The sequence below is a fragment of the Lytechinus variegatus genome, chromosome 17 (assembly GCF_018143015.1).
Source record: "Lytechinus variegatus isolate NC3 chromosome 17, Lvar_3.0, whole genome shotgun sequence".
Taxonomy (NCBI): domain Eukaryota; kingdom Metazoa; phylum Echinodermata; class Echinoidea; order Temnopleuroida; family Toxopneustidae; genus Lytechinus; species Lytechinus variegatus.
Window position 1 is genome coordinate 22,129,762 of NC_054756.1, and position 72,089 is coordinate 22,201,850.

At 37.0% G+C, this 72,089-nt stretch overlaps 3 protein-coding genes across 4 annotated transcripts in view; all 3 read left to right on the forward strand.

The window, feature by feature from the left end:
- Positions 1–1,733: 1,733 nt before the first annotated feature.
- LOC121431089 lies at positions 1,734–10,788 on the forward strand. The gene is made up of 5 exons (XM_041628569.1): positions 1,734–1,809; positions 6,485–6,766; positions 7,562–7,777; positions 9,289–9,385; positions 10,012–10,788. The coding sequence occupies exons 2-5, from the start codon at positions 6,562–6,564 to the stop codon at positions 10,328–10,330; spliced, it is 837 nt and encodes a 278-aa protein (XP_041484503.1). The 5' UTR covers positions 1,734–1,809; positions 6,485–6,561; the 3' UTR covers positions 10,331–10,788.
- A 20,557-nt stretch (positions 10,789–31,345) lies between these two features.
- Positions 31,346–57,926, forward strand: LOC121431080 (R-spondin-2-like). Its single transcript, XM_041628559.1, has 5 exons — positions 31,346–33,192; positions 53,463–53,633; positions 55,344–55,493; positions 56,206–56,391; positions 57,485–57,926. The coding sequence occupies exons 1-5, from the start codon at positions 33,111–33,113 to the stop codon at positions 57,721–57,723; spliced, it is 828 nt and encodes a 275-aa protein (XP_041484493.1). The 5' UTR covers positions 31,346–33,110; the 3' UTR covers positions 57,724–57,926.
- Positions 57,927–63,468: 5,542 nt separating this feature from the next.
- The window catches only part of LOC121431451 (cytosolic beta-glucosidase-like), a 13,515-nt gene continuing 4,894 nt past the window's right edge, over positions 63,469–72,089 (forward strand). Inside the window, exons 1-4 of one of the 2 annotated variants that reach the window (XM_041629024.1) lie at positions 63,469–63,880; positions 65,263–65,737; positions 66,210–66,456; positions 68,829–69,140. In XM_041629024.1, coding sequence (XP_041484958.1) covers positions 63,573–63,880; positions 65,263–65,737; positions 66,210–66,456; positions 68,829–69,140 — 1,342 coding nt within the window. In that variant the 5' untranslated portion in view covers positions 63,469–63,572. The remainder of the gene's footprint in view (positions 63,881–65,262; positions 65,738–66,209; positions 66,457–68,828; positions 69,141–72,089) is intronic. The other variant, XM_041629025.1, reaches the window with a different exon arrangement.

Consider the following 72,089-nt stretch of genomic DNA (forward strand, 5'->3'; position numbering starts at 1 on the left):
ACTGCAACAGGTTCAAGTTGCCATTTATGCTGTAAGCATCGCACCGTTAATCTTCTGCGGCCTCCAGCGAATAAAAATAGATCCTAACCAGAGTCATCGGCTTACTATCCCCTTTTCATTTACTGTTTATGTTTATTTTTTGGTAAGGGGCAGATTTTTGTTTCTGTTTCGTCATCATTTAATTGATTATGAAAGCATAATGAGGAAGGGGTCGTCGTTTTGGATATGCTTGCAATTGGCATTCAGCGGAGCACCGTCCCAGTTTAGATTTTAAAGTCGAAACTCATTTATTTGATTACAGACAGATACAGAGTTGTACGAGTAAATTATTACAATCAATATTGTTAGATGCTAAGTAAGTCCTTTTTCGAAAGTTCGATATTGCAAATATTGAGAGGTATATGTTATGCAACATGTTGAAAGATTGGTTATTGAAACTGACCATGGATGTTTCTAGCAGGAAAATTAACATACTTGCTTAATGATTGGACTATGGAAAAATCATCAAAAGTTTCGCGGTTCGTGTATTTGCATGGTAAGTTAGATCTACTGAAAGTCGCACGAAATTCAGCATTAAAAAAGAACAATTTCTAGATCATCTTGTGAATGTCTTTTGTCGGTTTCACTCCTCGCCTTCTTAAATTTGAAAATAGGCATAATGATCAATCTCTCTTCTGGAAAAATTGCATTCCCAAATTCGATATTTCTAAGCTAAAATTTAGATCACGTCCCTCTATATGTTTTTGTTTTTTTATGGCTGTTTCATTGACGGTTAATTTCTATAACCATGATACAGAGGCTCTTTCTTTCAAAATCATTTCAGATGTCCGGCTTGTCAACGGGTCTGCTCCGAACGAAGGACGGGTCGAAATCCGGCACACGGGTTCTTCCGATTGGTCAACAGTTTGCGGGACATACTGGGATATAATTGACGTCATAGTCACGTGTCGACAGCTCGGCTTCCCAGGGGCCCATGCGTCTCTCAAGCGGTCGGAGTTCGGTCGAGGGAGAGGACGGATATCAAGGACACTGCTCTTTTGTCGGGGTGGTAGGTAAAACCTCCGGATATAATTTGTTCAGGTCGCTACTCATCGTAAATGATATAACTGGTTATTTGTTTTGTATTTCAGAGAAACAGACTGGAATGTACATGATATTAATTTCATTTCAAGTGATTTCAGTTTTGCAATACTTTGATATCAATATTTCTATACTAGTTGGATTTAGATAATCATATGCCGGAAAATGATAAATAAAAGTAAAGAAACAATAACAATAAATCAAAAAATGAATTCAAGAAAAATTCGTTGCCACTGCACCATTACCACAACAAGACTACCTGATCACCTTTACAAGTCAGAGACGACCTATATGTATTCTCAATTTTATCACAAGGAAAATAAGAGCCACATGACGGATAACGCTCTATTTTTTTTCTTTGTTTTTTTTCTCACTTTCCTATATTCCCCTTTCTTATTGTGTCACTTTTTACTTTACTTTAAATATACATATATACTACATGTATATAGGGCTCGGTCGCCTCTGTCCTTGTCAAGCTTGCAGCGCCGCTTAACTTCTTACTATTTATGACATTACAAAGAAGATAGAAAGTAAAATCGCTTTTTGAATGCGATGTATATGAGCCAGCACGTGTTTTTTGTTTTCTTTAATAAAATTTGATATATAGATTTGTTTTTTAAGTTGACTTATTTGTCATGTTTGTTATAGGAGAGCCTAGTTTGAACGCGTGCTCGAAGTCAACATCACTGGTATGCAGAGATGGCCTTACGGCTGGTGCTGTTTGCCAAGGTATGGTCCATGTTAACACAATCTTCGTAATCATCGTCCTCATCATTAATATCATAATCCTTACCATCACAATCATTATTAAAATCAGCATTGTTGTCCGCATCATCCCCATTGCCAATCCCATCCTCGTCATCAACGTCATAATCATATATTTTATTAACATCATCAACAAAAAGTAATCGTCATCATCATTATCATAATCATCAACAATATCATCAACAACATATCAGATAATGATGAAAGTTTCCAAGTTTTAATTGTTCGATTTTACTATGTCAGAATCGTTAATAGTAAAAGTAGTTACCCAAAGGGTCCAATTAATTTCTTTACCCTAACTTACCGAATTTAATGTTGTTTTAAAGTCTCAAAATATTTCGAGCGCCTTTAAAATATATAAAATTTACGCTTGAATAAACAAAATTACTAAGCAATACCAGCTCAAATACAATTACGGCAATTTCCCTGAAGCATGGGGGTATTATTTTACTTAATAACGATAATCTCTGTTCGAATATTTTACTTGATAGATAAATACGCTTTAATGCTGGTTTGGAAAATAGACGCAAAATTTGGCTCAATATGATACATCCGATATTGATATAACACATTCTGTCATCACAACAGTATCTCGGGTTATATCATAAATTGACTATTTCAGCAAGCTACCGGGATGATAGTTTCCTCTTCCGTGGACGAGTGATGCGTTATTAAGTTGTCTGTCACAATAGCAGGATATAATTTATATATCAATTGCAGATGTGTGGCAAAGAATGGTCTTGTACTGCCTTTTTGTTTAATCCGGCTCCACTTGTTCTATTTCGTTTGAACCATTTTTATGATTTAATTATCTGTCTATTTATTTATTTCAATACCATTATTTTGCAATCGAAATAACTTTGGTCAATTACATTCATTTATCTACTGGTATGTTGACTTATGTAATTATTAATAAATTAATTTATCGATTAATGTATTCGTCTATGTATATTCATTTATTTTTAGTAACTACCTGTTTCATGTCTTCTTCATTTTAATTGATGTTATTATTTTTTTATCTATTTATATATATATTACATTCCACTTCTTTGAATTTTTAAGAACTGACAAATTAAAAAAATAGTCCTCTGAAATGGAAATATTGAAATGTAGCGTATCTAAAAATGGAAACATGACGTCAATATGAGTTAACATCCCGTTACCCGCAGCATGACCTCATGCTGCAGCCTCGAAATAGTCATTCCCAGAACTATTTCTGTTCAACAACATGAGCAAGAATTTTGCAATTCGGAACTGTGCTCTGTGTATCAAATTTGAACGAAAATCAGCCATTGTAGAATATTATTTTGATTAATCTTCAGGATTAGCTTTTGATCAGCAGTATTTTCGGGACAGCGTAATTCCGTGAGGATTTTCTAAAGATTATCTGTGTGATAATGTTGGTTCGTTGATCACTACTCCTTGAATATGGAATAGAGTGGTGTGGTCCTTTAAAGGGGTAGTTCATCTTGACAAAAAGGTTGTTTAAAAAAATAGTACAGAAAAAAAATGATGTTGAAGTTTGAGGAAAATCCACCAAAGAGTAGAGTGGTCCTTTAAAGGGGTAGTTCACCCTGACAAAAGTGTTATTTTTAAAACAAAATAGCACAGAAAAAAAATGGTATTGAAGTCTGAGGAAAATCCACCAAAGAATAGAGTGGTCCTTTAAAGGGGTAGTTCACCCTGACAAAAAGGTTAGTTTTAAAACAAAATAGCACAGAAAAGAAAATGGTGTTGAAGTTTGAGGAAAATCCATCAAAGAATATACAAACCATAAGAATTCTAATTACTTGATGTGTTTCGTCCTATGAGAGCAATTTTCGTACATATCGTATGGAAAAAAATCAATAAACAAGTCATTTTCTCAGAAAATGCAAAATGCTATTATTGTACTTTCATTATATCTAAACGCAAATCATTCTGCCCCTAAAAAGAAAAGACAAAATCAATCATCACGAACCATCAAAAATGACATATATATGCCATAATATAAGGGTTAGCTGCTCCCTTATGACGACACAAATAAAAATAAAAACTTCAAATTCCATTAGCTTTCTCAATCTCTAATGGATTTTCTCACAATCTTTACCAATATGCTTAAAGAGAAATACCAGTAGTTGCAGTAAACACTGATTTCATGAGAAAGTCTGTAAAACCAGGCTTAATTGTCAGTATATCATCGAGGATCTAGATCTGGTACAGTTACATAAACTGAACTTTGTGAAATCTTAAAATCTACACTGGAAAATGTTCACACTGAAAATCACCAACATAGATGAGCGCACGTGGGACAGTGTATTATCATTGCTCTGAATGTCGGCCCGACGCTTGACCCGAATCCTGGGGCGGTATTCTGAACATTGTCTTATCTCCATATTTTATCTTATCTCAGAGATATGACAAAATCGGTATTCTGGTGGATGTCATAACTTTTGTCACAAAAATTGTCATAAATTTTGTCTTATCTCTTCGGGCGCGCAACAAAAATACGCGGCTTTGATGCGCGTAATCCTTTTATACAAGCAAAAGATATGACAAAAGTAATGACAGGGGGTAGCAGTCATAAATTTTGTCATATCTTTTAGTACCAAATATCCCGATACCCTGCCGACTGAATGTCAAGCATATAACGATATCATTTAGATTAGATTGTGGCATAAGTTTCACTCATCATCCACGACAATTTTTAGAATTATTTTGTCATGCTACAATTAGTTAGGCCCTACATATTAATTTCTCCTTTTTTTCTCTGTTTTCCTTATTTTTCTACTTCTCCTCTAAAATCCTTCACAGCTCCCTGTCTCTCTTTGTAATTCAGCGCATCAATATTCGCGTAGTTGCGCGATGCCAGAAACAGAATAGGGGATATCCCCTACCTGTCACGGGGCATTCCTATTGGCTAGAAGGGCTCCCACTGGGAACTAACGATGATTTTGATTGGATTGCTTCCGAAAAGATGGGCGGGAACTTTGAGAGATATGACAGGGAAAAGACAATGTTCAGAATACCGATTTGTGACAATCATAGCGGTGTCACATCTCGGAGAGAAATGACAAAATTTATGACAAAAGTTATGACAGAGTTACAGAATACCACCCCTGTGCTTATTTGCTAATTTCTCAGCAATTACACAATTTCTTCCAGAATCCTTTGGCACATATTTCTTATTTATACAAACCGACACTTTGGTGGTCATTTCATTGGATTCTGTACGAACTCATTTTGATATCGTTACCAAAACTGGAATTTACCTTTAATTGTGTATGTGCTATTTTGATAACTAATTCTTAGTCAGGGTGAACTTTCCCTTTAACAGGTCGCAGGGTGAATCACTACCCCTGTGAATCTGGATGTTTCCTCTAACCTAATAAATTGACACTGACATGGTTTTTACTGGTTTACTGTTTGTATTGTGTCTGGATCATTGGTGAGAGGGTTGTTAGGGGTGGGGTACAGATAAATCCCCGCCCCTCCTCAAAAAGAAAATAGAAATGGTATGACAATGATAAAAATGAGATATGAGGTGAATCAATCAGAAAAGAAAAAAACAAACATAATAAAATAGGCACTGATAACAAGAATAACAATACAAAGAATTAAATTAACAACAGCGACTACATCAATAATCATGATTATAAAGGGGTGATTCGTTTACACCCCCCCCCCCCCCCTCTTCCCCACCTTCATAAAAAGTATGTTAAAATGGCGTGCTAGAATGGGAATTAATGAGCTCTCAGTGGATACCAGAGACCGACCAAGGGGGGGGGGGGGGTAGGGGGTAACAATGTAAGATAATAGCCCCACTCCTGCAATTATGCATTTAATTTTTATATATATGCTATTAGGTATTTATCATTCAATAAGGTTTATTAGTACGCTGATTGGTGTTTGTCAGCTTGAATTAAGATGAAGATATAATATAACAATCATATTATGATTATAAGCATGGCCCATATCTGTGTTGAGAACTAGTGTTAAAATTTGCAGAGGCTGTGAATTGGTTATTGTAATTTTTTGTTTACTTCTTGTTTTTCTGAAAGGACAAGTCCACCCCGACAAACAATTGATTTGAATAAAAATAGAAAAATTCAACAAGCAAAACACTAAAAATGTCATCAAAATCGTATGTAAAATAAGAAAGATATGGCATTTTAAAGTTTTGCTGAATTTCACAAAACAGTTATACGCACACCATGGTGGGTATGCAAATAAAGAGACTGATAACGTTAGTCATTCACTATTCAATTTGTATTTTATCATATGAATTAGGGAATATGTCCGAATATAATAGATATGAAACAAATATGTACGATTTTGCAAGGTATTCTGAACATACACAACACAACATAAAGAAATTACACATTATGTCAATACTGAATTACATGTTATCATTTAATGGACAATTATGATTATTGGAAAGCTTTGCATTCACTCATTAATTGCGTAAATTAAAAAGAGTCCATTTGACATTCTCGTATAAAAAGGATACTGGGCAAAGAAAAATGAAGGATGGTATTTTTTTAATCGTTGTTATCATCGACAAAAAAAGCATCATTATCACAAGAAATCAATTTACATGTATATACCGGCTCGATTTAAGACATTAATACGATTTACATACTTTCATTCACCATCACAGAACCGGGGTATCTTGGTTGCTATGGAGACAAGACCCACTCCCGAGCACTTGCGGACGTGGTCCACATCAGCAAGAACATGACGGTAATGCTTTGCGTGCATTATTGTCATGCCCGCGGTTATCCGTATGCGGGATTGGAATACGGCGAGGAATGTTACTGTGGCGCCCTTGGGTCAAATTACGCCATCTACGGCCGGTATTGGGATTCGGCCTGCCAGCATCCGTGCAGTGGGTACGGCAACGAGAGATGTGGAGGTATAGGCCGGATTGCAGTTTATAATAGTGAGTAATTTACCGACTAACTTGGCATCGCCCTTTTTACGTCATAGCATATTAAGTACATGCATCTATTTCATGAAGGAATTGTACACTCTATAAATATAAAAGTGCTCTATTTACACTTTTGTCATGTTTGTGAGGATTTGTAGAGTACATGCACTTCACGACCCTATTGCATAAACAGTTGCTAAGATAGCAAATCTTGCTGGAATATCACCTTTCTTTGGATAAACCAATATGAAAAGCACTATTCTCACGGGTGTCATGGTAGTGAAATTCCAGCAAGACGTGCTATCATAGCAACGTTGTTTTTTTTTGTCGCTGAATATGATTTAGGGCCTAGTATTACACGTAATGCTAAAAACGGCACATGACGTGGTGTCACTATGAGTTCTTCTGAGTCCTGCATTAACAATTAATGTTATAGGATAAATGGCCAATGTCTTGTTACAACATAGGAGACTAAACAGTATTTGAAATTAAAACTGGATGATGAGCTGTGATTGCTTTATTACGGAGGAGTAAGTCTCCAGGAATACCTTTTCACTCAGAGAACACACGCATTCGGTGAACGGTTGACCATGTGCGAATTAAAGGAAACCATGTTGTTTCTGTCAATAATTCTCAATTCTTCTTCATTTTTAATACAATAATTATCAGTTTGAGTCAGATTGCACTCTTAATTCATATTTATAATCATTTTAATCATGTTAATAGCCGATAGGTATACGACAGATTTAAATATGTATGAAGTTGTTAACGGGTATTTATGCACCATTTATTCCCCCTATTTACCAGCAAATGAAACGATATCCACATCAGCCACTTTACCGCCCCCAGTGCCGCATACGCCGACATCAACGCAAGTCATGACGACGATGTCATTATTTCCAACGACGACAACGACAAAGAGAGTAAGCGCCGTCCACGTGACAACACCTGGCACCACGACGAAATCACCTCACGTACAAACCCAAATGATCAACGGAACAGCTTTCAACGCGCACACATCCAGTAAGTGATATATACCGGCGAATCTGATTGGACCAAAGTCGTAAATGCATGTGAATGACGTCACTTTTGGCCATTCCCGACGTGTTTCTGTCGTTATTGAGTTCTCTTCCGTGTTTTTTTTTCCATTATTGTTTTTTTTATTGACATCACATGGGGGAAGCATAAAATTCTGATCACTAATGGATAAAAGAAAAATCGTACTCGAATTAAAAATGTAAAAAGTTGCACATGACTTGTGTATGACATACTTTGTTTTCTTGCAGACATTAAAAATGCATGAGTATCGAAATCAGTGTAACAATAAAATGCTCAAATTTTGTTGAATTGATTTGCAACTGTTCAGTGTCGTAGGCTTTCTACCAGTGATTCTCACTCCCGTAAATACCTTATTAGATTCTGATTAACATTTATGAATAAAAAAGAAACAATTACAACACAGCTGAGAAAAGGTCTTCCAGGAACATTGAAATTAAAGCAAATCCAATTGTAAAACAGTAGTTCCCCATTCAGCGCGAATCTGATTATAAAATTTTAATTAATAGTTTACCCCCAAAAACACAAACACACAAAACTCAATGAGGTATCTTTTTAAAGAAACTGTTGGGGATTCCCCTTACTGATGCTGAACCAGAATAAAAGGCACTTTGTTCCAATATGCACTTCCCCCAATTATTTGGGAATTAGAATAATCCTGCCACACTTGCTAAATTTGTTAGATGAAAATATTTAGAATCTTGTTTTACTTTATATTTATGTCATTATCAAAAGGAGCATCAAAACACGTTTACCAAATAGTATCCGCAATTGATTTCTAAAAAGAGAACTTGATCATTTTCTGTTGTAGAAGGTTCACTAGTTATTTTGGGAAATCGGAAACCATGATAACCTTTCTACTAAAATGGGTTAATTACATAATCGAACATCATATAGCTCAATTAGTTCAGTTTCCATAAAAAAGGGTCAATAGGTGAAATAAATTTGCATTTCATCAGATGCCTCATTATCTGGTACATTGTCAATTTGTATTGATATATGTGCTTCCTTCCATTAGTGGCGCCAAATGCGGAAAATTGCCATGCTATACGATGAACATTTAAATATTTCTGTTTTATATTTTGGCCTAAATAAAGTCTTCTGATCATTAGTAGTCTAATTAAAATAATACACACTCTAAGATTCATGGAAAAGTGCAAAATGGTTATGATAGTCCTATTCATTAACCTCCTCGGAGTTAGACGAGAGACCAGTCCTTTTGGAGTGAGTGGAATCTACCGAGCTTTTGGAGTGAAATTGTCAAAACTGTATAATATATATATATATATATATATATATATATATATATATATATATATATATATATATATATATATAGAGAGAGAAGAGAGAGAGATACACACACGTGTATATATATTAGCAAAGCTGAATTTCTTCAATCAGTTTCACTAACTATCTAACAATGCTTAACGAATTGCATATATTTATGCCCCCCCCCCCCTTTTTTTTCTTTCAAGATGATGAGATGAGATACCTGGCTGTCATAATGGGAAGTCTTCTCACCGTCGGGGTTGTTGTTATTTCTTTCATTCTCGTCTGGAATTTCAAATTGAGGTAGGCAATTAATCTATTTGATATTTCACAGTAAAGAAGTCTTTAATAATTACGTACAACCATATCACTGTTTTGTTTAACATGTGTACTGTTGATAGCAATGATGAATAATAGGAAATTTTATCAGAATAAAGAAAACAAAAACCAATTTACATCGAAACTCATGTCTAAACCACTTGCTAAGCAATGTTGCATCGCAAATGGAACGAATGGCATCCAAATACATTATGGTCAAATTTACAGAAGACGGAAAAGGAACGACGACGTTTTATTCATTCGGACATATTTCATTATTCATAATATATTTGTAAATACATTGATTTTGTTTGTATAAAATGGGAACACATCATTAAAGAAAATGAAATGCATGTATTACATACAAATTCATTCAAAAAAGACAAAATATTGCACTATCAAATTATTCAGTGCTTTAGAATATGCCCCCATTGTGAAAAAAAGTTTCGCATGTCCAATCATTTATTCTTAAAATAACCACTGCATGATTGATTGACGTCACGATCAGCAATTACTATAAATAACAGTTTCTAGTTCCCATTGTGTACATGGTCATAAATTATATAATATACCTAATTTCCCGACCAAATCTTTATATTTTATCTATATAGAACCCGGATGCGAGCCATCGAGGACAGTCCATTAAACTCGACCGATAGAGGAAACAACTCGTCGTACGAACAAGGAGATAAAAAAGCACAGCTCGTGTATTCCGACCTTCTTACGAACGATGTAACCAATAACCATTACGAGTCATTAATTACTTCCGGGGCAGGGGAAGAGGACGTGCCCGTTGCGCCCAGACCCAGTGAACCCCCAGTGGCGGTGGATAAGCGGATGAGAAGACACACGAACTTACCTCCACGAATTCCAACATATTTTCCTCAGCCGGATTTATATGAAAATTACAGATATTCGTATATGCAGTAAAAGACATCGCGATTCATAGACTGAAATCCAAGGTTTTCGAATATGTATTAATGAGATACCGTGATAAAGTATTATTGTACGTGTATTAGCCATACGGTGTGTTGATTATTTGTTATTTTTTCTATATACAATGAACTTTAATCTGCTAGTTGATTGGATGCATTTGAAATATGTATAGTCTATGTTGAAAATACGGCTGAAGGGCTCGTGGGGCAGTGGCAGGCCCCACTATTTTGTGTTTTTGCGGAGAACTTATGTTTAGTTCCTTTCCTGTTTTTTTATCAAACTGAAATATACGTAGGTTTCATTCAAATAACACTCCCGGTGAATTTTGTTCCATCAAAACTCTGAATGCATTCATTCCTACAATTAACAAATGGCAATAAATTAATGCTGTAATTTTGCTCAGTGTATCCAAATTTTAGATTAAATTTCACCCTCGATTATCCCCCAAAGTATTTATCTGGTTTTTTTTTTTACTTTTTTCATTTCATTTCATTTATTTTTATTTTCAACAATTACAGTTTGTTTTGTGCAGTTCTTTTTCAGGCATCTCCTTTATTTTCCACTTATTATTGTTATTATTACTATTATTTTTAGTGTTTTCTAATTATTGTTGTTGTTATTGTTTTTGTTATTGTTATTATTATTCCTATTATATCATTATGCTATTATTCTCACAATTTTTAGAGTTATTGTTGCTAAAACAGTCATTGCCATCAACATCCTTATCGTCCTCACTTCCAATGGTGGTACAAGAGGGAGATTATGTAGGGGCACATGTTCCTTTTGCCATTTATTTCCCCTTCAGTGCCTGATCGCGACAGCAGTCAGTCATGTAATATGTTAGAGCCGTAAACAATTTCTTAAGACTGGTGGACAAAATTAGAAGGTTAGTCAAAGTCATCAGTTCATCTCTGAAGACTTCAAGATTTATCTATCTTAAGCAAGTGACTATCACATGCTCCGTTTATCCAAGATGGATTATGATATTTGCCACAGGGCAATATTTCTTGCTATCGCCCGCACCAAATGTCCTTCAGCGCTCTCAGGAATATATCCCGCTTCGAGATGGGTCTGCAACCCCAATCGTTCAGGAGAGGGGTGCTTTATCAAGTTTCAATCTAAAGAGTCGAAAGTTTGTATGACCTTTTTATATTTATATTTCTTAATCATTAATGGTTTAGGTTCCGCAAAATTAATTAGGGGAAGGGGGCAGACGTATACATATATTTGAGAAATTATTTGTAATAACATTTAACCTCCAATATTCAAACGTTCCAGATGTATTAAGTTATTTTATTTGAATAATTCGTGTATTTGTTTATTGCCGATATGTTTCTTTGATTATTAGAGTTTTATTCTATACTATATTACGTTTAGCTTAGTTTTAATGTACGTACGTCCTTCATCTAGCAAATTTATGAGAATCAACTCATTTTATTTTTCCCGAAATGCTGAGCCGATAGTATCCTTGATTTTAGTCGCTGCTTAATTCCAATTACAACGAACCTATATTCATAATCCAATGATTCACATAATGAATCTACGTTGACGATAATTCTTACTAGAAACAGGATGTGTTCAAGGTTAAATTCATCTTCATATCATATTATTTTGATTCCCAGAATCTTAAAGTTATGCATAGGACCTATAGTTACACGAAAATCAAAGTCGAGAAGAAAGATGTATATGGATGGTTTTCTACCTAGAAAATAAATACCAAACAAACAAAAAAAGAAAAGAGACAACTTAACGTTTGGGACGGCGAAATAAAGCTTCATTCGTGCACTACCTCATAAAGACTCCTCCCCCCGTCGTAACCCTGTAACACATGAGGGTGCTTTTTTAAGTAGTGTGGAATTTCCAGTGTATTGATCTTTTTATTATATATATATAATTATATATATATATTGGTGGCAGGCACATCAAATGGTTTCTCCTTTCAATGTCAAATATCATTAGAAGATTTAACATATTTATGTGTTTATTTTGTGTTAATTGAATCCATGAATAAAAAATGAATGAAAAAAATATATATATGTAATGGGTCTTACAAATGCTGGTGTATTTATCAACTTTGTAATTTAATAAATCAATATGTGAACTACAATTATGTTCATAGTTTTTTCTTTGTTTTTTTTTTTTTGTTTTGTGTATACGCAGTCGGAAGATGGTGTTGGAGAAACAGAACAAAAGGTGGGGAGGCGCTAAGACTTTCTTTTTAAAAGACAGGTCCACCCTAACAAAAAGTCGATTTGAATAAAAAGTGAAAAATCCTACGAGCATTGTACTGAAAATTTCATCAAAATCGGATGTAAAATAAGAAAATTATGATATTTTAAAGTTTCGCTTAATTTCGCAAAATAGTTATATGCACATCCTTGTCGGTATGCAAATGAGAAGACTGATGACATCATCCACTCACTATTTATTTTGTATTTTATTATATGAAATACTTAATATTCTAATTTTCACCTCATTGTCAAGTGAAACAAAGATTAATTCCTCCCTGAACGTGTGCAATTGACATTATTTTAATACTAAATGGGTCAGTCAAGTTGGCCCTTGTCAAATCTGTAAAAAAATGAAAAAAATATATAATTCAGATAATAAAAACAAAGGAAATAGTGAGTGAGTGAGTGACATCATTGACTTGCTCATTTTCATGTCACTAAGTTGTGCATATAACCGCTATGTGAAAAATAATAAACTTTAAAATGCCATAACTTTCTTATTTTACATCCGATTTTGATCAAATTGGCAGCATTATACTGGTTTGATTTTTCTCTATTTAATCAAATCAACATTTTTCTGGAACGGACTTGAACGTTAAGTATGCAATTTACCAAAAAGAAAATAAAAGAAAAAAATGAGCAAACTTTCATATTTTCATACTACTCCAAAATAAACATTTAAACTAGATGCTAATGTACAGCGTTACCTTTACTCGGGAGAAAGATTCACTTATTCTCATAGCGCCCTCTCTCAGATGATATAGAAATACTTGTAAACGGAGAGAGAGATGCGGCAGGGGTGCCACGAGCCTAATTACATCAGTATCGAGGGCTAAAGATATTCGTTCGACCCAACCCATTTGATTTTTTTTTCAATTTGATATTGCTGAGTGACAAAAATGTATGAATATGATTAAAAATCTAACAATAATTCTAGAAATGGTATCTACTGAACTTCCTTCGCCCAAATTGGGAAGATAAATAAGTGATTTGGAACTATTTTTGACTGGCGGACTAATTAGGGCTATTTTACTGTTTCAGTTGATGAATTTGATCCATTCATAGTTATCTTCATTAATGGCGATTTATTTTTTAAAATGAGCTGGCTACGGTACCCTTTCCTGGTCAGATATGGAATGTCAGATATATATCCTATCCAATGGTAGTAAACATTCCACCCTCTAATTTCACATTTATTTTTTATGAATTTTTCAAAAGTGCCATTTTAACATAAAGTCTATGGGGAATGTTTTACGCGCGTGACACCCAGGTGCAGATTATTAATACATGTAAGGCAATGACTTCAGCCTATAAGATGGTGGCATGATCATGGCGTGAATGCTTTTCAAATTTTACTGAAACGAAATCTATTTGAGGCGGCGATGATATCGCCAGTAAGGACCCTGTCACTTGTCTACCAGTTTGTAGAAAGAAATTGAGGACAATCTAATGAGTTTGGTGTGTAGCGCCATCTTGTGTTCTGAATCTACATCTAGATCCGTATTCTGTAATCAGATTTAATGGTCTAAAGTTATGGTTTAGTTATGGATTGCAACGTCATTTGACACTCAAACTACCCATAGCTTTCCTGGAGTAATTACTGCAATATCGATAAAGAATCGGCACAGCAAGTAGAAAACAAAATGTTTAAATAAATACAAAACTTACAAGTCCAAGAATTTGTCTGATCGAAAGCCAGGAAAACAGAGTTTGTCTTCACCGAAGGGGTGTGGGGGGGGGGGCTTCTGGTGAAAACTGGCTACAGACTGTTGAACATAATGCAGTCATTCCATGGCCATACCAACGAAACCGCCTGCATATCGACAAATGGTATTCATCAAAATAACGTTATTGATTTTATCGGTCAGTGTCTACTCCATAATTGGTGAGACAGTAGCACTAGCGTTTAGAGGGGGGGGGGGGGCTTGGTGGCCATGCCCCCTAAAGAATTGTTTTTAAAGACATTTCCCAAGACTAAGAAAAAAGGCAAATGAACACAGAGAGACAGAGAAAAAAGGGGGGGGGGTAAGACCAGGGGCCTCGTCTTACAAAGGGTTACGATTGATCCGATCAATCGTAACTCTATGGAAATCCATCTGTGTCATAATCATTTTTTATGAAAAATTTGCACAATGTACAGTATTCAAAGAGAAGCGCAGTGAATTTTTAAAGAAAACAATGAATGCATGAATATACACATCAAAGCTAGAAAATATTTTGAACAGACATTCATAATAGATGTTGACGTTGCTGGTCATCCATAGATGCGATTGATCGGATCAATCGCAACAATTTGTAAGACGGTCGGGCCCAGATCAGATTGTAATTATTATTATTATGAAAAATGCTCGCTCGCTCGGAACATTTGAATATAAAAAAAATGCCACACACAAATACGCTACTGGAACGTAGCACAGATCAGTTCATTTTTAAAAGATATTGGCTGCAGTTGATCACCCTTCGGAGGATCTTCTGTAATTGTTTTCACCCTAGGAGGGGTGGAAGTGACGAGCCAGCGATGGTTGACTGCCTTTAGTTTCGAACCGACCTCCATCTTGCCGAGTAAGTAGTTAAGATGAAGACACTTTTCACACTTGTCATGCATCTTGTTTTTTACCTAGAAACACATGCGAATTGTGTGTCAACCACATGTAATCGTTCAGACTTTTGGCAAGATGTTAAAAAAATGAGGCTCACAACAGTTCGTCGACGGCAGTGGGCCATGAATTCAATTAGTTAATTTCGAAGACTACTTTGGTACCACGATGACGTCATATCATGATATTTGGAATTTTCTTAACTTTCAAAACTGTGTCAGTATATTAAAAAAAAGATGTTCATGAAGTGCAAATTGAGAAAGCGCATTGTTTTCCGAAGGTAAAACCATGAGTGGTAAAACATATTATAGTGAATTTAGCTGTGCAAAGGTAAGCTGAGGATATTAACGAATTACTATTGATGTTCCAGCGTTGGAAATAATGGAAAAACAATGTTAAGATGATGAAACGTAGACGGACCTACCGAAAACGATGTAAAATGTAAGAAGGAAAGCAGAAATGAGTTTGCTTAACTTTCATGAAAATATTTCGCAACTCTATAGTCATGATAGTGGTAGCCACAACGTCAAATTTTCCCCCCGCATGGTTTCCGTTTTATTCTCTGCAACTTGGTTTTATTAGAGAAAGTTCACACTTCTTGTTCATTTAATCATGGCTCTCCCCGCCCCCACTTCCTGTATCCCCTGCCCTCCCCCCCCCCTCTCTCTCTCTCTCTCTCCCTCCTCCTCTCTCTCTTCATGACCTTCCCCTCCTTTCTATCTCTCTTCTCTCTTTATATGCCATGTTGCAGTTGCTGGTGCATGTTCTTTTTCATAAACCCCAGGCCTACATTCTAAACAAAATCTAAACTTTCAACTTATATCTGAACCTCGGTCTTTCTGTTTCGAATTTCCCAATAACGTGCTTTGTGTGCCGCAAGGAAGATGTCAACCGTAATTGAAGCTGACGGATATTATCCGAAAGTGTTAGATGTACCCTATGGTGTCGCAGATGACAAACAGTCAAAATGAAATTGAGCGTGAGTGTAAGGAAATCAGTAATCCGTGATAACTGAAAATGAATATAATGATATAATTCGCATGAGGTGTTTCGCAATGTCTTCATGATAATTCATTTATAGTCCACTGCGGTAGGCATTGTAGTGGAAGAAAGAGGGAATGCACAAAAGTATATAAAATTATATGAATGTATAAAAAAAAATACGTTATAAACTTGTTGAAATATTTTCTATATAAAATTGAGCTTTCCGTAATCAAATATCATTTTCACATTTACGAATGATATCATTGAAATGTTATTAACACATTGCAACGTAGCGCGTTGACGTCATGGCGATATATAGATTTATCAATATCCTGTTCTCTTTAGAATGGAGCTTTCATAGGTTACAACATGATTCGAAGACAAAAAAAAATCAGAACTTTTACAAACGTTTAAGTTTTAGACCTTTTATACAAGCTACAATACAGAAATCAATTTTATACTTTAATGATACACTATCAGACTCTGTTTTAACATGAATGCGAAGATGTAAACACAAATGAATTTGAGTTATTATCATTGGATAATGTAGAATTGTGATGAAGACGTTATTGAAAACGCTTCTTGGGAATATTATTCTTGAAACCGGTCGAAAATGTCACGGTAACACTATTGTAGTAGCTAGGAACTGAGTAACTTAAGGCGGAAGAGGTTCGGGACAAGGAGTAAAGGATATAGAAGAAAGGATGAGAGTGTTTATAATAATAAGAAGAATAATAAGCGCAGTAAACTATGTGCATATACTCAACTGCGCTTTGATACTTGGTATCATAATTACCCCGGCTGTAGCTAAGCCGCCATATTAATAGGCGCTAAAGCGTTCAAGGAATAAATCCTACCGGGTACCCATTCACCTCACCTGGGTCGAGTGCAGCACAATATGGATAAATTTCTTGCCGAAGGAAATTACGCCATGGCTGGGATTCGAACCCATGACCCTTTGGTTCAAAGTCCGGAGACTAATCCACTGGGCCATAACGTTTTGGTGGTAATTTAAGATATTGTGAGTATATGTGTATGTTTATTCATATGCTATTTATTTCATTTCTGACAAAGGCGCTACATAATTATTTACATAATTAAGTCGCATTTTTCTCAGGGAGGGGACGTTTGAAATAATGATAACAAAATTACTATCCCTATTAAAATGAATATTCAAAATTGAAGCTCTGTGCTGTCATTCATATTATTAGGTTTAATGATTTTTTTTTGTGTGTGTGTGTGAAGACAATCTAGAATGATTAACGATGTTAAAGGCACTCAGTCGATAAATGAACGAGAGACATTTGCGAGTTAATAATCATTAAAAAATGAAAAAGTCCTACGCAGGTGATGTTCAACCTTTCGGTACGAATCTCCGAATGAATATACGGAACCATCCGGAGAGCGGTTAAACGTCGAGACAGCGAGGAATAATTATACGCGGAACGAATCAACGATTACATACTGCCTTTAACGGAATAATTATCAAGTGGCTGCCCCCCCCCCCCCCTCCACATGATAGGCACGGTGATAATTATTTTCAATATCCCAGTGGTTGGGTGTGAATAATGGGAGTGATTAACGTGAAAGGTTTCGGTTGTACTTTTCAAGAGACAACAATGATGGCGATGTTAAAGCGGGTGTTGTGGAATGTTGAACTTATTACCGAATCGAAACTAATTTATCCAATGATGGCTTTGTCATCCATTGTATATTGGATCTTGCACACGTACATGTAACTTTATCATGTTCCTCCTCATTTTGTTATTCCTGTTAGTAACCTACCACACACCCGTTAGAGTTTGGGAGCCTTTCTGAGACAATTAAGGGGAATCCATTTGTATGTCCATATATTTATGTATGTTTGTATGTACATGTGGGTGTGTGTATATGTGCATGTATGTATGTATGTATGTATGTATGTATCTATGTATGTATGTGTGTATGTATGTATGTATGTATGTGTGTGTGTATGTATGTGTGGGTGTATGCGTGTATGTATGTATGTATGTGTGTAGTAAGTATGTAAGGGTGGGTGGGTGGGTGTGTGTGTGTATGTACGTATGTGTTTATGTATGTACTATACAATTAAGAACTGCTACGGACGCCATACGAATAAATTTTAGGCCAAATTATAAGATCTTCTGAAGAATTCCGTACGAAACCAGCATTTGCAAACGTAACCGTTCATAAGTTCGCGGGTTGTTGGATGGTCTTATCCATTTTTTTTTCTTACGTCTTACAAAACCCCCTTTTCGGAGATTTTACATTAACCCTTGGCATATTATGTGAGACGTTCGTAGGGGAATCGTAAGCCGTACGGTAACAATTTGTGCATCTGTTGTGTAAGATCTTCATACGATTGACTTGGGAGTGCCGTAAGTTACACAACGACCGGCTTACAACAGAGATCAAATGGCTGTAAGTCCGACGAAAAAATATCTATATCTCAAGACATTCTTACGAAAACCCTCATAAATTGCACAACCGATATAATCACTGCGTTTCTCAGGAAAGCCATTCACTGTTTTTCAGAACGTCACAAAAAAAATCTATGACAAGGCTATGAATATCATTAAAACTTTAGAATTTCTAAGAACATCGAGATTCGTACGAACACCCACGTTCGTTCGAACCTTAATGACCAAAGCTTCCCTTCGTCATTTTTTTTTTGCTAATCCATAAAACATCTGTGTAATGCTTGACATCTGTCACTTAAATTGTATATATATATCTATTTAGAAATATGCATCGTGATCAAGGAAATAGTAGAATAAACTTTATTCTAATCTGATATTTACCTATTCATCAGGCGTTAAAACTGATGAACGGCCATAAAAGTCAAAATCAGGAATCTTTGTAATCCAGGGGATAGGAAAAATAACACGCTATTCTAACATTCTTCCACGCAAAACTTGGAATTGCTCTCATACCCAAGCCATAACCGGAAAAGTTTATAGATCCGTATTCCAGCAGTATGTACTTGGTTCGTCCCTATGAATAGAAAGTCATGAACATTTCATTCCAATCAAATACAAAAAATCGCTGAGCTTTAATCTGCAGTTCTCCTGGGAGATTGACGCATTCTTAATAGCGCCATCTTGGGATACAAATATGTCGGTATAACGAACAAATGCCGTTCCGTTTGAAACAACCACAAATCCCGAAGCACTTAATTGACAATATGATTTGTTTCTCATCAAAAAGGAAGAAAAGCAAAGGAAATAAAAATCAGCAGCAATGATAAGAAATATGACATTCTCCTTAGATGTTGTAAAATTAATAAAAGCTACCCCTCCTCTCTCTCTCTCTCCCTTTCTACCCCCCCCCCCCCCCCCACCCCTCCACCTACTACTCTTCTTACAATTTCACTCCATGACTACATCATCCTTATCCACTAAAGTCACCCCGTCTTCCGTTCTCACTCTCTCCCTTTCACCCCCCCCCCCCAAAAAAAAAATATAATATATATATATTGCCTAATTAGTCGTCTTATATCTTGGGTACTTTTATATATATTTTTATTCGTTCGTATTTGTTTCTCTTGTTTCTCAAACAAACTTCAACCTCGGTGTTTTCTGCTCAATTTTGGATCTCGGTTGATGCACAGAGCGTGTCTTGAAATTGATACCAAGCCACTACCCCCCCCCCCCCCGCCCCCTTCCCCCTCAAAAGAAAGGAAACGTGCACGAAACGAATAACGCACCTGAATAACGAGGTGCGTAGATTGTGAGACTGGCGAAGCTGATGTTATTCCTTATAAAAGGCTAATCCCATCTTATCTCCAAAACGTCTTGACCTCATTTACTCCGATTATTCATCCCCTTTGTTGTAACAAAACTTTGTATTGAAGTATACTCTTCCCGAATGAGTCATCAAGGTAGCCCTAGTCAGATATTAGGAAGCATGTTCATACAAGCGGCAAAAAAGGGGATTTGCATATCGATTCTAGGTTCGTAAAAATGCAGCTATAAAATTAATATAATGCTTTCCAATTTAGATATCCTGTTGCTAGTGTTTGTAAGAAGCGAACACAATGTACTAACTGACGCTGCCGATATACATGATATAAGTGAAATCAATGATGCTTTAATATGAATAGGGCAATAAAATGTTGGTGTTCTTATTATGGTGTGTTCATAACTATTATCATTACTAGCAAATTTTTACACCAGCAGAAATTTTGAGTTAAACAAGCAATACGAGCGCGAAGCGCGAGCAGAAATTTCCGTATATATATTGACCCCAAATTTTAAGGACTATTTCTTAAAGGGGAATCCAACCCAAATAAAAACTTGCTTTTCTAAGAAAAAGAAAAATCAGACAAGTCGATAGGTGAAAGTTTGATCAATATTGGACAAACAACAAAAAAGTTATGAATTTTTAAATGTTGTAAATATTGGTAATCACTATACCCATGGAGACTTCAAATTGGCCGCATATGGGATATCATAGTGATGTAAGGCAAGGACTACTCTTCCATGTACTCTAATACATATTATGGATAAAATGTCATTTTTCCAAAAAGTTTTATTTTGAATTGTGTTTTTCGTTCATGAGGACATAAAACAATATACTGCCTGGATTATATTTAGATTACTGCCCCAGGGGAATGGGTACTTAGGATAAAACCACAAATCCCTGATAATAAAGTACATGGCCTATGGGAAAGATGTCCTTGCCCCTTGTCATAATTTACTTACCCAGTTGCCAATTTGAAATCTACATTCTATTAGTGATCTCAATTTTAAAGCAGCTATAACTTTCTTACTGCTTGTCCGATTTCTTTCAAACTTTCGCCATTCTATTTATTTTATTTTTCGCCTTCCCAACACAACATTTTATGGCCAAGGCTGGATTCCCCTTTAAGGAATCCATTAATTATTATGTCTAAACACACGAAGCGCTTCTTGTCGTCATTGTAATCATGATTATCATACACATCCCACTAATCAAATAGTGCGAGGGCGAAGCAAGAGCTGAAAATTTACGAAATTCAGACCTGAAGAGGGGAATTCTAAGGCTTGTTTGTAGGAATTCACTAAGACCATGCGTATTTCACCAACAAAATGATACGAGCGCGAAACGCGAGCTGAAAATGTTTGATTTTAGGAATTCATGAAGAGTAGACATATCTCACTAATCCACTAATGCGAACGTAAGCATGGAAGGAAGTATGTTATTTTTAAGTAGTCACGAAAAAGAAGCATACGTCACTACATGGAAACAATAACTCGAACTGCTAGGAAATTGTTGGTGTATATTGACTTGAAAATGGGAGGTTTTAGTACAACTACATTATATATCTCGTTAAACAGACAAATACGAACACCAGGAACAATGAAGACATACATGTAGGCCCTGAGCAAACAATGTTTCATAAAGTTTTGAAAAAAAAAATATTATGTAATATAACATAACATAATTATGATTATAATTATAATGAACAATTATTTCTTTTTTCCCGCTACGTTTCTTTTCCTTTTTTTTTAGGGGGGGGGCAGCCGATTGGGGGACACGTACCCCCATGCCTCCCCTGTAGTTACGCCACTGGTGGTAGTAGTAGTAGAACATGTAGTAGTAGTAGTAGTAGTAGTAGTAGTAGTAGTAGTAGTAGCAGCAGCAACAGCGGCGGCGGCGGCGGCAGCAGCAGTAGTAGATGATGCTGTTTCTGTGGAGGTTGTTGATAGAGTTGTGTTGGTTATTAGCACTGGCGGATCCAGGGGTGGGGGTACAGCCGACCCGAGCCCCCCCCCCCCCTTTGAGAGGCACAATTAAAACTTTTTAATGTAAAAATGCCGTTAAAACAGAAATGTGCCCCCCCCCCCTGGAAGTGAAGACCTTTTTTATGTTTTGCTTGGCAAATATTTTCGTGGACGCAATCCCCTTTATTTTGGGTTGAAGCCATCTTTTTTTTCTTTATCTTTTTTTTCTTGGTTGCCATTTTTTTCCTCGGGGCAATATTGTGCCCCCCCCCCCTTTCGAAATATCCTGGATCTGCCCCTGGTTGTTAGTGTAATATTTCATTTTCCAATTCATTTTTTTCTGACAAATTGTTTGTTTCCAATTCCCTTTTGTTTATATGGGGATGCTCTTATTTAATATAGTTATGCTTCATTTTATAATGTTTAGAGTGAGGTCGTTCCCCTACGACCCAGGTCACAATCCTACATCAATGTGTCATGATGATGTGACAGTTTTCCAAGAAGACGATCTTATTTTAGCATTGTCATCAGACTCTCTTCGTGTCATCTCCATTTCTCAACGAACAAGAAAAGAAAAGTATATTAAGTACTGAAAGATCGGTCGACGCAAACTCATAAACTTTCAACTAACCCTTAAATAATACAATATGTTGCTATGGAAACCGTCCTCGCAATTATAAAACGTGTCCCCTACATGAGTGGAATGCAAGGGGGATTCATTCCACTTGGCGCTCTTAACAAGAGCGTGCCGTCTGCATGTTAGGATGCGTTAAACATGTTAAAAGAAATTAATAGTCGGGAGAATGACCTGGCATTTAATACTTTAAACATGCATATCTATTGAGAAATGTCTTACTAGAATGTAACAAAAACAAGACCCTTTGATAACGAAAACGGTTTAACTAAGCATCACTTGGCTGCTATTTTTTATTATTTATTTATTCCTAAATCATCACTATTTCGTTTGCTTTGCGGATTTTAGGAGCAAAAGGAGCATAACATGAAAGCGGGTCCAATGGCAACATGAAATGTTCAAGGAGGAATCAAATTTTTTTTCCGCGCCATGATGAGAAGGAAATTGGTATATTCGATATTTCATGCAATATACAGAATAAACAGTGACTGGTTGACGTATCTGTTTGTTCATTGAATATTGAACAGGATGCACATACAACTGGTTCGTGACATTACGTTAAACTTTAAAGGTCAAGTCCACCCCAGAAAAATGTTCATTTGAATCAACAGAGAAAAATCAGACAAGCACAATGCTGAAAATTTTATCAAAAATCGGATGTAAAATAAGAAAGTTATGACATTTCAAAGTTTCGCTTATTTTTAACAAAATAGTTAAATGAACGAGCCAGTTACATCCAAATGAGAGAGTCGATGATGTCATTCAATCACTATTTCTTTTGTTTTATATCGTTTGAATTATACACTATTTCAAGTTTTACCAATTTACCGATTAGGACCTCCTTGCTTGAAGCACAAAATGTCAAAATAATGGAATTCCACGTGTTCAGGGAGGATTGAAACTTCATTTCACATGACAATGACGAAAAAATAAAAATATTTCATATTTCATATAATAAATACAAAAGAAATAGTGAGTGAGTGACGTCATCAGTTCCCTCATTTGCATACCGACCGAGATGTGCATATAACTGTTTTGTGAAATGAAGCGAAACTTTAAAATGCCATAACTTTTTTATTCTATATCCGATTTTGATGAAATTTTCAGTGTTATGCTTGTTGAATTTTTCTTTTTTTTTATTAAAATCAAGTTTTTGTTGGGGTGAACTTGTCTTTTAAATCATGTAAATTGTCATCATTGACATTCTTGACTTGTTGTCCTTTTTTTTAAATCATTTTTGGTGGGGTGGACTTGAACTTTTAACATGTTGAGGGTATTTTCTTAATGTCACTTGACGCTTATTTGCAAAAAGAAGAAGAAAAATTACATGAACATGAAAAAACGAATTGAAAGAAAGAAAAAAAGAAAGAAGAAAAGCGAAAGAAGGAATAAGAACAAAGGAAAATGAAGTGACTTTGCGGAGAAATAAGGAGAAAAATTCAAATTATTAAAATTGAAAGAAGGTAACAAATCCAAAGAAAACAAACGATAGGAAGAAGATAATTGAAAAGAAGCAATTATGAGAGAACTGGAGGGGCTTTGACTATAGACTAGCATGAGGGTTGGGTCGAAGGGAAATTTGGGCATGGTTACAGGTAATGTAGGCGGAACTGATAGTTAGTTTGAAAGAATTTCATCAGGTTATTAAATTTTAACTGAACAAGTTCACGAGGTCATTTTGAGTATGAAGCCATTCGCATAGAATGTTTATTACTAGAAGAAAACAACACGAAGAAATCCTGTTTGAGTTCGTGACGAGACCTCTAATTCGAAAGAAACATATAGTAGATCAGTATTTTTCAAAATATCTAAGACTATGATTTATTTTTTGAAAGATATGGTTTTTATTTTTACCAATTATTTCCCTTTACCGCAAACTCATCTTGTAGATTTTTACTCATTGGTCCGTATTCTGAAGTCAGGTTAAACTTAGACCATGAACTAACTCTGTGCTGAAATTATGGGAAGCCAAAAAGGGTCATTTTTTATTAAGTTGTATGTTTCTATATTTACTCTGCTTTTTCCTGATTATTCAATGGTCAGGATGGTGAAGACAATCATCTATTCATACTTCCCAGACAATTATGAATGATTTGAGAGCCAAATGAGCTTAAATATGATATCTCTACTTTTAGTGATTTATGTGTACAATTTGCTAACCATACTTAAACCACAACTTTAAACCTGAGTTTAAGTTAAATCCGACTTCAGAATACGGGCCATTATATAAACAAGTGTATCACCCAAGGGGGGATATTTCTCCGATCAGCTACTGGAAGGGCTGGATGCTGATTTTCCTTGGGGGTGGGGGCTGTCCTAATTAGCTTTATTTTATTTAAACCGAACATGAGATGGCGTTATAATGGCTAAATAAATGAAGCAAGCAGGAAATGCAAGCTATTTTGTGTCTTTCTATAGATCAGAACAAGGGTACTGTATGCCCGGATAGGTATTTACCGAACCCGAGAAGGAACGTCTTAAGCACTATTTTACCTCTTATTGGTTGGATGATTGATTGATTTAATTGTTTGATTGATTGATTGATTAATTAATTGGTTGATTGATTGATTGATTGATTGATTGATTGATTGATTGATTGATTGACTGATTGATTGATTGATTGAATTATATACATTATTGTAAACATTACACAACATTTTTTATTGGAATAATCTTTCAGGTAATGAATCATGCGAACGGAAAGCGTGAAATAAAATTTCGGAGATAATTTCTTGGAATTTTTATTCATTTCTTTTAATATCAGGAACGGAGGGTTTACTTAACTATGAGCCATTAATACGCGATCATTAGCATAAATTTGAATATGCTGACATATAGCCTAGTAGGGAGATTTCACCGTGCGGACTCTTTCAAATTGTAGGATACTTTCTCGCCAATCACATAATCCGAGCGCGAAGCGCGAGCAGACTTTTGTGTACATATACTTAGACGTAAAAGGGAACGTTTTAAGCATGTCTTTGACACGTAGGAAAATTATTATGGGAAAAATTAGTCAAGAAGCAAATCAACCGAAATACAAACTTTCAATGCGCAGATTTCATGGGGGGATAAAAAAAACCGTTACAGAACTGCTGGGTGATCTCGCACATATATTTACATTAAAACACATATTATCAGATCAATAGCAACCATATTATATTTTGAATTGAAATTTTCAGTATAAAAAAAACATACAAAACAAAAAAAGAAAACGTTGCTGAATACGTTGCTTATACGGGATTTGCTTCATTCGGAGGTATTAGGTTAAATATCCCTCCCCAGTTCTCTCCCTCTTTCTCTTCCCTTTCTCTAGTAAATAAAAAAATGTATGTTCCAGGCTTGTAAGGGCACTTTTTGATCACAAGCGGTGTCATTGATTACGAAAAAAGAAGGGTTTTATCCAGATAATTGTTGAAAATACCTTTTGCCTACCTTTCCCGTTTTCATTTTACCACCGATCTATTTTCTTTTATTTTCTAAAGAAGTAATTTTGCTTTTGTGAAGGGGGATAACGAGTAACAGGAGTGGTCCAAATCGGTGTGGCAATTTAGAAATAACACTTTTGAAAGGGGATTTATTTCACAACGTATAAGTTTGGGTTTTTTATTGAATGCGATTTAGTCTGGCAATCGTCTTGGACGGGCTGGAGTGGAGCCGCGTATTATTGTGGTCTTGTCAAAATGTAACCGGTGTATCAAACTCTTTTGACGCTTTTTGTGACAGAGGTAATCCTCCCGTTTATCCTGCTCCAAGAGTATATTTTCAACCCAAGCCCCCCATCCACCTCTCTCATTCTCTTTCTATCTATCTTAATATCCCACTCCCCTCGCTCTGTTCGACTCTCTCTCTCACCCCTCTCCATTCCTCTTCTCTTTCTCCTTATTTGCTCTTCTCCTTTACGCTTTCCGTCTACCGTTCATCGTTCCTTCCAGAGACTATATATAGCCCATATTATCTCGCATTCTTATAGCAAGTGTGAATCCAAATCATTTATTTACCCTCATACCCCTCTCAATTTAACATCCCCCCTCCCGATCGACCCCTTTCCTTTCACCATGTATCCCCCCCCCCCTGCAAAAAAATGCGAAAAAAAAGATAAAACACGTTTAAAGATACCGTATGCCAGTGTTTCCAATTTGAAGGAAATTACCCGAATTCCGGGAAATCCAGACGTTTTCCAGGTAATTTCCGGGAAATGCAAAAATTCCAGGAAATTCCAGGAAATCCGAAAATTACAATTAAACAACAATTAAACATAGAAATTATCAATATTCATAATATTCAGGTTATAATCTAATGATGTTTTACAACTATAGGTAGCTCAAAATTTTCCGCTCGCGCTCCGCGCTCGCATTTGTAATTTTGTTCCTTTTTTTAAAGAGGGCGTGAACAAAAAACTGCAAAAATCCTTGATTTTGGCCACCTAGGCCGAATTTAGGCTCGCTGTATTATTGCCCGATTTTCGTGTAAAATCAATCTTAAGAATTCCAGGAAATATCTATGAATTTCAGGAAATTTGGGTTTCAGTTTCAGGAAATTCATTTTTGAGCTGTGGAAACACTGCCGTATGCTGACGTTTCGCGCATTCAACTTGAACTATATATTCATTAAATTTGATGACGTAATTAAGTTACCCTTCAAATAAACTTGATCTACACACCCAACATCTTTCCTTGAAACTGGACTTATGCCTAGTGTTCATCCAGTTAAAATTTTACCGGCGTACCATGAGACAGAACTGTTGAAAACTGGACTCACAAGCAGCGGAAGAAAGTGATAATAACCTATTGTTGTTGACACCAACACTCCCTGGTAGTTATTAGCACGGACCCCGCAAGCAATTAGCATCCTGAATATTTAGAAGAAAAGAGAGAAGAACACCATCTGACGATGATTACTCTGATTTCAGAAAGATGACCACTCTTCTGGATATGGTAGCGACTAATTTGGAGGCCTTGGCCATGCTGGCATCGGACATCACGCCACGAGATTTCTTCGGGGAAATTGCCGGAAACACTGCGCTGTCTTGGCAATTTACAAAACATCGCGCCATGGGGTATGAAGGGCAATACAGTAATTGCTCAACGATGGCCAATAAACTCAAACCAGAGAGATAAACGCGTGAAATATGTATTTTGTATTCACGGAATTTAACAGATTACCTATATGGGGACTCTTACCTCTGTCATCTGTTTGTCGAGGTGTCCGTGTTTAAGCCAGTCAATGCAAAGAAGCTAAACATCGAGAGATAATATGAAAACTAAGGGGGTTTTTTTTCTTTACATATTTTACCTTCCGCATGAAATTTACCTATATTGTACTGCACTCAACCCCCGGGACTCAACACAGGTGAGGTACTCGGTAAATACTCGAATACCGGGGGCCGATTGCACGAAAGGGTCTTTGCAAGGTCCGTCTTTCGTGTCGCCCATCTTTTATGATGCGCCATGTGAAACGCGTTTTAAATAAATCATCTGCAAACATATTTCATTTTCCGTTCAAATAAACAAAATATTTGTTTATAAAATGATGTAATATATCATGAAATTGTATAAAATTTTATTTAAAAGCAAACTAACGAATCTCATTTTTTATCATAAATTTCAGAAACACCCTGCTTATAGCGTATCATAAAAGATGAGCGACACGAAAGACGGTCCAGAGCGCCTGTAGGCAGCACGCGACTATCATAAATATAGCCAGGGTATCCTCATGTAAAAAGCGCTTTAAAAATTCAGCTCTTACTGTTATTATCGTTATTATTATTATTTTTAATATCACTATTATTATTATTGTTATTGTTATTATTATTGTTATTATTATTGTTATTATTATTATTGATATTATTATTATTATTGTTATTACCATTATTATTGTTATTATTGTCAGTAGTATCTGTTGTTGTCGTCGTTCTCGTTGTTATTATCATTATTGTAATTATTATGACAATTTTAAGACCTATATTTTGTACCGCAAACATTCATTTCGAATGCTCTCGTTATATCTCTGAAAATTATATGCCTGTATACTTCTTTACGTAGACCTTTCTACAACTTTACATAGAGTTAGTGCATGATTATGAATCAGAAGGATTTAGCCGTGGATTATATCCTGCACTTTTCAGCTTATTTCATGGTAAAGTTCCTAAACAGAATTTTATAATTGTTTTAATCGCAATGAAACACCTTTTTATTCATATAGGCCTAATCCACACTCTAAAAACAAATCAGTCAAAAATGACTAGTTGATAGGGTCAGCTGGGAGCAACTGTTATTCTAGTCATATTTGATTATTTTTTAGTCATATTTTACTAGAACGGAGTTATTTCTGACTAGAATATATGTCAGAAATTCGAATATCAGTGATTGCCATATCAGTTGCACCCAGCTGACTACTAGTCTAGTCAATTTGACTGATTTGTTTTAAGAGTGCACATCATTAAAAATGTGATTTGAGTCTATTTCGAGTGTAACGAGATGAACGTTTTGTATTGCTTTGTCTTGTCTTGTCTTAATTGCTTAATATAAATTATTTATTCAACTAGCTATAGGGGATCCACGCTCTACAAGCAATGCTTTTTAGTGGATCCCCTCATTTCCATATACGCTTTTTATACAAGCGTTTATTATATAATTATGCTAAGTTAAAATGATTTTGTATTCGTACTTTGATTTGTATTTGTATTCGATTTATATTTGTTTTGGAAATGAAATAAACTTCTTGAATCTTGAATCTTGAAGATTTCCGAAGCTCCCATGTTTAAAGAGTCGCAATGTCATAATGTGGTGCGACAATGGGCTTTCAAAACAGAGCTTTCAAAATCAGACTAGATTGGGCAAGGGATGGAAATCGTTGAGATGAGCCAAATTTGTTTTGAGTTTCCAAACCTCTTCGCCATGTTCGCTGGCTTGACTCACAGCGCAGAAACGTCGCCTTGAGTTATCCCTTCGAAACTGCATGCTCCCGCAAATCCCTAACTCTCTGCTGTCGCTTCTGCTTTCATCTCCCCTTCTCCCTCGCGTTCAAGTTCAACCTTACTTGCTCGTCCAGTCAACCCATGACTCTTCGTTCGAGGAGATAAGCCCAGACACACACTTTTCGGCAGCCTATACCCCCTTCTTTTCCCCATCAAAGCAGAAGATGGGGGAAGGCCCCGAGGCGATGTACTTCATCGCCGGTAAGTCATTCGTGGTTGCTGACAGTCAAAAATGGCGTAGCATTGCCTGTGAATATTGAAGGGGGTAATTGGTAAAAGCATGGACCTATGAGGATGGTAAAAGAAGGGTGTTCCAGATTTTAAAAGAGTTTATGTATCAAAATAGTGATAATTAGGCTTTATTGTTTTACTTAACATGCAGATTGTCCATCGGAATAATAATTGTCGCCGGGGCAAATGTCATAGAACCTTCTTCGCTAGCATTTCTATAGGTGGACATAATATCGCATATTACCCGAGCGGTGTTAGAGTAAGGCCTATAGAATATTTGGTAGGTATATAGTATGATAATAGAGGAGTAAATTCAGCCGTAAACAGTCTTGGTCCATGAGCTCGTGCCCTTTTCTGCGCCCTTTTGTTTCAATGAACAGATGTAATGGCGAGTGTTCAGAGTGATCGGGACTTTGATCCGCGGAGTATCACAGTTCAAACAAACTGCTTTAGATTTTTAAAAAGACATTTATTATGCATCATAAATGTGTCATTTCAATTTACATTATTTTTCTTCGCTCTTCGTGGTTTGAACGTGCAGAGTTGGGTGAATGGAACAAGCCCCCCCCCCCCCCCCTCCCATCCCCTGCCCTTCCCGATTTTGTAACTTCTCCTTCACAGGTTCACAGTCAAGAAAAACTCTTGAACTAGAATGATGATGGCGATCAACCGTCAGAGGAGAAACAGAGAAAGAGAGGGAGAGACAGAGGGAGAGGGGAGGGGGAGAGAAAGTTTTAAACAAGACTTCAGGTGTTATGGGTTAATGTTTTAATATGAAAATGAAGTACAAATGAGTAGAATAGTAGCAACAGAATTACAAGAACGAAACGTCACTCTTACTTTTACCATTTCTTTATTGCATGCTAATTGTCATACATATGATCGTTCGTTGAAAGATAATTAGTATAAGAACTTATTTCAAAATCTGCTAAATATTACTCACCTGAGAAGGACTTTGAAAAAAACTCGGTCATGTGATGTCCATTTTACCTCATGTTTTACTGGCTGAAAATATAAAAGGCGAAATGGGCGGGAAAGGGCCGATGAGGGACAACGTTTTCCGCCCTTACATTAAGATGTCTCTTGTCAGTCATTGTAAAGTGTAATTTACCCTTTCCCAATGCACCCATTCATGTTTCAGAGTATAGTCTTGTCTTGCCTTGTCTTTTGTGGTTCTGCTCGCTTGCTTATTTCAGCGACTGAAAATGTCGACAATTGAACCTGTTACTTCAGGAAATGGTTTTATATCCATGCGGTATCATCACAAGTATACAACGCTTACTTAATAGTATTTATTGAATACGAATATCATTCTCAAGCAAATTATGAAAATTAATTAAAAGACTAAAATAAATTGAAGCCTGAAGAAACTTTGGCTAAGGTTATATTTTGGTGCAAACTATCTCCCTCTCAACGTGTGCCGAGAGAAAGGTTTCTTACAAACAGAAAAGAAAGAAAAAAAAACGTGTAAACCTACTTTATTCAGACTCGTTTTGTCAACCTACAAGAAAGGGATTACACTGGCCGTCGATGTAACTTATTCTCTAAACAACTTTTCACAACGCTGATCAATGATCCAATTGGACGTTCCGACTGCGCGTGCGCACTGAAACTTGCTCACTCCACTTTGGGAGCACTTTGCCAAGTCTGTGCAGACGACGTTTATAAAGTTCTTGGTCGTGGTTTGCCGCTCAGCGGAAGGAAGGATGGCATTCTTGTACTTCTCATCAGGTGCCCAAAAGTATTTGCTAGGTTGATGTTTATTGGAGAGGGCTTCTTCGTTTCATTTTATACAGTGATCATCATCGCTGTCAGAGCTCCTTCTGTCATTGAAGAGATACTAGTTTGAGGGGCATCGAGGAAAGTGACGTTCAAGACCAACCGGAGCTGGGCAACTTCTCTGGCTTGCAACACTCTCGTCTCTACAAACTGGCATTTATCTTTCGGACATACTCAGAGAATTCATCAATGATTTGTCTAACAAGTATATTCCATTGTTACGTTATGACGGGATCATTTAGGACATCTTTTGTCAATTAATGAATGACATTGTATCTGCCGTCGCCTAACGTTTGCTTTAAGCTAAAATCAAAGATATAGGGCCTACAATTTTGCTTCGTATTGCTCGTGGATCGATACGATTTATTTATTTTCTGAACAGATTTGTTCTGAATAAGAACAATATCGCGTTTGCTTTCAATTTAAAGGGAAGTGGTATTGTCTGAGTCTGCACGTGACTTTTAATCAGTCTGATCTTCAGCCTGATCAAGAGACACCAACTTTTTATTTAAAAAAATTATCTCACTGTAAATAACTCTACTTAAGCTGAGAGGACATTTCGTTCAGTACCAACTCCCCTCCATCGACTAGTTAAAACAGAAGATGAGAATAAACAGACACCTAACATACGACATTTAAAGACATCGGAACCACTTAGTATTAAACCGCTATCACGATTCGATCTCGAATATTAACGTCACTGCATTCTCTGGAATCACTCGACGCGTAATCCATCGCCCCCTTTTCGGGTATCGATGAATTCGTCTGCCCACGGCTGTGTTAAAAAGTAAAGAAAGTCGAGATGCTATAAAATGAGGTAAAACGGCGATAAAAACAACAAGAATGGGAAGTATGTTTAATGTGTCGCCTCAATGACATTAACTGCAACAATGGATGGCCTGTCTGTTAGGAAGAACGATAAACCCGGAATCTGGTTAAAACGACCAGAAGTAAAGCATACCACTGGCATGCATGGTATTGGTCGGTAACACGAGTCCGCTGTCGATATTTAGATTTGGTTACATAGACTGAAACATTTAGTTTATGGTCAAGTTAATCGAGCGCAAATAAGAGTAATGATCCTTAAGTTTGTAACTTTGCGAGCAATCTCTTCTTGTTTCCTTCTCCCACCAAGACGATTCCATCTGGACATTATTTTGAAAGGCGAAGAACCCGACAAACTACACTAATTATTGAAAGGTATCACCAAAGACTTGTTGATATCGTCTTAAAAAGAAAGCTTGTTAAGTCTCATGCCTTAATTGTTCTCTTGGCGTTGTGCAAGAGTGCTTTTAATATGGAAGCAACGCGAAAATGTGAATTTCCCCATTCTATGTAAGTCGGCGAAGGCACGGGAAATAAGAAAGCTGGCAAGTGTTTCCATTAATTCTTGTTTACATCAACTGCGTTTAACTTAGTAAAAAAAGGGGGAACATCAACAAGCATTTTTCTTGACCATTCGTCAAGAAGTGCAACTCTTGTTTGGATCGCTTATTTACCACCAAAGGATTTTAAGGAAGGGGGCATCGTTTTTGTTGGATCAAGTGAAGTATCGAAAAGATTGATAGTCAATCAAATACAGTTGTTTGACAACAATCGAGAAGGATTAACTTTGATAGGAAAATAATACCGGGAAGATGGATCCAGAAGGATTTTTATTCACTGTCGCCTTCCTTTGCGGACTTTTCTCAACGTTGGAAGGAAGGCATCGAGGGAAAGGTGAGAATAAAACTTTTTTTTAACACTGTCTTTATCACCATCAGCAATTCATTTGTCTCATCCGAGATACCATTGTTGTATTATTTTTTGAGCGAGTCAGTTTCCTGTTAATTTGTAATGATTGATTAACTGGATGATATGGTCCAATATGCGAGACAATCAAATTTACCTTTTTTTCCTTTCGCCTTTTTTCTGCTTCCAGTATCTGCCTGTCTGATTTTCATGTTGGTTCTTTTACTTCCCACTTCATCGTAATAATAATAACAATATATGGGGTTTGTAATGCGCCAAATCTACTCTGCAGAATACTCAAGGCACAAAGCGTGGATTGCAAATGACTAGTTAAAGTATTTGAATTATGAATAAATTATTCCATCAAACGTCTATTATTAGTTATAAATTATACCATCAACGAAATTATTATACTTTGAAAAAAATAACCATATTTGGAAAAATCGTTTACTTATTCATCATGTCGACTTAGATGATTTTCTACGACGTAGTCTTTGGCAAAAATTAAGAACAACATTAAAATTGATAAATGAAGATATTTGACAACTTACGTTCATGACGTTCTAGTGGCAAAGCGTATTAAGACGTTTAGATCAACTATTATTGGACTAGTTCTGTGTTGTTAAATTCAGTGAGGTCTAAATAATGTATAGACCAATAAAATAATAATATTACAGAGAACATATCCTTTATTGTCAGATGTTGTATATTCGTAAATATAGGAATCAACATGAAGAGCACCTGTTGACGCAATCACTCCTCTCAATGTGGAAATGGGATCATTGACACCCCTATAACAGTATAAGGAAGGGGTGCAACGTGTGGTAGACGTTAGCCAATTATCTATACTAATTGAGTAGTGATTACCGGTATAATTGGGGAGGAATGTTCCAATGTCGATATTATTTCCCGTTCACCTGGGTGGGACCTAAACTTTCTCCAAAGAAATAAGGAAGATGTGACATGGTTTGGCTATTTCCCGCTCTTCTCCTTTTTCACCCCCCCCCCCTCCCTCTCTCTCCCCCTTCCTCTTCCTCTCTGGGTGCATCTCTCTAGTATAATTAGATTGGACATAAAACAATACTCATCATGAAAACAAGGAAGGGGTAACATATGCAAAAAAAAGTTGTAAAACAAGATTAGAAATACGCTGATATTCCCGTAGTCTAACGATAAACGTGTACGACCGGCCCAAACATCTGATTCAAGTTTTTGCTACATGAGTTGTACAGGAATCGGGCAATAACCTGAATAGATATGTACAAGAAAATACAGAATATCATTCCTTTCCATCGCATATCCCCGAAGGAATCCAGTAACCAAAACGTATGATAAACATCATAAATATGGCTGCGCTGTTACGATTTTCAATTTCTTAGTCATCAAAAAAATAATAGTTTGCCAGTTTTGCCACACCCATACAGCCATGGGTTGTTACCGGTGGGACCGGTGGGGAAGGGTACAAGAAATTCAATTTTCTTCCCCATCCGTGGAATGGTTTTACATCACCGCGGGCATGATGGTCCAGTGTTAGGACGCCTTCAAAAGGAACGAGGGTTGTGGGTTCGAATCACCACTTAGTTAATCTAGACGTGTAGTAAACATGGTAAAAGAACTTTCTGATTTCTTGCTTGGGGAACAAGAGGACACACCAATTTAAGTTCAAGTTCAAGATTTATTTTCCATTTCCATTATCAACATTTTAAGCAAATACAAATCAATCATACATTATAAATATAAACAAATACAAATGAAATATGATAACAGAATCTGATATGGAAATGAGAGGATCCACTAAAACGCATTGCTGGTAGAGCGTGGATCCCCTAGGAAAGTTCAAAAGTTCAATTTACCTGGGTAGGCCTGAATACTATGGGGTTTTTTCCCCTATGAAAACAAAGGGTAGTACATAATGATATGAATATACAAATTTGATAAAATGTACAACTTTTGACGACTGAACGATCAACAAACGATTTATCATTTCCTTCTTCTAAGGTTGTTCGTTTTCTATATGAATCAAACCACTTTCTTTTTTTAAGTAAGCCATAAAGGCATGACTCAGATAGGCTCAAATTTTCCCTTTCATTCCAGAAAAAAACCGCGTCTTATTTGTATTTTTACTTTTTGTTTTTTGAGATGAACCCTCACTCTTTGCAAAAAAAAATCAATAACAACAAAACTATGGTGTTCCTCGAAGACCACAACATGACATGATTATAGTGATGCGTAAATCGAATCTCTTTAAATTGGACATGTAACTCTCAAAGATGTTGTAATAATATCCTCCCCCCCCCAAAAAAAAGGGACCCTGCTATTATTATAATGACGATTACTTTTACATACGCTCCTAATGTTAAAGCATTACAACAGTTCGCTCTGTTCTTGATCATTGTCCTACATTTCAAAATTGAATTTAAATTGTTTAAAACAATTGCCAGAAGAAGAAAGAAGACGACGATGACGAAAAGAAAAAGGAGAAAGAGAAGAAGAAGGAGAAGAAGAAGGAAAAGGGGGAGGAGAAGGAGTAGAATACCCCAAAAAATAAGGAGAAGAACAACAACAAGAACAATAAGAAATCAAGAAATAGGAAAAAAGCAAGAATAACCATAGGAAGAAACTTAAAATTGTGACGAAGAATTGCCCCAGTGCTGGTACGGATGACAGTGTAGATGATGACAATTACTTTTATTTCTGTTGCTTATTAATGTCGAAACATGGCAATATAGTTCGCTCTGTTATTGATAATTGTCCTAAATTTCAAAATTGAATTCAAATTGTGTAAAACAATTGCCATATCCTCACTTTCATGGATTTGAAGAGAAAACACCCTGAATTACTCATAACCCGATAGTATCAAATGACATACCGTGATATGTCTAGCATTACTCTCAAAATGAGGGATCGTTTGAAAAGTGGAATAATAGTGAGTAATACATGTAAATAGGTCAAAATATTAGATGTTGCACGAACAAGTTGTCAATAAATAACCATCCATCATAAAGTTTCACCATTCCTTCTACAAACCTGGCAAATGTGCTCCAGTTTACAAAAAGATGTCGCGTTTATGATTTGTAGGGCGCAAACGAGGTGTGTGTGGGGGTGGGGTGGTTGATAGGGCTCATTGATACGAGGGGAATGGGACGTTTCTCCCTAACTATAATGAAAATGGAGGCATTTAATGCCGTGAATGGAAATCGCCCCCCCCCCCTCCCACCCCCTTCCATTGCAACCATATCGATGCTACGGTAGAAGGTCAACGGTTGTCAAACACAAGAATGCATTTTATTAGCCAATTAGATGGTATCATAAAACAATTTTCATGACTATAATCACCTGATTATACGCCCTCATTACTTCGATGGTACCTTGACCTAAAACGTTGCGTTAAACCGATTAACGCTAGCGGTCTTTGATAAAAGGCTAATTTGGATAATAAAGCATATATCTCAAACGACTAAATGATTATAATGTAATATCGTTATTATGTACACACCAACTTTAACTTGCCATTAACCCCTTTACAACGCGTTTCACTTTTGAAAGAGTACATGACTTATCTAAAATTTAAAATTAAAAAAAAGTTTTGAGCTTCTTTCCGTATTATTTTCATCAAACACTTTTTATATATATATATTCTATTTTCCAAAGGGAATCGCTATTTTACAGAAGATCTGGAAGAGTTAGCATGTTGCTTCACTTTCAATTCGATTGACCCTCCTTTTCCCCTCTGGGTATAGTGAAGGGTAATATGTCATGTTTGTGGAGGAAAAAGTTGAAGGGAAAATCGTGAAATGAAGATATTTGAAACGATGAATAATGAGATGATTCATCAAAATTCCCGTTTTTTCGGGCGATGCTTAAACAATTCCTCACTTTAATGAAGCTAATCAAAATCGACAACTTAACGTTTAAAAAAAATATATATATATATATTTTATAGAATGTATTAAATATGTGAATCGCGAAATCGCGACCCAATGGATGAATATAAATGATGCATACAACTAATTGGCTCATTACCTATTTCAACTTCCTGACGCATAATGGTTGAGCGGTTTTTTTTTTGTTCATGTTTGATATTTTAATAAAGAAGTAAAAAAAAAATACCACGACAAAAAAAGTCCTCACTTAATCATGGACGGCAAATCTCCATGAAATATGTATTTATTTTAATGTCTCTCAAAGGGGAGGGGGCACGGACTGGGTGTACCCCCCCCCCCCGATCCGCCAGTGGCCACACTTGTCCCCAACGTTGAGAAATATCTTTAGGTCAATGTAAAATAAAGCATATCGAAACATTAAAGCAATCTTTATTGCGATATAGATTTGTGGTGCTCTAGTCTAACTCGGAGGGTGACTCAGTAAAAAAGTTGTGTTTACACTTTGAGCTTACTGCGATGATGCGGGCCATTCGCCTTGTTTACTATGTTATATTACTTCAACAATGTCAAAATGAGGTCGCGTGTAACCACTTTAAAAAGTCGAAAGTAAAGTCTGTAAACCAATGAATCCAATTTAAAGGCATTAACTAGTTACATCCTATTAGAAAATGTCTTTCAAGTGTTGATTGAATCAATGGAAAGTAAGTAAAAAAAATGCCAAAAAGATCAGAAAGATAATAAGGATAGGATTTCAGTTTTTAGAAGCGTACACAAAGACGCTCAACACTTGAGTTAGTTTTGTTGTTTTTTATCATAACGCAATGGAAGTAATTAACCAAGTTTTATGATACCAATTTAATTATTTTATCATGAAAAAGTTCGACATTTTGTTTAACAGCTGCGTGACGTGACGGTATTTTATTCACAACTCTAAGAAGAATAATATGAAAATTATTGACTTTCAAAATGTGTTATTTTATTATCTGTAACCCTTAACTTGGATGATATATTCTGTTCGCGTTACAAAATGCACCTTTAACACTGATTGGATAGTAGTTACTACATGTAGGTCAGGGGTCTCTTTTGTGCAATTATTAGCCATTTTCAAAATTTAATAATTTTGGCAATTTTCTGATTTGACTATAATACAGCCATTTCTTACCAGAATGTACTTTTAATAATATCGGTCACCCCCATCTGACTCTAAATCTAGTCATCCTCGACCTGTTATGTGTATACATTGTACACAGCAAAAACTGTGGTGTTAAGCGGTGTACATAGAGGACCACACCAGTTATCTTACACCGGTGTTAAATTGGTGGTGTTAGTTTTACACCTATAGGTGTTATAACAACACCTATGGTTGTTACATTTACACTCTTTGGTGTTATATTCAATCTCTAGGGTGTTATTTTAACACCTCAGGGTGTGGTCCTCCATTAACACCAATTGCTGTCAGTTTTAACACCACAGTTTTTACAGTGTATACAAAACTTACTAAATGTAATCGACCCAAACTGAAGCCCTTTAACTCTTTCAATACTGGGCCACATGATGACATCACAAGTGCAGTATCAATTTTGCGGTGCACTCGATAAAATAAACGTTAATGTGACGTCACGTTTGTATTAGGTATTAGCATCTGGATGTCGACAAATTTACTTGGGTGGGACACTCCGTGCATTTCTGATGACGTTTACAAAAGTAGTTGTGACGTAACAGGAAGTGTTTTGATTTTCTAATTTGTCTAGAAGACTGTAGATATCTCAATGAAAGCTTAGAGATTAAAATCTAGACATACAAAACCATATTCGTATTTCCGTCTCCGTCATCTGGGATTTAAATGACATTTTAGTTGTATTTAACACTTTGTTTATGAATAAAATGTATTTTGGCATGTCTAAGTTTGCATCTAGTGGAGCATTGTGGCCCAGTGGATTAGTCTTCGGACTTTGAAACAGAGGGTCGTGGGTTCGAATCCCAGCCATGGCGTAATTTCCTTCAGCAAGAAACTGATCCACGATGTGCTGCACTCGACCCAGGTGAGGTAAATGGGTACCGGTAGGAAGTAATTCCTTACATTCCTTAAGAAGCTGTGTGCGCTATGAACGCCTAGCTTAGCCGGTAATATAGGAGCGCCTTGAGCACCTAACAAGGTGGAAATGTGCGCAATATAAATATCCTATATTATTATCATTATTATTGTTTCCCCACAAAATAAAGTCAACGTGAATGATAATTGATAAATGCATTTCAAGTGTACTTTGCATTCAACGTAAGCAATAAAAAAGGTTATACCTTATACCATGAAATAATGGATACAAAGCCATATGAAACATATTGTGATGTAACATTGTTTCAATTTTTTTGTTTCAAAATAATATTATTTTTTCAGAGTGCGACAACCTTCATGTTTTAGTCGACATGATTGAATGAACATTTACGATTATTTGATATGATCATTGATCTACTACTTTTATGTTGATAGATTTTAGAGCTGTCTTCTTAGGATTGTTTTTTTTCTCTCTTTCAAATAAAATAAAACGATTGGAAATAAAAGGAAGCTGTAAGTATGCTAAAAGTTAGGCCACAATGCATGCCTGGAAAATATTTGTTGATGCCTAATAAATTTTTCACATCATTTATTTGAAAAAAGGTTAATTATTTTGATTGTAATCCTTTATGTTTGGATTTGAAGTCAATAAAAATAAACTTGAAACTTCATTTCCCTTTGGAGGGGTGGTATATGTATTCTTTTTTTTTCTTTTCAAAATATAATTTTTACTCATTTTCTTTTTCATGTTTTTGGTGTGGACCGTCCGTTTATCATGCATCTTGATTCGTCACACATGTTTCTTTTATTGTGCGCTCTTCAACTGTTCAACGAATTAAAAATCTGAAAAAGAAGTCCTCAGATTTCATTGCAAAACTTGACCTTAGCTTAAACACCGCTATGAAATTTAACCCATGATGCATATTTGAAAAATATGCTTGAAAAATTTGATGGTACAGATATGTTCAATATAAATTTGCACTATTGCCCGCCCTGTCAAACTTTATTATAGCGTAGTCTGCATATTTCAGACATGACTTTGATTGGGACTGTAGGTTGAGCTGATTTCCGTAATTAATTTGCCTCCATCGTGTTCAATTGATGGCCATCCTTGAGTAATTAATCGCAAGTAGGACCTAAATCGGAACTAAGGATCGTATACGAAGAACTATTGAAGGCAAAATGTATATAGAACAAAATTGTTCAATCTCAATGATGCGGTATGACTGAGATGTAGACTAGTTCAAGTGTATACTATAATCGTGGTAATTATGAAGCCGACACCCTCATGACTATACACAAAGCACGGAACCCGAACAAGAATGACGTTGCACAAATAAAATATCATTTACTCAAGTTTAACACGTATAAGTTTGTTTTTTTAAGTTGAACTTTTTCTTCATTTTTAGAAGATAAGGATTAGGGATGCAAGGCCAAACAATTCTTAGTAGATTCCCTCTTTTCCACACACATTTGAATATACTTTGTGCAAACTTATGTTAGAATAGAATTACGCTTTTGTACAATGATTATCACTTGATCTGTACTTGATTTTATATATCGTGTTTGCTTTGTTTTTTATGTATATTTGTTATAGAAATGAATCTTGAAACTTGAATCCACTCATGTTCGGCTGATAAGAGTAGGTGAATAAATTGGAAAATCATTTTTTATCATTATTTTTATTATATTAATTTTTATTGTTATTGTCATCATTATTTTCATTATTGTTATTAGTGTTATTATTATTATCATCATCATTTTTAAAGTATTTTTATTCATTATGACTAATACATCTGAACATGAAAATATCCACCCCCTCTTCTTGGCGACAAAAGTCACAATTCAGAAGATAATTGTTTGTTTGAATGTAGGCCTATATATTTATATTGATGATTGGATTTTTGTTCTTTTCTTTTTTTAAGACGTCATTCCTTGATCTGACTATTGCTGGAGATTGTACATCGCTTCGCAAAGCACGAAAACACATTGCGTATTTCATTTTAGAAAGGCAAATGAATATCAACCTTTCTTTTAGTAAAACATTGAAAAGGATGGTCCGGACTGAGAGTGTCTATAACTAAATAAATAGAGTAGAATTCACTGAGCAAAATGCCGAAAATTTCATCAAAATCGGATAACAAACATGACAAATAACAAAGTTATTTTAATTTTAAAGTTTAGCAATAGTTTGTGAAAACAGTCGTCATAAATATTCATTAGGTGGGTTGATTATGTCATATCCCACTTGTTCTTTTGTATTTTCTTATATGAAACTAGGTTTATTCAAAATATGATTTTATGTAATAACTTAAGAAAACGGAAAGGTGGGATGTGACATCGTCAGCCCACCTAATGAATATTCATGACGACTGTTTTCACAACCTATTGCTAAACTTTAAACTTCAATAACTTTATTATTTGTGATCCGATTTTGATGATATTTTCGGCATTTTGCTTAGTGAATTCTTCTCTATGTATTACGATATAAATATTTTCAGCCCGGACCATCCCTTTAAGACAACCTGACTGCATGGCTTGCGTCGCCGTGCCGAAGAAAACAAAAAAAAAATCCTGAGGTAGACATCATAAATGCCTACAGAATGACGTTTATGATCTTCCATTATAAACATGATAAGGGTTCAACGGATGTATCAATATCCTTGCCCCCTCCGGATAGCTGGGCGGGGCAGCTCTTAAGGAACCCCCTGTATTGAAATGAGATGTTCCCCAGCGCAAAGAATACATTGTGATTGCTCATATTTTCATTTCATTATAAAGTTGCCTTGTATTGTTCGGGAGCTGGGGGATGGGGCGTCTTTCCTTAACAAAATGAATTTCATGTTTGGTTATCAGACCAAATGCAGACATGGAAAATGTGTTATGACGTGAGTATCGGGATGAAAGGGCAAGGAAATTGGTGACCTCTTGTTTTTTTTATTATCAGATTGATTCCCTAATTATTATTAATACTATTAATAATATTAATAATAATAATGATAATAATATAGGATTCGTATAGCGCACGTATCCACCCTTTGATTTCGACTGTACATGTGATAAATTGACAGACACGTTTTATCCAATCGTGACTTTGTTCGTACAGGAGTATGAACTAAGCTACAGTAGTCTACCGATTCCGGTGCTAACAGCTTTTTGAGGAATTACTTCCTGCCGGTACCCATTTATATTACCTTAATTGAGTGCAGCACAATGTGAGTTAATTTCTTGCTGAAGGAAAACACGCCATGGCTTGGAATCGAACCCACGTTCCTCAGTTTAAAAGACGGGAGTCTTAACCACTAGACCACGACGCCCCCACACTAGTTACTCCGTATCCTGTACAGGATCAATTGACGGTCATGTTTTATCCAATCATTGAATTTGCTAATACCGGAGGTTTGTGAAAAGGGATCACTAACGTGGGGGCGGGGAGGGGGGGGGCGGCTTTTCTTGTCGATTCGTTTGGCAGACGTATCGTTGAAGCCAAATTTAATTTTAGTCAAATTGCTTTGCTTTGAATCGATGTCAAATCATGAGCGATACAGATGAATAATATCCATAGAGAATCATGTTTTAAAGAAAGACGGCTAGGATTACAACAAAGGGGAATTGACAGAAAGATTGTGAGCCATTTGCTGGGAAATACTTTAATTTTGAAACAATCGTAGAATGGGTTTGTTCGTTTATTTGTCATTAATAATGAACATGATTTGAACCACAACCATGGTTACCCCTGAATGTGAGGACTGATTTAGCTTCAAGCACACCCCCCCCCTCCCCCTCCACCCCCGATGCTTCCTGATAATGTCCAAATTACCCTGATAAATATCCGCACGCAAGTTGCAAATTCAGCTCGAATTAATGTATATTTTCTTATCATGAAATTACGTTTTTCTGAGTATCAGCCTATTCGGTCTATCGTGCAAATACAAAACAATGGATAACTTTGAAACGACGTACTTTGCAGACAGAACGTAAGAGATTTGTTTTAAAAGATGCATTTTTCACGCTTTAAACATGTTAAACTTCCCAGCGAGAGCGTCTTGTGTGGCAAATGTGGGAGTAAAATATTTCAAGCTCACCATGCCATCACCATCCCCTGTACATGTGTATGTCATCCATGGTTAAAGGGGAAGTTCACCCTGACAAAAAGTTTATTGTAAAAATAGCAGAAAAAATAATAAAAAATATTGCCGAAGGTTTGAGAAAAATTCATCAAATAATTAAAAAGTTATTAGAATTTCAATTATATGATTTGTGACGTCATATGCGAGCAGCATTCCTACATAGCGAATGGTAAAAAATCAATGAAATGTCATTTTCTCAGAAAATTGAAAATGGTTTTCACTGTACCTTTTGAATTTCAATAGACCAATCATTTCACACCCGATCATGAATAAAAAACAAAATTAAGTCATCAGGAACCATACAAAATTTGAAATTCATGCATTTTATATTACATAACACATGGGGCAGCTGCTCGTTTATGACGTCACAAATCCAAAACTTTGAACTCTAATATCTTTCTTACTCTTTAACGGATTTTCCTCAAACCTTCACCAATATTTTTTACTATTTTTTCTACTATTTTTACAACAAAGTTTTCTTCAGGGTGAACTTCCCCTTTAAATAATCACACGGTACATTTTGGTTAGAGTTTGGACTTGCGCCACTGTCAGGCACGATATACAACGTTTACCAAGTAGAGATCAGAATGTTTGGGGACGGTAAAGTGTCGCCGAATTTGAAGTACAGTCCCGGGGGGCCACTTCCATCCACGAGTGGATACCATGCGCGACCATGGGGTCTCGAAAAGCACCCTTAACACGTAATTTCTATATTCAGAAAATGCACCCCTTAACAAGTATTGGCGTGTGAATTAAACCCTACCCTTAACAAGTATTGGAAACAAAACGAAACTCTTGGCAAATATTCCCTGAAATGAACCCCTAAACAAGTAAAGAAATGTTTTATTGTTACGGGTCCTTCGGTCATCGGCTTTACTTTATTTGGTTTAGTACGACCCCACCTTCTACACCCCGCGCAAATCGGACCCTAAACACGAAGTGTTTGGGGCAAAAAGGACATCCTTTATATTAACATTTTAATTTTGTTTTATCATCCCCGCAAATTCGACCCTAAACAAGTAATTTTCCTAGCGAAATAGATTTTTGTGCTTTTGACACCCTTATCACGTTACGTACGTAACGTGCCGTATCGTGAAAAAGACATCCTTTTTACGTGTTTTTTTGGTCGCGCATGGTATCCACTCGTCAATGTAAGTGCCCCCCGGGAGAACAGTTAAATACCACCTGCATGACCTGGGTCCCGTTTTACAATGGACTTGCAACTACCATGGAAACCTTGATTCTGATTGGCTACTGGGCCATATTACCATGGTAGGTGCCATCATGGCAAAGTTACAATAGTTACAAATCCTTTGTGAAACAGCGGGCCCAAGGTCCATTACGTCCATCACCCAACTAACTGGTGCAACCGACAAACACGTGTGTTCATTTGTTTGTTGTTTCCAAACTGTGATAGTTTTATTAAACTTTTCATATGGTCGAAAAAATGTAACTGTTGTCGACGCCAGCCCCCTATATTCCAGAATATATGGTTGTTTTATACAACTACTAAATTTTCCCATGTTAGAACTAAAAAAAAAACAATCACCAGTCATTAACATTCCTGATATGAGCATGGACATAATAGGTCCATGATATGAATATCCCGCCCTGTAGATACAGGCGACAGTCGTGGCATTGCAAATCGCAAAGGGGGAAGCGCGTAACATCATTTGTTTTATATTTCCTGCATGAATTATGCTGGGGCAATAAAACCCTTCCAACAAAATGAAGTCGGCGACTGCTTCAGGATTTCATGTGTACATAATGCAGCGAAGGGATATAGTAATGGCGAGGGTCATACTTTGAGGACATAAATTGAACCAATCCTAACTGAAACACAGGTACTAGGGGAAATCAAACCAACCATTCTTTTGCCACCGTGTGTTCCCAGAGGCGTAGCCAGATAGCCACCCCTCATACTTTGAGAGAACCATGATGTATTTTTTTCTCCTTTTTCTCTAACACGGTATTCACGGATCTACGTCATGGTATTTAAGTGCACATCTGTGGTATATATCTCAGAAAAGGGCCCCACTTGCTAGCGGGAGGGGGCTCTAAAAGGGCAAAAGTGAGGACCAACCCTATTCTCATTCAGGCTACTTACATTGTAACACATTTAAGAACCTTGGGTCGCCCTATGGATTCCTCATAGGGATGTAGTTACTTGTTTTTGTGAAGGGGACAAGGGGTGGCGAATCCCCGTAGAGAGCTCCTCTGCAGGACTCTTACGATTCAGACTACATGTACAAAAGGCTACTTGATCTCAGTGAGCGTCAGTTTCCCAATACGTGTCATCCTCCTCCTCTCTGCGGACAATCCTAAGCCAACTCCTAGATCAGGCAGGCTCCCGGAAGTGCGGTGGTGATGGGATGTCATTGAGAACGCGCTTAAGAGCAAGGGTGTACTTCCGGTGTGTTGAGTGATCCGTTCTGACGGCCGAGCAAAGACTTAACCCTCTCAGCTTCAATGGCCCGAGATTCAATCGATGCGTTTTGTGTCCTACATGTTCGTTGCAAACGCTTTGCCAATTGGTACTGGCAGCAGTGTATTTGATGTCGCCATGTTCAATAATAATATAATAATAATACAAGTAATAATAACAGTATGCAACATTTATATATCACTTAATACATATGTTTCTAAGGGCTGCATACTATTACCCCGGCCTTAGCATGGTTACTCGAGCATTCAAGGAATTCCTTCCTACCGGGTACCCATTTACTAACCTGGGTAGAGAGTGGCAAATGCATATGAACGCCTTGCCACCGGACGCGAGTGTTACGGTGGGAATGGAACCAGGACCTTGAGGTTCAAAGTCTGGAGACATGTTCAACATCCATTCATATATAATTCTATGACAAAATATTTTATTTGAGGCCACTGAGCCATCTCACTTGTCTTCCATGCTAAATATTCATGAAACATAATCCTGCGTTGCGTTTCATGAGTCTGACTTTTTTTGTATGATTATACTGGATTCTCATAAGGTGTAATCCCTACGCATGGTATGATCCGTTTGTTCCTCGGGAAGGCCTAAATTAAAAACCACCCTCCTGCCATCTGATCATGTACTAATTTGCCCAGGTTCTACGGTTATATAGTATTATCTAGCATATGCATTGGCTTCGTATTGAATCAGCATTAAATAAAACTTATTTTAAAAAGCTATCATTCATTTTCAGCATTAGATTCATTCGAAATAAATAATATTATTAAGCATCCACACGATCCGATTGTTGCCTTTGTATTCAATTTCCTCCTAACTTTTCAATTTGTTTGTTCCATATCAAAATTTGTAAGTATATAGCGGGCACCATACTGGTGACAAACATGTACATCGATACGTTGCCGTTTTACCACAGACCAGGGATGTGACAGGGGGACTGAATGATTCACAATTACGTCATCTGCATCAATGATCCAACAGACGAACCCTTGTCATCACCTGCTCGACTTGAGACCTATAATCATATTTGATATCTTCTCAAACGGTTCTTAAATCTGAATCGCCGCCCGATAATCCAATCAATTTTCGGGTTTCTCGTCATTTGTCGGTATTTTCTTTCTCGCAATCAAGTAATACCGGGGGACCTGCTGCTGTCCATTCATATACCAGTCATGGCGGCTAAGGTGCCTTCGTGCTATTATTTGTCTTAGGGAGTTTTTCATGAAACAAAGTGTGCGATTTGGTTTTAAGCTAACAAAATCTCTTCATCGTCTTTGTTCAGAGCAAATTTATTAGTGAAAATCGCTGACATTAAACTTCATAAAAATGATCCCCCAAACGTAACTTTCAAAATCGTGGCCGGATCATGTCCCACCATAAAAGCTAAAGATGAGGATTTTAATATCGGTCATGTTGATGTATGATTTTCAATCGAAATAAAATGAAATGATTTTCCTGCAATCATTTGAGGTTTTATAATGTCAATATTATAGGAAAGGTCTAAAAGGCCTATTCATTGTGTGTAAGCAAAAAGAAAATCAATGAACGCCCCGGTTCCTTCAAGCGAAGCATAAACTATCAGAGTAGATGTTAGCTTGAACAGGTGATATGATGGGCAACGATCTTGGACGTGGCATGTCCGTCCCCTTGCATTCTCCAAATGAACTCAAAAGATCGCAAAACAGGTGCATGCGACCAGCCCCCTCCTCTCCTTCTCTCTCGAGCAGACGAGACGGGTAAACAGCTGGTCCACGGCTGCCAAGTCATGCACACTATGTCAACGTGTAATCGGAACTTCCGTAACATTTTCTGTCACGTGATCGGATTCGACCAATGATTCTGCAATATTGGCAAAAGTCACAGTTTGGGCAGCAATGCTAATGAATTGGCCTCATGTTTGTAGATGTTACTTTAGAACAGTGGGTTATTTTTCCAAAACATTTATAAATTCTTTGACATTAAATCGATTTATAAATTCTTTGTAAAGAAAATAATATACCTTTCAAAATCATCGAGGTTTCATATCTCGAGAGTATGGCTGAGGAAATATAGAGTTTCTACAAAATAATAGGTCGCTACAACCCGGTAACCAATTCGTTTTCTGAAAATTTGACCGTCAATTGAGAGCCTTAGCAGCTGACCACGGCACCCCCACTATGCTAACGTTACCTAATATCGCTATGCGATGATAGCATTAATAATAATTATAATAATTAAAGTGGTTATGACCATGATGACGATATTTAAAGATAATGCACTCTGAAAACTGAGAATGTAAAAGACCAATGCCATGCGCATATAGTGGCATGTTGCATAAAATGCTCCAATCAAACGCAACTCCAACAAATAAAAACGCGTTTAGGGGTTTTGCACTCGCTATACTTAGTTTCGTTTGCTGGAGGGGCTGCAACGGATAGTTATTACCAGGGGCCGCGGAACGGTTTTCAAAGTGGGGGGGGGGGCTGAGCCAAAAGTGGGGGGGGGGCTGAACATGCTAAAACTCACAATTGTATGGTCATTTTTGCGTTTTTGTACACAGTTTTGGCAAAAAGTGGGGGGCTGAAGCCCCCCCCCCCGCCCCCCCCCCCGGTTTCGCGGCCCCTGATTACAATCCTAAATCTAACCCTTTTCCCTCTGAGATAATTAACACACCGGCAACCGTCACAGGACTGTGTCGTGTCACCCAACCGGTCCCCAGGCCATTTTGTCCAAATTATGCTGCATTATTCGCACTAAAGGCCGGGTAGGCAGTCGGAAACCTTTCAAAAGAAGTAACTTTTGACGAAGGCCCTTTGCTCGCAATAAAAACAAGAATAGCATCCTTTACGAGATACCCGGCAAAGAGGATCAAAGTAAATAGGGGTTCGTTAGCTTCCAGAAAATATCACCGTGAAACACGTTGGACTACAAAGGAATTAAGCAAACAAGCAGTATTTAGGTCCTCGAGAACCCTAATGAATGGGAACCCGCAAAAGGAGAATTACAGAAATGGCGACAAGTAAACAAGTAAATAAGCACACTTTCTTGAAGATTTGTCTGACTGATTTTCCAATAAGTGTCAAAGGAAATACCCGCTTATGAATGTCTAAAGAGTGCAGCGGGTAGGGTTAAAATACGGACATCGTATGAAAAGAACTTTGTCTGTGTACTCCAAAGCATTTTCCGCAAATAATAATACCATAGGAGTGCACAATTAAGGGCTTGATTCGATTTTTTTTTTATTTTTAAGAGGGTACATGTAACTGAATGAATGAGGACGTTTTACAGACGGAAACAAAAATATAGAGATTTTGGGACCATCTTCCCTGTCACGGAACATCATCTGCCTCTGTTGTAAACAACCCCAGTTAATTCTATCCTCCAGTCTGAGTGCATGGTTCTAATTATAATACTCATTCTATCGTTATTGTTATGATTATTATCATTATTGATATTACTATTATCATTATTATTATCATTATCATCATATAGTAGTAGTATTGATATTATTATCATTATTATTATCATTATCATCATATAGTAGTAGTATTGATATTATTATCATTATTATTATTATGCATCATCATCATCATCATTGCCATTAGTAGTAGTAATAGTGGTAGTATTAGTAGTAGTAGGATCTTTATCATTATATTGTTATCATTATTATTAATGAAAATACCGGAAGGACGTTGGATTACGATGGACCCTACTAAATAGGGTCTGTGTCCGAATCCATATCAAAAACACCGTTCGATTTCCATATGCGATACAGAATTACGTTAGCAGTTTGTTTATGTATCGACAATAACGAGTCCCATAGACATAATAGAAAGTTATTACAAAAATGTGTAGTACCACAGGAGTCTTTACTTGGACCTTTAATATCTTATTTGCATTACTGCATATTACATTTGCTCTTATTTCACTTCCCCTGTTGCAAGAGACTCCCAAGTCATTACTGCCATTTGTTTCATACTTGGTGGACAAACCTCTGAATAAATGTAATTTCATGTGATAAAATACAAAATGATACGTAACAATATGCATAAAATCATTTCACCGAAACGTTGCCAAACCGTTCAAATTGTCATAACCTTGTTAACTTTTGTCCGATTTCATTGATATTTTCAGGGTTTTGTTTGTCTGATTTTAATTTATCTGTACAAATTATACTATTTTCATCCTTGAGTATACTTGTAACATGTTTAATGTCGATTTTTCATTCTTGATAATAATTGTATAGGGAATTTTTCTGGAATATTTAAAAAAAGAAGTACGCATTACCGGGCAGTTCTACCCTTTTTAGTGATATTTCACAATGCTGTCTACCTAATTCTCTCGCTTTGAGTATAAAATGTTCAGAGGTCCTTTGTTTCTTTTACAGTTTAGCTTGTTAGTAATAATTATAATAGTAATAAAAATAACAGTTATAATAATAATAACACTAATAGTAACATTTATATAGCGCTTATTACACAACAAAAACTGCGGTGGTAACCGGTGTACAAAGAGTACCATACCACTTTTTTACACCTGTGTTAAATTGAAAGCGTTAGTTTAACACCTTTAGGTTTTATTACAACACCTTTGGTTGTTACAGTTGACACCAACTGGTCTAAGTTTTAACACCACATTTTTTACAGTGTACACGTTGACAAGTTTTGCATTGCAATTTATATTACCATGGTCATCGGATCATTGCATGCCCGCAAATAATGTAATGCCTTTCTCCATTCCCTTGGAGTATTCCAACACGAATTCCAAGACTCAGTTGCTAGGCATCTTGCATAGGCTTTCGCGTCCTACCGGAAAACCATTTATGATTAAACAACTGGAAAGAGAGTGGCAAATCGTGGATTCACGCCTTGCCAAAGGACGCAAGGCCGCGGTGAGATTCGAACACACAACCCTCAGATTGCAAGGCGAGAGTCAGAACCGCTTCACCACGACGCTTTCACAAACCCTGGAGTGATAATGAGCATTCATTTGAACAAATAAAAACGTTAAAAATGATATATGTATGTTATACAGAATTGAGATTATTGTCATTAATTCATTATTCAAATACATATATGGTAATAAGGTTCGTAACCCGTGTAAACCGATGGAAATATCGAAATGCAGGCTTTTCCCTATAATCCCTACAGACCAATCCTTCTCTGCTAAATAAAAAAATACAAGAGAACATTCATCATTAAATGTTCCTCTTAAAGTGGAAACTCTCGAACCTTTTGAAACTGGACAAGAAAACCTATTCAAGTGATATTTTGCAACCCTGTAATTTTCTTATTAAGCACATAATGAGACAGGAAGATGAGCTATTATCGTTCGCACAATGGTTGGGCCGGATTATTGGAGATGATACCCTGACGGATCAAAACCGCGTTTTGTCCCAATCCTGCTATCCAACAGTTACATACTTCTCAAGATGCACACAATGAATCATTATGTCTTTAGGAAAATATACGGATTGGGGAAAATAATGATCAATTTTCTCGACAAAGGCGCATTTATCGAATAGAGCGTCGTCAAATCAGAGATCCCCAAACGCGATAGTCTGCGGACGAGCTTGGGGAATACTACTCTTTCATGCCGTTTTATTCATCTTTCTTAGTTTGACGTTTGGAATCTCCCCGGGATCGTAAAGCGTTTAAGGTGTCGTTATAGAAAAAATGTATTGGGCGCCTTTTGTTGAGGTTTAATCTGCAATCTCATTAATGATGAAAGGGCGAAAGGAAATGGAAGAAGGCTTATAATGTAACAGATATGGGAAGAGTTTTCTTGTATTGGGATACGTTAAAACCATGCAAAACCGTGATAAATAAAACAGTTATTTTTCAAAGGTTGAGGACCGATTGTCCGATACGGTACCAAGGCATTTTGCTTGTGCGGCAATTGCTCCGGGATTAATTTCGTCTAAGATGCAGGTTACGGTTGCATTATGGTTTTATATCAACTTTATATGGTTAGGATGAGGGGATGGTATAGTGTTAAATCCAGGGTGGAAGTCGGTCATTCGATTAATGTGTGGAATTTAGAAAGGAACAATTTTGTCGCCGGAGTAAGTGTCATGGAACCTTCCGATGCAGTGTATGTAAATAAGAAAAACATGCACGCTGTCCCATAAAAGTCCATGACTATTTAAATCTTACGTAGTTTCTATGTGTTTTAAAGTTTTTATAATTATCAATATTCTTTTCCATCTATAATGTTCAACGAACAAACATGGACGTTCCCTTTTTGCTTTGACCAAAAGCCTTTAGAAATTACAGATTGACGTGATAACATTGATTTTTTTTATGTATGTGGTCGTTTTGCTTTCTATTTTTTCTCTTTTATTATTTAAATGACTACGGTAGATATAACACGGCCCTTAATCGTGTCAAAGTTCTTCTGGAACTTGTCTAAAGCGAAATTACCATGCATATTTTGATCCTCGCGCAGAATTGATGGTATCTTGTTTGGCTGAGCTTTTCTGAAGCAAATCATCAACGCATGTAGGGGTTATTACGTTCTTTCAAACTTTATCGTGATTTTATGTTCTTCTTAAGCCCATTTAACGCTTTCCCTGCTTTTGTGTTGTAAATCTGTTTATGGGTAGACTGTACCTAAACGCGATTGTCGCGGTATTTTCCCACTAATGTGCAACATTCCTTTACATTGATGAATTATTTTAACGATCCTCAGTCTTTTGAGTACATCAATTTTATTTCAGCCAAATGGACTGAATTAGGCCTGCTCCCCGATGAAAGACGACGCTCATTGTGACTCACAGCCCCTCGTTATTTCTTGCCAATGCCCCTCCCCCCGCTCTTTCACTTTCTCCCTCACCCCCTCACCCCCCCCCCCCCCCCTTCTCTCTCTCTCTGTCGGTCAGGTCTGTCAAACGGTTTTATGTCGGTAAGAGAAAACATACAGGCTGGTGAGGGTAGTTCCAGTCCGTCCAAGTAGACTTCTTACGCATCGTTTATATGACTTCTTTTTACTATATCTTATCCACGAACTCGCTTTCATCTATTGTTGTCCAACTAACAAACGAGCATATTCACATTGGGTTTTACTAAAATAATATATTTGAATTTCAGGTTGACATGATACCAAGAAGGATTAGCGTGGTTATCGGGCATGTAGGGTACATTCATGATACCTACATGAAATTAGGCCTAATTCCCAGTTGGCACCCACTTGGTCTTATTTGCACTTCGGTTAATATCCAGATGTACGGAGCCATTTAAATGCAATCGACTTGACGACTTTATCTTGCCATGTCGACATAATTACCTTGACATGTCGAGATACGTCACATCGCCAAGTCGACCAAGTCGATACGTTATCTAATCAAGTCGACTAGAAAAAGTTATACGTCGACATGGCAAGATATGAAGTGTCAAAGGCTCGGCGAGAGTCCAAATATCTCGCCAAGTTGACATATATATTTGAATAAGTCGACTTGGCAAGATAAAATATCTCGCCATGTTTACATATAACCCTTTGATAAGTCAACTTGGCAAGATAACGTATCTCGCCGTGTCGACATATAACCTTTTCAAGTCGACTTGATTAGATAACGTATCTCGCCATGTCGATATATAACTTCTTGTAAGTCGACTAGGCGAGATATCGTATCTCGCCATGTCGACATGATAAGCTTATTATGTCGACATGGCAAGATATAGTATCTCACCAAGTAGTCAAGTCGATGGCACTTTAAAGGTTCCGTACAGATGTAAATATAGTTATCTCATTCTCTTTTCTTACAGGGTGTCCGCTTGGTTGCAGTACCTGCTCCGTCTACAATGGGTGCATCACATGCAAGCCAAGGTATTTGTTTCTCTTGCACCGCAGTGGGATGAAGCAGGTGGGACTGTGTACCCATGCCTGCCCCGTCGGGTTCTACCCCAACAGTGCTGGAGAGTACCACCGCTGCTCGAGTAAGGGTCCGGATCTATTCATTGATTTCTTTTTATGTATAATTTGGGTGGGAAGTTTCCAAATTCTAGTAAAATAAATAGGGGGAAACAGGAAAGCCAATTTTTGTGTGAGGGTGCCTTTAGATTTATTTATTTATTTATTTATCTATGTATTTGTTTATTTATTTATTCATTCATTCATTTATTTGTTAATTTGTTTATTTATTCATTTATTTATTTGTTATTTATTCATTTATTCATTTATCTCCATCCTCTGACGTCTCTCCTTTAAACTTTTGAAAATTTATCCAAATGGAGACTGGAAAAGGGATAGTTAACGGATAGTATCAAATCATCTTTATTATTATTGAAGTAATTTGTTTTTCTTTCTTGTGCGGGAGCTTGCTTATTGAGGGACATGACAAAAAGGGAGAAACTGTATCTGGACTTGTTTCTTGTATCTCGTATGTTTCTTATTTGTGGGGGAGGGGAGTTTACATTGTTCACTTTTCTCTTAACACCGTTATATGCGTTTGAGGTATTGTTTAATGAGCGTATGCTACAAGTCAAACCGCTCACTCCTCTGCGTGTGTGTGTGTGTATGAGCTTTGTCATTTACGTCTGGGACCGACTTTTAACGTCACCATCCGAAAGACGTGACCAGGGCTCGAACCTCTGCATCAATTTGTAACTTCCCCACAGCTTGGATTACATGCAGGCGCACGCCACAGCGCCCAGTTGTCTGCAAAACACGAACAGTATAAATTCGTAGATGGCGCTGTTGCAGTATTCATTATTTTACAATCAAGTTCGGTAAAATAGGAAACATAGGTTTTATTCTTGTAATGGTTTTTTTCGTTTCATGCTACATATTTTGCCTGTTTATATTGATCTCATTTTATCATTATTTTTTTTTACATGTGATTGGTTGATCTAGACATTTATTTAGATATTTAAAGGGGAAGTTCACCCTGACAAAAAGTTTATTGTAAAAATAGCAGAAAAATTAATGGAAAATATTGCCGAAGGTTTGAGAAAAATTCATCAAATAATTAAAAAGTTATTAGAATTTCAATTATTTGATTTGTGACGTCATATGCGAGCAGCATTCCTACATAGCGAATGGTAAAAAATCAATGAAATGTCATTTTCTCAGAAAATTGAAAATGGTTTTCACTGTAACTTTTGTATATCAATAGACAAATCGTTTCACACCCGATCATGAAATGAAAACAAAATTAAGTCATCAGGAACCATACAAAATTTGAAATTTATGCATTTTATATTACATAACACATGGGACAGCTGCTCGTTTATGACGTCACAAATCCAAAACTTTGAACTCTAATAACTTTCTTACTCTTTAACGGATTTTCCTCAAACCTTCACCAATATTTTTTTACTATTTTTTCTGCTATTTTTACAAGAAAGTTTTCTTCAGGGTGAACTTCCCCTTTAATCCTTTACCTCTGCCTCTGTGTATAAGCGTGTGTTCATTATTTTTTTATCAATGAATCAATCAATCAATTCATTTATTTATTTTTCTATTAATTTATCATTAAATATACTCATTTGTTATATTTTCTATTTACATACTTATTTATTTCTTTTTAATTCATATATTGAGTTATTTTTTCATAAGAATCGTTTTATATGATTATTTCTTCACACGGTCAGTCGTACGTATTATTCATTATCAATATTTTCTGTTAATATTCCCTATATCTCCAGGATGTCGAATAGAAAACTGTGATACGTGCTTCAGTCGGACCTTTTGTTCCCGCTGCGAGCCCCCGTATGTAGGCCTATACGGAAAGTGTGTCCTCCAGTGCCCAGATAACATGTATGCTAATGAGATGACGTCACAGTGCGAGGTCAAAGGTAAGATCGATGATTTTCTTTTTATTTCAATACATGTATTGAAAATGTATGATGGGCTTAAGCTTGTGTTTGGGGGGTTAAACGGAAAGACTAGTATTGTTTTTTAGATATCAAAACTATAAATATCTCATTTCAAATAAACATTTTCCTCCATTTTACAAATTTCGTCATTTTTATTAACAAGAATTCACATGAAATCCATAAAATTTCCATAAAGAATATAAATATATACAACTTATGTGTACAGAGGAAAGCGTAGTAGAAGCACATGCTTGTGGCGGGATACGACTGTAAGCATATAAATATATACAATACACAAAATACAATACAAAGATACAAAGATCTTTGTCAGCTAAAATGATTTTGAGTTCATAATCCGATCTTGAAATATTTACTGTATTTTAATTGGGCCGGGCTCTCTAATAAATTAAGCAATCAAATAAATATATGAATGAATGAAAAAAAGAATGAATAAATGAATGAATGGATAGATAGATAGATAGATGGATAGATAGATAGATGAAAATGCATTAAAAATATCTAGATATATAGATAAAATTTATGAATATATGAATTAATGAATAACTAACTTAATAAATGAACAAACAATTAATCAAAAAATAAATAAAAAATGAATTAGTTCTACCATAATGGTCTGTATGCCTAAATCAGTTGATTATAATTCGAGTCAATCTTTTTTTTCTTTCCAAAGTCGACTGTGCTGTGTCACCCTGGTCGCCATGGAGTCCGTGTATCAAGAAAGGCCAAACCTGTGGCTTTAAATGGGGGGAGCATCGTCGGTATCGAGAGATCATCGCCCGACCCACCCCGGGGGCCACACCCTGTCCCGAGCTGGTGCAGACAGAGAAGTGTCGCACGCAACAACGTTACTGCCCAGGTAAATCATATCATAAAATAGACAAAGATGTTGGTCTTTGTTCTGGCAACGAAAAAGAAAGGAAGAAGAACACTGAAGAAGAAAAAATGTAGGGGGAAGGGGGTGAGGATAATGAGAAGAATGAGAAGAGGGAAAGAAGATTTAAGCACAATGTAAAGTTGTATTGGATCAAAGTGACTCTCGTTGAATTTATATGATTGTGTCTTCTTTCTACTCTCAACCCCCCCCCCCCCTCTGCTTTTGATTCTCTCCTACCCTTCACATGTATGTTTGTTCTTGGTTTGTCTTGGTGCAAGACGCAATTCATTTTTGTTTTTATTCACTGAGTTAATTTGTTCTCCGCTTTTGTTAATTGATCAAATCTTATATTTCTAAGGGAGCTATCTTGACAACTACTTTATGGATTTTACAGCCATTTCAATACTTTTGCTATAAAAATATGCATGTACATACTATTGAATTAATTCATTTCATCTTGAATTGCATGTTTTTATCCAATGTGTTGTAAAATGCTTTTGATATTGGAATTGAATAAAGCTGAACTTAACTGAAGGAGAATGAGGAGAAGAATTATAAAAAGGGAAGTGAGGAGAAAAAAAATGAAAAACGGGGAGAAGATCGAGAAGAAGAGTGATAAGAAACGGAGCAAGGTAAGTGAGGAGATGATAAGAAAAGGGAGAAGGAAGACAGAAGATTGAAACAAAAGGGGAGAAGAGCGAGATGAAGAATGATGAGGAACGGAGGAAGGAAAGTGAGAATAAATGGTAATAAAAGAGGACATGAAAGAGAGAAGAATGAGAAGAAGGGGGAGAAGGATAATGACGAGAAGAATGACAACAAAGAGATAAAAGAGAAAGTGAAGAATGGGGCGACGACTGGTGTACGAGTTGGGGGAGGGGCAAACAAGGAAATACGAAAGAAAATGCAGCATAAGTAGAAAGAGAGGATATTAAGTAGGAAATGAAGAAAACAAATATGGAAAAAAAGATGTCGATTATGATTTCGACGACGGTATTTGCGAATCTCTTACTCTCGGACTCATTGTCATATTATGCATATATTTTATTTTCTCATTCTTCTTCCTGTTCCTCAGGCCACTTGCCGAAGAAGCCGAAGGATAAGGACAAGCGCAAAAGACAAAAGGATAAAGAAATCATCGACAGCCAGGAGGTTACACCAAGGAAGAGGGACGGTAACAAGAAAGAAAGAACTAATCGGAAGAATAAAAAGAGGGAAAGGCAAAAGTCGCCCTCTAGGGACGAAAAGCGGGAAAGGCAGAGGAAAGATGATCAGCTGATAGAATTTCCCTTGTCGACGAGGAGGACGATATGAAATAAGCGAAAGGCTTGAAATGGATTGAAGCGGGATCTGTAGACATGATGGATAATGCAGAATTCAAGGCTGGATTCAAAATGAAGAACAACTATCGGCTCGTCCCGTGAGGATTCGATGCATATTCGGCATTAATCGCACCGTCTTATTATGTGAACAATCATTATTATAATTATCATCATTCCGTTCATATTCCATTTGTATATTGACTTTATGGATGCTTCCCACCCCCCCCCCCACATCAATAATTGTTATTTTGGGCGTAAAGGTGTTATTTATAAAATGTTGTCTTCTAATCCTCGTTTTGCCATCTTCAGTCACACCAACTATACTCACTTTAGTCCGATCAAAGCTATTGCATTATATCTAATTACAGGCTATCGGTCAGGTTTGGAGTTGGTCTCGTTGTTGTGACCTGACTTTGTATTTCGCGATCGTGAGTTCTGGATCGTCTGAAGTGATGGAGAAAGGTCTGCACTGGAGAGGCAGGCAACGGAAAAATCACGAAGATTTCCATTTGTAGGTTATATCTCAACGCAAAAATACGATACAATTAAAGGAGACCGAAAACCCAAGAATCGAATCAATCTTGAAGAGTACCGAAGTGATGACGTCACAGTTCTTTTATTTTATTTTTTTTTTTTTTGGGGGGGGCATTTCAGCGTGTTAGATACCATGTTCTTGTTAAGCATGACGAAAAACCCCACTTCCGAATTTTTTTGAAAATCAGTCCATGGGGGCCTGAGATATGACATCATGAATACATAATTAGCTTCACTTGAAGTCTATGTATTCATGAGGTCATATCTTGGGGCACAACGGATCGATTCCCACCGTATTTGGGTTGTCGGGGTTTTTTTTCATCATGCACTACCAAAATATGCTAGAAAAAAACCCCGCTGAAGTGAAAAAGTTAAGAATGATGACGTCACATTTCGGTATTCTGTTGGAAAGAGTAGAATAAGAGGAACAACTAAGTTTCATCAAAGTCGTTTATAAAAAAAGGTTAACGGAACTCTTATCATATGTAACTTTTAAAAGACCTTCAACACTGACACCTTTAATCATCTTTAATCGATGAATCAAAACAGCAATGTCGCCCATGACTCCGGACAAACAGAATATTTCCACTTATAGTACGTCAGCTGAGAAGTTTACGACGGTCGGCTGTCCCGGTTCAATAATGTTCGATAAAGACCTCTTAGCTGTTCACTGTGATTTGACGGGCATTTTCAATAGATTTCCTACGTTGTAGAATCTGTCCCCGTTGCAGTTGCATAACATCTTTACTAACCGTTCCGGGTTTCCAACGATTTCTTCTTCCCGGCATCAGAATAGGATTTATTATGTCAAAGACAGCACTTAATCATTATCAATGTGAATACACATAAATCGTACAACTAGTAAGTAATAGGTAACAACTTGAGCAATTTGTCAGCGTGGCGCAATGGGATAATCATAATCGTTTTCCCTTGCATTGGCAAGGTCGCGGGTTCGTATTCCAATTTAGGCAACAACTAAATATGATTTTTAAGAATACAAATTGTGCGAAATTTTGAACCAAATATGGCCGAGTTCAAAGATTCCAAAGTGGCATATCTGTGGTACAGAAAATTTTTTTTAAATGGCCGAAAAGTCGCATGAGAAACAATTAGCTTCTGGGTCAGAATGACGTTGCATGAAGTCAGATGTAAGAGGGAAATTTTGATGATTTATTCCAATACGCGCTTATGTTCACAATTCATATTTTTATGATAAAAATATTATAGCAGTATGAATTTATCGATTATTAACGGAGAAGACAGCGTTTGGAGTTCTATGGTTCTCACTGAAGTTCAAGGCATTTTTGTGTGTATTTTATTCAATTAAAAACATGAAAATTATTATAATTATAATAATATAGGGTATTTATATTGCGCACATATCCACCTTGTTGGGTGCTCAAGGCGCTCCTATATTACCGGCTAAGCTAGGCGGTCATAATGCACACAGCTTCTTAAGGAATTACTTCCTACCGGTACCCATTACCTCACCAGGGTTGAGTGCAGCACATTGTGGATCAGTTTCTTGCTAAAAGAAATTACGCCATGGCTGGTTATACTGGTTATTAAGAGGAATGTGACAGTAATCACAAGAAAATAATAACAAGACCAACAACACGAGTGAATAAAATTACAACAAAACAAATTATAGAAACTTGTACACTAATCCTGATAGCATTACCAAACCTTAGGATAAGGTGAGTACAAGGGAGAAGTTAAAGTTGTAGTTATTGTCTATATACGTGGCGACGTGTTGGTTTTCAAAAAGGAAATAACAACTTATGTGTTTTGTACATTGTATTCATGTAAGAGTAATGAATTAAGTGCTCTTTAATCGTGTGTCTTTCATGAATGGCTTTCAAACTTGCTTTTATTAAATACTAAGTGCTATTAATTTGTACATGCGATGTGACTTTTGCTTGTTTTGTGTTTTTGCATCTTTTGTTCGTTGGTATTATTACTATTGAATTGCCGTATGCCATATTGGGGCATTTTAGCAATCGCTTCGCAGGCGCTTAACCCTTTGCGCGCTGATTTTGCAATTTTGCACATTCGTACGATTAAATTCAACGAACAATCGTAATAATTAGTTTTCTCTCCTACCTTCAAATTAGATAAGCTAATGAAAGGGCAATTTATTTCTCGGATAACATCTATATAATAATAAGTATCGATGGTGCAATATGGATATCTTGAATTAAAGAAAATAACATGGAAACAATTGTCATTATCATCCCCAAAAATTAATTCAGCCTGCGGAGACTTAATATTGCGCAGAGGAACTTGTCAAAAGCCTTTCATAACAAAGAAGCCTCAGTTGAAAATCGCTCAATCAAAACAGTAGTGTCTACCGAGACCCCGAACAAACGGCATATTTGCATTTTTATTTATTTCTATTTATTTATTTTTTTTGGGGGGGGAGGGGTCCGGTCCGAATCTTAAGACGAAATGCTGTCCGAGTCCGCCAACTTTCGAAAATGATCTCTAATCTACTTCTTTTTTTTTTATTATTTTACGGGCATTGTTTATTTATGTATTTATTTATTAATGACGTATTAGTTAAACATGGTAGCCCCATCAGTAGTAGAATACTGGTGTACTTTGGGGCCCTGTATAACATAAAACAAAACAATATACAAATCCTAAACATAAACAGGTGGAAATTTCAGGTATAGAACTACATTTAATAATATAACATTATTTCATTTTTATGAAATTGAGAACGATAAATTAACCTAGAGATACAAGTAGAAAGTGACAGGGAAAAGAGGATAGAAGGTAGGATAAGATGAGGAAAAGAAGAAAATAGAGAGCTAGAGCGGAAGAAAAAGGCACATCTCCATACTCTTCCCCTATAGTACTATAGTATATTTTATAACAATATCCATCAATTCCAAAATGCACGGATTTAAGTTTAACATACCAGATCGATCGAGGCCAGCGACCAACCGAACTCTGGACCTACTTTAAAATCAAAACCCAAAAGGATTCAAATTAAAAAGAAAAGAAAAAAAAAAGAATACAAACTCCTAATGATTCCAAAACCCGGCTGGTCCCTAACCACAGCCGTCTGGGAGTTGTTTTTAATAAAGATTTTCAACGTTGTAGAAATCGCCTGAGTAGTGGTTGTGAAAACTCCCTTATTGTGTAGCAGTCACACAAAACAAACTGTACATCGATCAAGGTTATACTATTTAAAAAAAAGTTCCATAACATTTGCTCCGGCGACAATTATTGCTCTGCTGTAAATTTCCACTCATTAATGGAATGATTAATTCAACCCTGGATTAAACACTACAGCATGTACAGTCTTTCATTACAATCATTAACCTAACCCTTATCCTATATATAGCTGAAAACTCAGACTATCGGAAATCATAATCCTTACCCTATATCTTAGACGAAATTGCGTTCGAAAATACTTATTTAGTGCTTCAAAAATTTAAATATAAAGTGACCGGAAACACCATCTTAATTTCATCCCATACACTTATGGGTACTATTTAGGCGTCTATAAGACGCCTATTTACGAAATCGGGGTTTACCTTGTAGTTTTTAGCTTTTTCATTCTCAAAATGCTTGGTGAACGAATGTAGTTGCATCAATCAATCATATTACGATAAAATCCTTGAAATCTACAAAGATTGAGGTTAATCGTCACCTTATTATTATCATGATTGTAGATCTAGATCCGGGTGGTGTTCCCTAAAGCTGTGCGTAAAGTTACGCACAACTTTACGACCTACTGGAACATGTTCTTATACATAAGTCAGCTACGTAGGGATATATCATATAGCACACGAAAGGATCACCAGTCGTGCGTAAAGTCATTCGTAACTTACAAGCAGCATAATGAAACGGGCCCCTAGCTGGTACACCAATGTAAACGTATCTGTTTGAAATCATGACATTCCAGCTGAAAACAGATAATTCTGATGATCACAATCATATTGTGACCGTGAATTCATATTAAATGGGAAAAAAATACCCGACTCTTGATGGAATTCTGTGCCTATTTTGCTCGCTTTTTATAATAACTCTTTTTTCGATTTGATTATATTTTATTAATGTTCCGTCCACTAAGCACAACCGAATATAAGAAACAATACATAGTCAAATTTAAATTCATTTTTTCCAGAGCCATTTCACACATACTTTTTTTTCAATTTATGCATCCAAACACTATAGGGTGGTAATTTTATGGGATTCTATTCGAATTCATTTTGAAATCGATGTTACAACTATCATTTATCTTTAAATGAACAGGTCAACACGTTATATTTTTTCTGAGGAAAATGTCATCAATCTATGTCTCATGCAGTATGGGGCAGCTGCTCAATTGCGATGTGTTTTTTTTTCACAGTTTAAACTTTAAAAGTAACGCTATTGTATTTGATTCATTTTACCAATTGTGCTGTCGCGTTTAAATTTCCCTTTAGCATGTTTAGCATGACATGCCTAAAATGCTCATTTCATAGCGGTCACTTAGAGTATGTCTAGGATATTTAACTAGGAACTTGTCAGGGGTCCAAACTATCATGCAGGCCCCGAGATATCATTGAGCAAATATGGTTTATATCTGACCATAATAAGCATTTGCAAGTTCCGTCTAGAGAATGCGATATTATATCGAGGAAAACCCCCCAAACATAGTCTACACTCCATTCGTTGGGGAATATTTGCTCCTTCTCCCCCCCCCCCACCCACCTCTATCTATCTATCTATTTATCTATTTGTATATTTATTTGTCTATCTATATATCTATATCTATCTATCTATCTGCCTATCTTTATTTTATCTATCTTTTCATCTCCCCCATCCCCCTCTCTCTCTCCTTCTTCAAACTCGCTTGTATAGTCGCCCAGTAAAAAAGGATAAGTGACAGAGTTTATGCAGTAAAAAAAGGGATAAGTGACAGGGTTTCAGCAGTAGAAAGGGATAAGTGACAGAGTTTCGAAACACAGATAAGGCTCCCCTGCCACCTTCCCTTTGATGATAAAGAATGGTATATGTGTTTTCTCCCTTTATATGTTTGAATTGTAAAACAAAAGCATGGTATTTTAAGTTCCAACTAACATTACTAACATTGCTTAATTTGAAATTGAGGAAAAAGAAAATCATTAATATCTTAATAAAGTTGTCAATAAACGAATAAACCACAAAATGCGAGATCCTTGAGTCGCAATTATCCCTGGTTACGTAAGCCTACATATATACACTTCAATATCCATCCTATATACATTCCGCTTTGTAACTGAACAAAGGCTGTATCTAGAGGAGTGTGTAGGGCAGACATGGTATAGCGAGATGAATTTCACATGGATTGCGTTAGTGTTTTCGTGTATATTGACTCCGGTGATCGGACTCGACGCCGGACTCGACGAGGAGCCCGAGTTCGTTTATCCCGATCGCTTCAATGACACCGATCGAGACGCCTTCCTCTACGCTACCTTCCCCGAAGGGTTCGTATGGAGTACATCGTCGTCCGCGTACCAGATCGAAGGGGCCTGGGATGAGGACGGGAAGGGAGAAAGCATCTGGGATAGATTCACCCACGAAGGTGGCCATTCTCTCATTGAGGATACTGGAGATGTTGCGTGCGACAGCTACCATAAGTAAGAAAATACGTCGAGTAGAAAATGAATCAATATTTTGTTTAAACGGAAGATGCAGTTTTGGAGGTAAAAAGCTAGTCTCCTGGGTAGATTTCATACTACATGGAGCAGCATTAACAAAACGGTTGGTGTTATTTTACCCAGGAATTATCCTTCAGAACTTTAACACTTTTCTTCCTCTGCTTCTCCCCCTCCTCCTCCTCATTTTTCTTCTCCTTCTTCTTCTTCTTCTTCTTGATTCTTCTTCTTCTTCTGATAGATGTACCCTAGATGTCAATTGACAAATGATACTGTAGTTTAATCATGTTAATTCATAACATACTAAACCGAAATATTTGAGAGTATTGATCATTATACAGTATATACACAATATAGTCATGATAGTGTACGTAATTGGATTTTTGAATATGAAATGCATTTTGATTCTTGTAACTTCTTGTAACTCATGGAAAAAGGACATTACACTGCTCCGAACGGAATTTGAGCTCCGGGCTGCATGGGGTGACCATTATGGAAGTATAAATTTGCGCGGAATGGGGTTGGGAAGGGGGGGGGGGAGATTTAACATATTTCTGGATTTTTCGTCCGAAATGAGGACGTCAGCCGGCATCGCGATGTCCGTAGTAGTTTAGTCCAGGAGCAGTCGCAAGCGCGGACCTAGCCGGATTAGACGCAATACCATTTCATGAGCCATATTGTTTTAGAACAATATTCGTCCTATGTCTAACCCTGCTAGACCCTCGCCTGCCTGGTCGGGTCCAGGCAGGGGCGAATCTCGGTAAGGACAAGTGAATGGAGCTCCCGAAAGCTCCTGGGTTTGGGTACAATAGGGGTTCGAAACACTTCGCTTTCGAGCACAATTAATCTTTTTTTTCCAGATCGAGGCCTATAGGTAAACTGGATGTACACATTGGCGGCGGAAGCCCAAAAATTAGGGGGGGCACCTAAAATTTTGGGATGGACACAGGTAAAAATTTTGACAAGCCCCCCCCAAAAAAATAAAAGAAGTTTATTAAACTAAATTTGAAGAGTAGATCACCAACATTTTTTGACAAGCAAAAAAAAAATAGGTCACCAACTGAAATTTTCGGTGGGTCCATGTTAATTTAGGGGGACGCAGGAAACAAAATTGACAAGCAAAAAAAGTTTTCAACAAAAGATTAAGAGGGCCCCCCCCCCCCCCCGCTTCCGCTGCCTATGGGTGTACATGCAGCAGACCTTCCTGTCGCCTTTTGCCTACATGGCTACATTAGCAGGTCATATTTTGTTCTGGAATCGAAGCGTAATCACAACTTACTGAACTTAGTACTTATTCATTCACGCAATGTATCAGTATACATGGTATATTAACACAGTAAATATTCTTGTAAAATACATTTTAGGTATAGAGAAGATGTTGCTCTGATGAACGGGATGGGTCTCAAGTATTATCGCTTCTCAATCTCTTGGCCTCGAATTCTTCCAGATGGTACTCTGAACAATGTAAACGAAGCCGGCATCGGTTACTACAACAGCCTGATCGACGAGCTCCTACGAAACAACATCACGTCCATGGTCACTCTCTACCACTGGGATCTTCCACAGGCATTGCAGGACGTCGGCGGCTGGGCCAACGAAACCGTCATCGATCACTTCAATGACTTCGCCGAACTGTGTTATCAACGATTCGGTAGCCGCGTTCCATTCTGGATTACATTCAACGACCCATGGGCAGTCAGCGTGCTAGGCTATGGCAGCGGATCCTTGGCGCCAGGAATTACTGAAGATGGCACTACTATCTATGTTGTGGCCCACAACATCATCAGGTCACACGCAAAGGCGTGGCATACGTACAACGATACATACAGGGAACTACAGGTGAGCCATTGATTGCCTAATACATTTGCAGGATTCTGGTCAACTAACCGGGTCCAATGACACTAAGGATTGCGATCATAAATGAAAAGAGAAATCTGATTGGCTCTTGGTAAATATTTTGAACAAAGTGCGCATGCAACAGTGATCCTGATTGGCCAATTCTAGAAAATAAGGTTTTTATTTTAAGCCTTTGCCTATGAGGGATCCCAGGAACGCAGTTGCGAATTTTTACTCACTAACTCAGTGACATGCGAGGCTTTCAGCGACGCGGGTGTACACTGTATGGCAGGCATTTTTTAATATTCATTCCTAAATCTTGAGAAATACAATTATTGATATCAAGCCCTCTGCGTTGCTGAACGAAACTTGCCAATATCTTTGCCTAAAAAAGTGATGAATTAGTTTGAAATCAAAATAAAACTGCGATTGATCTGATCGTTATTATTTATTTTATCTTTTTTTTTAACTATAGAATGGTAAAGTCGGCATCACCCTGAACGCTGATCACATAGAGCCTGCAGATCCTACCAGACAGGACCACATCGACGCTGCTGAACGATATCTCCAGTTTGACGTCGGTTGGTGGGCCAATCCAATCTTTAAGAATGGCGATTATCCCGAGATCATGAAGACATCTATAGCAGGAAAGAGTGCTGTTCAAGGTTTCAACACGTCGAGACTCCCTGAATTCACCCAGGAAGAGATGGAATACAATAGAGGTATAAAGTAACGAGTTGTGTAGTTTATGCAGGTTAGAATCAGTAAATGATAAACAATAATACTAACATTTTTATAAATCTTATTACACAGGGGTAGACCCAGAATTTTCCAAAAGGGAGGGAATGTTCATCCTGGAAAAATTTGACCAACAGAAAAGTGGGATTTTCACTATTAAAATGGAGGTCATTTTCTTCCTGAGGAAAGCGAGGGGGGTGGCACGGGTCGGATGTGCCCCTACTTGGATTCGCCGCTGGCTTATTACACTTTGTTTCTAAGGGATTGCATTGCAATTATATTTATTACACCGGCCATCGGGTCCTTGTATAACTGAAAACAAGGTATGCACTTCTTCGACTCCCTGGGGAGCATTCCAACAAGAGTTCCAAGACTCAAATTGCTAGGCATCCTATATAGATTTTCGCCTCCTACCGCGTACCCATTTGACACCTGTGTGGATAGTGGCAAAGTATGGAATGACGTCTTCCCAATGGACGCTAGGACGCGCTGGGATTCGAACACTCGACCCTCTGATTGCAAGGCGAGGGACCGAACTGCTACACCGGGACGCTTCCATAAATAAGACAAAGTCAGTGATTTATCAGTGATAAGTCAATTTATTAAGTATGAATGTAGTTAATAGAAGGGATTCTATGTCCGGTTTAATTTCGCAATAGAAAGCAAACATCGCTGGTCGCATTGATCTCGATCTCTTTGCCGCATCGATTGCACTCAGCTCGCAAATTTAATTACTAGAGAAGCTAAATGAATCGAAACCCGAAAGTTTTGGTGGCATGTTGGGAGCAATTATTTTGAGCTTGAGCAGATTCAGTGCTTCGCTACTCGATAGTAGCGGCACAATGAGCTCAAGACTTTGAGGAGGCTAGATATGGCGTATCGTGCAAAATTTTAAAAAAGTTGCGAGCGAACAAAGCGAACGAGAAAATATTCCAACATTTTTATTACGTAAACCAAATTTTGTGATAGATTTTGACATAATATTCAGAAAGTGATGTCATACCATGCGGGCATGTCGTGGTCTAGTGGTTCTGACTCTCGCCTTTCAAAGAGAGGGTCGTGGGATCGAATCCTAACCATGGCGTGTTTTCCTTCAGCTAGAGATTTATGCGCAATGTGCTGCACTCAACCCAGGTGAGGTAAATGGATACCCGGCATTCCTTGTATGCACTGATCGCCGGTGATGGTAGCTCGAGCCAAAGCCGGGATAAATATAGCAGAGCTTTGTATCCTCAGGTTTTATAAATACAGCTATTATCATCATTATCATTATATTTCATGGTTCTCTCTTTCCTTGTCTCTCTTTTTTTCTTGGTCGTGAAAAATGTTTGGGGTGCTGACGAAAACTTGCAACTAAAGTCGTCTGTCCTGAGTCCAGAACGAAACTGCTTTTTGACTGGTACATTATCGACGAAGACTTGTTGGTTTCTTATCATGCTTATTGTCACGAGGGGTATTTAAGCATACGTTTTCTATGTTCTTGAATCCGTCGTGCTTCAATGCATAAGGTCTATTCTGGCTTGCGTGTCAAGTTTGTAGGCGTATTGCCTGAAAAGGTGCTAGCCCCGTTTTCTCTTATTACGTAAATGGACCTGAATTATATCAATCATTGTGAGTTTGTCAATGCAGAATCTCCTAGTGTATCTACATCGGCTATATATCACACAGACCGGGAAAATGTTCAAAGAATAATTTTCAACGAATAATTTTAGCCAATCTGTTTATCAAATAGCGTTTCAACTTCCATCCGAGTCTCTATTAGCCCCTCCTGAGAAGACTTGCCTTCAGCGCTGGGCAAAACATTATTCCTTATGCATGTTGGGAAAGTAGGCCTATACGTCGGGAGCAATTATGCTTGGAAGTTATATCTAATCTCTAGCTAGTTAATACCAATGTGGCGTTTGGATTGAATCCATTGCAACTCTTACTACATGTAAGACAAGGCACAAATCTCGGATTTCATTCCATAGTCGAACCGACAAAACTGCCTTAGGTCCGACCCAATATATTTCTTTCCGGTGACGTACCCTCAGTCGATTCGCTGTCGACTTTGTCAGTGTGAATGTCGCACTAATGTGCCTTTGATTTATGCTGCAGCCACATTCCCCCTACGGCGGCCATACGGCGAGTCGAAAACAGCCGTTTTATATTCATTTTTATTCAAACCACCTATATGTTCATTATGTAGCTGGTACAAAAACGAGGAAATTAAACTGCTGTCGTTGACTCGCCGTGCGGCCGCCGTAGGGGAAATGTAACTGCGACATTACTGTACCGTTGCTGGCATAAACGATGCGGTCTAAGTGTGGAATAATTATGAATGAACATTGTCTTTTTTTCCTTGCTCTCGCCTAAGGTACGGCTGACTTTTTTGGTTTGAACCATTACACAACACACTACGGAGCAAACAGTTGGGAAGACAACACCAACCCGCCTAGTTACTGTAAGGATCGCGGCATTGAGATAAGCCGAAATTATGAATGGGAGATAGCGGGTTCAAACCCGATCGTTCCATGGGGGATTCGAAGAATACTCAAATGGATTGGTTTACAGTATCACGTGCCCGTATACGTCACAGAAAATGGTGTGTCCTCGCACCCATCGCTAGACCCTGGTGACGTCGTCAGGCAGAATTACTACAGGGCGTATACGAATGAGGTCCTTAAAGGTATGTGTCACACCTTGAAGCTATTTCGTAGACAGGAAATACATTTGAGTCCCGTTGCATAAAACTTCGTTACCACTATGGTAACTTGCATGGACGGTTCTTGATTCTGATTGGCTGTTGATCTGCGATACCATGGTAGTTCCCATTGAATGGCAAAGTTACCATAGTGGTAACCTTTATGCAACGGGCCCCTGAAATTTCATATCTGGCCACTAAGGGGTATGTTGAAATTTGTGGGGGGGAACAAACAAACAAGCAAACAAAGGTGTATGGAATCATCTCATGACGAAACCCACTCATCACCTGAAGCAAAAAAAAATGGGAAGTTTACTGTTTACCATTTTTTTATTATATTTTGTCAGATATAAAATCGTATTATAATATGGAATATATATATATAGAGAGAGAGAGAGAGAGCAAATTTAAAAGAAAAAGGAAAGATTATCAGTAAAATGTGTTCAGGTTTTACTTTGATTGATTGATTGATTGATTGATTGCATTTATTCTTTTTCATCCCAAAATTTAACAAAAGTTACAATGTAAAACATAACACAAAAATACCACATACAGAAATGAAAAAAAGGGAACCCACTGGAAAGCAAAGCTTGTTAGTATGGGTTCCCTGCATTGGCGGCGGAAGCCAATAAATTTAGGGGGTGTCCACCTGAAATTTTGGGATGGACACATGTAAAAAATAGGACAAGCGCCCCAAAAATTTTTGAGAAGCAAAAAAAAAAAAAAAAAAAAAAAAAAAAGGTCATCAACCTAAATTTTAGGGGGGGACAACACACGTGTCAAGGGGGTCCACGTGAATTTAGGGGGGGACGCAGGAAAAAAAATTGACAAGCAAAAAAAAAAAAAAAAAAAAAAAGGTCATCAACCTAAATTTTAGGGGGGACAACACACGTGTCAAGGGGGTCCACGTGAATTTAGGGGGGGACGCAGGAAAAAAAATTGACAAGCAAAAAAAAAAAAAAAAAAAAAAAAAAGGTTATCAAAACAAAATTTAGGGGGGGACCGTCCCCCCCACCTAAAATTTAGGGGGGGACACGTCCCCCCCGTCCCCCCCGCTTCCTGGTTCCCTGCAATAAATAGTTAAATAAAATATATGTTTGATCAATGAAATTCAATTCGTAAATTAAAAAGGTTTGTACAATGAAAAGAATACCAGTGGGGTCAAGCTTTTTATGTTTACTCACTAAGTTACAATTAATAGAAAAAATATTATATCATACCCCTGCTGAATAAAAAAAAAACTGAGTTCCGGAGTGTGTGAACAGACAATCACTTGGACAAGACGGGACGAATACTAAAAACAAAACAAAGACAAAAACAAAAACGGCACACACACACACACAAACAAAAACAAAACAGGACAAGACAGCAAAAAAAGGAAAAGAAACAAAACAAAACACACTACAAAACATAGACGGAGAGGAAGATTATAAAAGCAATAGCATTAGACATTAAGATGATAGGAAGAGAGAGAGAGAAAAAAGAAATGTGAGAGGAGACAGAGAAAGAGAAGAAGGAAGAAAATAAGAAGGGAAGAAGAACAAAAGAGGTGGTAGCTGCTTACACAGAAATGTTGAACAGAAACTATACATTAGGTCTCTCAGATAGCATTCTCTAGCTATACATGTACGAATCTATTACTTGCATCGAATTGGTTTTACTCTTTGAAATGTTGTTTTCCTTACATTATGATATTTCAATTTCATATTGTATGATCATGTTTCATTTTTTGTGACATATATTGTGTTGATTACTTTGGAAAATACATGTATTGTATTGAATTTCCATAAAGGAATCTTTGGAATGGTAAACATAAAGAAAAGAAAAAAAACCTTGGGAAGGGTGGTGTCCAACATGCCACAAAGTCTGAAACAATACCGTTGAGAACTAAAGTTGCTATGAAATGGGGAAAGTATACTCGATGGCCCTTTTTCGAGAACTAACGTCTTAAATGAGGGTCTTATAGGGCACATGGGAGTAATTCAACCGCGCGCAAAGCATGCCGGACAAGCGTAAGTAAAGATCACATGACTTTATCAATAAAAAATAATTCATCAAAAAATAGACAAAATGTTTGTCTATCAAAATATAAATGATAGAAACAATTTCGTGTTCATACTCTTTCATAATTAAGCGCTTTGGGGAGGCTAGACTGCATTTTTGTATTTCATCTTAATTATTATTACCAACGATGCAGTTCGGGTTTTTCTGGCGATGAACTGGCCGAAATTATGGTTAGTCTTATTTCAGGCCATTTTACTTTTGATTGAGCTGGACAAGTATGCGATTGACATATCAAGTCTTAATGTACTGTTAATTGTGACTATAATGTCAGTGGATTAAAGCATAATCTATCGAGGGATTGATTTTTTGATGATATTTGTTGAGCTATGATTTAACGCGTGAGTGAATGGGGGTCTGTAATACTCATGTGAGCCCTATAGGGCTGTGTTGGCTCAGTCGGTAACGCGTCTGCCCGTCGAATCAAAGATCGTGGGTTTGAGTCCAGCCCGGGTGGTTGACTGAAGCCAGTGCGTTGTGTGAAAACGACTCTCCCATTTTTCATAGGTGCAGGCTTTGTTACAATGGAAAACACTCCGCCCTTCGGATAGGACGGTAAATGGAGAGTCACCACCTTTGCACGTTAAAAACCCACTGCACTATTCGTATAAGAGTAGGGGGAAACCCCGGTGTAGTGGTCCACCTGAATTCCCCCCAATCAGTTATATCGGGAGGAGAGACCTGCGGGTCATAGTGATTCAGTTCGCTTTTCGCCTCCCAGGCACAGGTGACGCCAAACAAATAGTAGGCACCTTTCGCAAACCTCTACAACGTGAGATAAGAGTCGGGTAACTCAAAAGTTAACGATTAATCATAGACTTGATTTTCTAGATTGATTGTACATTACAGTCGATACAATCAAACGTAGAAAAC

Coding starts and splice junctions, on each gene's coding strand:
- LOC121431080 (XM_041628559.1), top strand. CDS start 33,111: ATGGATCCAGAAGGATTTTTATTCACTGTCGCCTTCCTTTGCGGACTT. Junction 55,494..56,205: donor GTCACAGTGCGAGGTCAAAG/GTAAGATCGATG, acceptor TTCTTTCCAAAG/TCGACTGTGCTGTGTCACCC. Junction 56,392..57,484: donor GCAACAACGTTACTGCCCAG/GTAAATCATATC, acceptor CCTGTTCCTCAG/GCCACTTGCCGAAGAAGCCG.
- LOC121431089 (XM_041628569.1), top strand. CDS start 6,562: ATGACGGTAATGCTTTGCGTGCATTATTGTCATGCCCGCGGTTATCCG. Junction 7,778..9,288: donor TTTCAACGCGCACACATCCA/GTAAGTGATATA, acceptor TTTTCTTTCAAG/ATGATGAGATGAGATACCTG. Junction 9,386..10,011: donor GTCTGGAATTTCAAATTGAG/GTAGGCAATTAA, acceptor TTATCTATATAG/AACCCGGATGCGAGCCATCG.